Genomic DNA, 72,089 nt, shown 5'->3' on the forward strand with positions numbered 1-72,089 from the left:
CCCCCAGCCCGGTCTGACCCTGGATCCTACCACCCTCGACACCGTCCTCGCTACGCCCTTCCAAAAATTCCTCCAGCGCTGGGCATGCCCAGAACATATGGGTGTGATTTTCTGGGCTCCCTGAGCACCTAACACACCTGTCCTCACCCCCAAAGAACCTGCTCATCCTTGTCCCGGTCATGTGTGCCCTGTGCAGCACCTTAAACTGTATGAGGCTGAGCCTCGCGCATGAAGAGGAAGAGTTCACCCTCCCTAGGGCATCTGCCCACGTCCCCTCTTCGATCTCCTCTCTCAACTCCTCCTCCCACTTACCTTTCAACTCCACCACCGAGGCCTCCTCCTCCTCCTGCATCACCTGATAAGTTTCCGAGATCTTCCCCACTCCCACCCACCCCCCCGAGAGCACCCTGTCCTGTACTGTGTGTGGCAGTAGCCGTGGGAATTCCACCACCTGCCGTCTGGCAAACGCCCTTACCTGTAAGTACCTGAAGGTGTTCCCCGGGGGGAGCCCGTACTTGTCCTCCAGCTCACCCGAGCTCGCGAACGTCCCGTCCACAAACAGGACCCCCAACTTTCGTATGCCTGCCCTGTGCCACCCCGAAAACCCTCCACCTGTTCTTCCTGGGGCGAACCGGTGGTTCCCCCGTAATGGGGTCCACGCCGAGGCCCTAACTTCCCCCCTATGCCGTCTCCACTGCCCCCAAAATTTGAGGGCCGCCACCACCACCGGGCTCGTGGTATACCTCCTTGGAGGGAGTGGCAGCGGTGCCGTTGCCAGCGCCCCCAGACTCGTACCCACACAGGACGCCGTCACCAGCCTCTTCCATGCAGCCCCCTCCCCCTCCATCACCCACTTGCGCACCATTGTCGCATTGGCGGCCCAGTAGTACCCACAGAGGTTGGGCAGCGCCAGCCCCCCCCTATCTCTACTCCGCTCCAGGAACACCCTTCTCACCCTCGGAGTCCCTCGCGCCCACACAAACCCCATTATACTCCTGTTAACCCGCCTGAAAAAAGCCTTTGGGATAAACACGGGGAGGCACTGGAACAGGAACAAAAACCTTGGGAGCACCGTCATTTTGATTGACTGCACGCTACCCGCCAGGGACAGCGGCAACGTGTCCCACCTCTTGAACTCCTCCTCCATTTGCTCCACCAGCCTTGTAAAGTTAAGCCTATGCAGTGCCCCCCAGCTCCTGGCCACCTGGACCCCCAAATATCTGAAACTCCTCTCCGCCCTTTTTAGTGGGAGCTCGCCAATCCCCCTCTCCTGGTCCCCTAGCTGAACTATGAACAGCTCGCTCTTCCCCATATTGAGCTTGTACCCCGAAAAGTCCCCAAATTCCCTAAGGATCCTCATTACCTCTGGCATTCCTCCCACCGGGTCCGCCACATACAGCAGCACGTCGTCCGCATAAAGCGACACCCTATGCTCCTCCCCACCCCGCACCAACCCCCTCCAGTTCCTCGACTCTCTCAGTGCCATAGCCAGGGGTTCAATCGCCAGTGCGAAGAGCAGGGGGGACAGGGGATACCCCTGTCTCGTCCCTCGGTGCAACCGAAACTACTTGGACCTCCTCCTATTTGTGGCCACACTCACCATCGGGACCTCGTACAACAGCCTAACCCACCTGACAAACCCCTCCCCAAACCCAAACCTCTTCAGCACCTCCCACAGGTACCCCCACTCTACCCTATCGAAGGCTTTCTCAGCGTCCATCGCCACCACTATCTCCGTCTCCCCCTCCCTCGCCGGCATCATGATAACGTTCAAAAGCCTCCGCACATTCGCGTTCAACTGTCTCCCCTTCACAAACCCCGTCTGGTCTTCATGGATGATCTGCGGCACACAATCCTCAATCCTCGTGGCTAAGACCTTCGCCAGCACCTTGGCATCTGCATTTAGCAAGGAAATCGGTCTGTAAGACCCACATTGCAGGGGATCCTTGTCCTGCTTCAGGATCAAGGAGATCAGTGCCCGGGACATCGTCGGGGGTAAAGCTCCCCCTCCCTTGCCTCATTAAAGGTCCTAACTAACAGCGGGTCCAACAGGTCCATATATTTTTTATAGAACTCGACCGGGAAACCATCCGGCCCCGGTGCCTTCCCCGCCTGCATGCTTCCTATCCCTTTGATCAGCTCCTCCAGCCCAATCGGGGCCCCCAGTCCCGCCACCAGTCCCTCTTCCACCTTTGGAAACCTCAATTGGTCCAGGAAACGGCCCATCCCTCCCTCCTCCCGTGGGGGCTCGGATCGGTACAATTCCTCGTAGAAGTCCCTGAAGACCCCATTGATGCCAACCCCACTCCGCACCACGCTCCCTCCCCTGTCCTTAACTCCCCTGATCTCCCTAGCTGCATCCCGCTTCCGAAGCTGATGCGCCAGCATCTGGCTTGCCTTTTCCCCATACTCGTAGACCGCCCCCTGGGCCTTCCTCCACTGCACCTCCGCCTTCCTGGTGGTCACCAGGTCGAATTCGGCCTGGAGGCTGCGCCTCTTCCTCAATAATCCTTCCTCAGGTTCTTCCACATACCTCCTGTCTACCCTCACCATCTCCCCCACCAGCCTCTCCCTCTCCCCCCTCTCCCTCCGCTCCTTGTGGGCCCTGATGGAGATCAGCTCTCCCCTCACCACCGCCTTCAGTGCCTCCCATACCATCCCCACTCGGACCTCCCCGTTGTCGTTGGTCTCCAAGTACCTCTCTATACTTCCTCGGACCCGCTCACTCACCTCCTCGTCTGCCAACAGCCCCACCTCCAAGCGCCACAGCGGGCGCTGGTCCCTCTCCCCCCTCATCTCCAAGTCCACCCAATGCGGGGCGTGGTCCAAAATGGCTATTGCCGAATACTCGGTATCCTCTACTCTCGCTATCAGCGCCCTACTCAAAATTAAAAATTCGATTCGAGAATAAGCCTTATGGACATGTGAGAAGAATGAAAATTCCCTAGCCCCCGGCCTTGCAAATCTCCAAGGGTCCACCCCTCCCATTTGGTCCATAAATCCCCTCAGCACTCTAGCCGCCGCCGGCTTCCTACCCGTCCTAGACCTGGAGCGATCCAGTGCAGGATCCAACACCGTGTTAAAGTCTCCCCCCATTATCAGGCCCCCCATTACCAAGTCTGGGATCCGACCCAACATACGCCGCATAAAACCCGCATCGTCCCAGTTCGGAGCATACACATTGACCAGTACCACCCTCTCTCCCTGCAACTTACCACTTACCATTATGTACCTACCGCCATTATCTGCCACAATGCTCGACGCCTCGAATAACACCTTCTTTCCCACCAAGATCGCCACCCCTCGATTTTTGGCATCTAGCCCTGAGTGAAACACCTGACTTACCCACCCTTTCCTCAGTCTTACCTGGTCTGCTACCTTCAGGTGTGTCTCCTGGAGCATAACCACATCCGCCTTGAGCCCCTTCAGGTGCGCGAACACGCGGGCCCGCTTAACCGGCCCATTCAGTCCCCTTACATTCCAGGTTATCAGCCGGAATAGGGGGCTATCCGCCCCCCTCCCCCGCCGACTAGGTCATCCATGACCCCTCCTCGGCCAGCCATGCGCCCGCACCCCACACCCAGCCCGTTCCCCACAGCGGCATACCCCCGTCTTGACCCACCCCACTCGCTCCAGCTCCTCCTTGATCTTAGCAGCAGCAACTCGATCCCCCCCCCCCGGCTAGGACCCATTCTAGCTGGTTTACTCCCTCCATTGCACGTCCGCAAGTCAGCTGACTCCTGCTGACCCCGGCTAATCCTGCCTCCCCTTCGACTCCTCCCATTGTGTGGCACACCCTCCTCCCCCGCTCCCCATTCACAGGCTCTCCCCCTCCGTTCTAAGCGCGGGAAACAATCCTCGCTTCCCCTCCCCGGTCCCGCCCCCCCAGTCTTCGGCACGGGAAAGAAATCCCGCGCTCTCCACCTACCAGGCCCCGCCACCAACCATAACAGTGCCCAACCCGCCCCATCCACCCTCCCCAACCCGAAAGAGAAAAACACAGAGAAAAAGAAACCCAAAACAATGCAAAGGCCCCCCCCCCCGAACCAAAAATAGGCATAATATATCCACCGCAGTCCCCAATCGCCCATCCCAACCCTCAGTCTGTGTCCAGCTTCTCGGCCTGAACAAAGGCCCACGCCTCCTCCGGAGACTCAAAATAATGGTGCCGGTCCTTGTAGGTAACCCACAATCGCGCCGGCTGCAACATGCCAAACTTCACCCCCTTCCTGTGCAGCACCGCCTTCGCTTGATTGTACCCGGCCCTCCTCTTCGCCAACTCCGCACTCCAGTCCTGATATATCTGAACCTCCGCGTTCTCCCACCTGCTGCTCCTCTCCTTCTTGGCCCACCTGAGCACACACTCCCGATCGACGAAACGATGGAACCTCACCAGGCCCGCGGAGGCTCGTTAGCCTTGGGCCTCCTCGCCAACACTCTATGGGCCCCTTCCAGCTTCAGGGGCCCCTGGAAGGACCCCGCTCCCATCAGCGAGTTTAACATGGTGACCACATAGGCCCCCAGGTCCGGCCCCTCCAGCCCAACCAGGAGCCCCAGAATCCGCAGATTCTTCCGCCTCGACCGATTCTCCATCTCCTCGAACCGCTCCTGCCATTTCTTGTGGAGCGCCTCGTGTGCCTCCACCTTTACCGCCAGGGCTGAGATCGCGTCCTCATTGTCAGAGATCTTTTGTTGAGCCTCTCGGATCGCCTGGGCCGTCTGTGTCTCCAGCAGCTTATCAATAGAAGCCTTCATCGGCTCTAGCAGGTCCTTTTTAATCTCTCTGAGGCAGCGCTGGGTACCCTCCTGTTGCTCCTCCGCCCACTGCCTCCACGCTGCCTGGTCTCCGCCCGCCGCCATTTTGTCCTTCTTCCCTCCCTTCTTCTGGTCCACCACCACCTTTTTTGTCACCCCGCTCCTAGTTAAAGCCATATACTGATGGGGAACTATTATTAACTCCTTCCCACACCGGGAAACGTCGAAAAAGTGCCCTTGGGGGCCCTGAAAAGAGCCCAAAAGTCTCGAGAGGGAATACTTTTGGCAGTGTTCGCTTCACCAATCTGCCCCAAAATGTCCGTGGAAACTCCTGAAAAAGGTCTAAGTGTCCGTTCCAGACGGGAGCTGCCAAATGCGTGACCTACTCCTCCATGGCAGCCACCGGAAGCCTCGTCCCCGCTTCTTCAGTGGCCCTGGTGAGATCTTTTCACAGTTGTTCCCTCTGCTGTTAGAATTCACTTTTGATAAAGGTCCTCAGGTCAGTTTGCAGCTTTAAGCTTGCCCTTCCCCCGCTTGCATGCTGAAAGGGGCCCTGTTTATCCTGTTTGCTGCCAAATCTTCCACTGCTTCTGCCGGGCCTGGCAGCCAAAAGACACAACACTCCTGGGGGACACCGTCAGGGGAGTGTTGCAGTCCTCTTGCCACACCGGGAAATGTCAAACAAATGCCGTGGGGGCCCTGCAAAAGAGCCCAAAGGTCCGTTCCAAGTGGGAGCTACCGAATATGCGACCTAGCTCTGCATAGCCGCACCCGGAAGTCCGCTTTTAATTTTTGTGCTCCCTAAATATAAATTTGCCATGGCAGCCAACACAGTAGTAGTTGAAATAACAATAAGTCATAGGTTGTTTCAGGAACAGAAAAACTCAGGTGATAACTTTATGCCATAAACAGAGGGATTATGCCCTTTTCTCTTCATCACCCCTTTCCCTCTCACCCCAAGATTAAGTGATTGGTAAACACCGGTCATTAGGACAAGTAAAGTAAAACGCTTATTTTAAATAGTACGTTATCACACTTTTCAGAAATGTATCAAATTATTTCATGTTCATGAATTATTATTTTGGAGCACACTTATATAAGCAAAAGTGGCAAACATTTTCCAAGATCCCACAAAAAGCAATTAAGTCAAAGAATCATACAGTTGTTACCACTGCTGCCTCACGGCGCTGAGGACCCAGGTTCGATCCCGGCTCCCTGTCCATGTGCAGTTTGCACATTCTCCTCGTGTTTGCGTGGGTTTCACCCCACAACCCAAAGACGTGCAGGGTAGGTGGATTGAAAGAAAAAAGAAAATCGCTTATTGTCACAAGTAGGCTTCAAATGAAGTTACTGTGAAAAGCCCCTAGTCACCATGGGCGGGATTCTCCACTCCCACGCCGAAGTGGCCGCGCCGTCGTGAACGCCGTCGAGGTTCACGACGGCGCAGAACGGCCCCGGTCCCGACCGATTCAGGCCCTGACAATGGGCCAGGATCGGGGCCGCGTCATCTACACGCGCCAGGCTTTGTCGCCCGCTTAAAAGCGGCGCCGCATAGATGACGCGGCCGGCGCCGCATAACGGGCGTCAACCGCGCATGCGCGAATTGGCCGGCGCCAACCCGCGCATGCGTGGTTGTCGTCCTGTCTAAACCGCCCCGCAAGAAGATGGGGGACGGATCTTGCGGGGCCGCGGAAGGAAGGAGGTCCTCCTTCAGAGAGGACGGCCCGACGATCGGTGGGCACCGATCGCGGGCCACCCCACATTCCAGGTGAAGCCCGGTGCAGGATCCCCCCTCGCCCCCCCACAGGCCGCCCCCCCAGCGTTCACGCACCGCCCACGACTGCAGCGACCAGGTGTGGACGGGGCCGGGGGGAACCCGCCGTTTTGGCCTGGCCGCTCGGCCCATCCGGGCCTCAGAATAGCGGGGGTGCTGGAGAATCGCCATTTTGGGTGTCTCCGGCGATTCTCCGGCCTGCGAAACCCGCCCGGGCTGTTCCCGCCGCTTGGGAGAATCGCGGGAGGGCGTCGGACCGGCGTCCCCGGAAATTTTGGCGGCCCAGGCGATTCTCCCAAATGGCGTAGGAGTGGAGAATCGCGCCCCACATTCCGGTGCCTGTTCGGGGAGGCCGGTATGGGATTGGCCATGCTAAATTGCCCCTTAATTGGAAAAAAAAAGAATTGAGTACTCGAAATTTTTTATAAGTCAAAGATCATAAAATGATTACAGAACAGGAGGTCATTTGGTCCTTTGTGTCCATGCTGGCTCTCCACAAGAACACAGCTGGTCCCACACCCATGCCCATTTCTTCAATTTTCTTTCTTTAAATTATCCAATTATCCAATCCAATTATCTTTTGAAAGCCATAATTGTATCTGCCCTCACCACACTTTCAGGAGGTATATTACTGCATAAAAAAGATTTTCCTTATGTTGCCTTTGGTTCTTTAACCATTAACCTTAGTGTCCTCTGGTTCTAGATCTTTCTGCCAATAAGAGGTTTCACTTCATCTGCAGAGCCTTTACGACTTTTGAATACCTCTATCAAATCACCTCTGGCCTTCTTTTCTCAGAAAGAAAGACAGCTCCATCTTTTCCAATATAGCCGTATAACTGAAGGTCCTCATCCCTCGAATCATAGTCACCGATATTTTCCGCACTCTCACTTACTCCTTCAGATCTCCTGAAGTTGGGTCCTCAGAGTTTTAAAAAAATTCATTTACAGGATGTGGGCTTCGTTGGGTTAAGCCAGCATTTATTGCTCATCCCTAGTTGACCTTTAGAAGGTGGTGATGAGTTGCTTTCTTGAACCGTTGCAGTACTTCAGACGTAGATACACCCACTGTGCTGTTAGGCACCCAGTCCTCCAGCTGAGGCTGAACCGGTCTTTTAGAAAGGGCCACCATGACTTTCATGGCTCTATTTCTAAAACCCAAGATCCTAACAATAATAATCATCTTTATTAGTGTCACAAGTAGGATTACATTAACACTGCAGTGAAGCTACTGTGAAAATCCTCTCATCACCACACTCTGGCGCCTGTTCAGGTATACTGAGGAAGAATTCACCTAACGGGACATCTGGGAGGAAACCAGAGCACGCGGAGGAAACCCAACAGATATGGGGAGAACGTGCAGACTCCGCACAGACAGTGACCCAAGCCGGGGGTCCCTGGCACTGTGAAGCAACAATGTTAACCACTGTGCTACCGTGCCGCCCATCCTGTGCCCCTTATTGGTCATTTCTCAAACTGTCATATGCCACCTTCACTGATTTGTGCACATTTACCCCCAGGAGCCTCTGGTCCTTTCATACCGACTGGGCAGAGTCAACATGGGGCTCTGCCTAGTGCGCACGCGCGGGGCTTGGGGCTGCGCCGGCGCACTGGCGTAGGGTGCAAAATGGCGTCGACAACCAACGACAAAGATTTGCGGCGCGAGCTGAAGGCCCTGGGCTGCTCGGTCGGGCCCATCACCGACACCACCCGGTCCGTGTACCTCAAGAAACTGGACCAGCTGCGGTCGGAAAAGCGTCAGAACGAACAGAGCAGCCGGGCGCCGCGGAGTGGCCAGAGCCTCAGGCAGCGGGAGAGGTGTACTGAGGAGAGCCCGGCCCTGGAGCAGGCCAGGAGGAGGCCCGGCTTCACCTCCAGCGCCCAGACCGAGTTAGACCGCGAGCAGGCCGAGCCCGAGCCTCCTATCGCACATTACACAGGCACGTCGGCTGGCTACTTCACAGATCGACGACAAGCTGTGGACGGCGGACACGAGGGAAACTCTGACCGCCTGAGTTCGCAGCGATACACCGGGATTTCTGGCAGCTTCAATTCAGATGCATATAGCAGGAAACCTGACAGCTCATATTCAGATCGACTCACGGGGAAATATCAGAGTCTGAATTCAAAACAGTATTCAAAAGAATCCGACATCTTGTATTCAGATTCATATATTAAAAAATCTGACAATTTATATTCAGATCCATATACAAGGGTATCTGGTAGCTCATATTCTGATACATATACAAGGAAATCTGACAGTTTGTATTCAGATCCATATACAAGGAAATCTGACACCTCATATTCAGATCCATATACAAGGAAATCTGGTACCTCATATTCCGATCCATATGCAAGCAAATCCGACACCTCATATTCAGATCCATATACAAGCAAATCTGACAGCTTATATTCCAATCCATATGCAAGCAAATCTGACGCCTCATATTCAGATCCATATACAAGGAAATCTGACAGCTTATATTCAGATCCATACACGGGGAAATCTGACATCCTGAGTTCAGATCGATGTACAAGGAAATATCCAAGCCTGAACTCAAATACAAGCACAAGGAAATCTGGTAGCTTGTATTCAGATCGATATGCAGGGAAATCTGACAGCCTGAGTTCAGATGTACGTACGGGAAGATCGAGCAGCTTTTATTCAGATCAATATTCGAGGAATTCGGGCAGCTTCTATTCTGACAGTCGTTACAGAGGAAAGCCTGATAATTTGTCTGGAAATGAACGCTACACAAGAGGCACCCCTGGTGGGCTTCCCAAGAAGGCAGTGCAGAAACCTAAGAATCGTCTCGATAAATTTGAGTTTTACCTATCATGGTTTCTCCAGGTGGCCACGATTGTTCTTTGTCTTGCTCTGGTGGGGCTAATCTGTGTCAAAACCTTAGGGTTGCTTGAAGGATCTGAAGAAGATATAGGAGAAAATAGTAAGTACACACATCACTTTTTGAAGTAATTAGTCTCAATGTTTTGGTTTACAGCTTTTGGTGGTAATATAAAATATTGTGAGAAATACTGAGACTAAGTAGATGTATAACAAAAAGTAATTTGACTCAATTAAGATGTAAACATAACTGTTCCATTAATCCTATCCCATGCCATGATGACTAGAGCTTTATGACTAAATACAAATTCCATAATCCCTCTCTTCTGGGAGAAGGGCAAGAACTCCTGGATAAGAGAGAAAAAAATCTGTTTGGATATTGCGTGATATGGGATAGTGCAGGAAGCTGAAGATGAGCCACAATTTTAATGGCGGTGTAGACTCGAAAGACTGAGTAGCCTACTCTGAAATAATGCAATCTCTGCCTCAGTCACTTTTAGAGGACATACTGGGAGTTAGCACCCACCACCAGCCAATAATGCATCTAGGAACTGACTGCACTCTGGGGAACGAAGAACTATCTAGCATCGAATTCATTTCTACTCTGTTCATTTCAACTCATGCCCCCTGGTCCTGCCCAATCTGTTAAACTGACATTTTTCAGTGGGGCCACTATCCAGGTCATTGATTATTTTATATATCTGTGAGACTACATTGCTGTAAAGTAAGTGGACCAAGGACCTTGGTCCGTAAGTGTAATTTAAGCTTTTTGTGCGAGGAAACATTCTTGTAGCCCTTCTCCAGTCCACTAAATCACTCATGTGGGAAGATCAAAATTGGACACACTGCTCCAGATACAATCGAATCAGTGACCTGTATCGTGACAAAATGATATCCTTCAATTTTATACAGAATGGTTCAATACAACAATATCCTCTTAGTTAAAGTTAGTTTCTCTGCTTTGGTAATGGACTTTGTGATCTGTGCTTAATGACACTTGGGACTGTTTCTCAATCCTCCCCGTATTCATCTCTGAAGAAAAGATCTATCCTCTACTTTCACCCACCTATAAATACATTAGCTGAGTTTCAAATCTCATATCCTATATATCTCTTGGGCAGTCTAATGTTACTCTCCCAAACTAACTCCTTTACGTGTCCAAATGTAACCCTGCTGAGGTCTCGTAGAGGTCCTCTCTAACTTCTACTGCGTCTCCCAATTCAAATTGCTGGTGAAAAGATACCTGGGGCGGGATTCTCCATTGGCTGACGGCAAAATCGGGAAAAGCGATTAGGCGGAGAATGACGCGTGAGGCGAAAATTGTGGCCGGCTGCGTCGTCCGTGCGTTCTACTCCACATGTACAGTAAATGCCGTTGGCATATCATTAGCGGGCCTGACCAATATTCTCCACCGCCTCCACGATGCTCTGCCTCTGCCAAAAGGAATTACTGACGGGGAGTTTCACTTGTGGTTTCAAAAATTTAGAAACAGGCGCCATGGCTGCTGAGGGGGAGAGACTGGGTACAGAAAGTGTCCAACATCAATATAATGTGCTGACAGTTGTGCCGCTGGCCGGTGGGCTTCTGCCAGGGCTTGAGCGGAGTAGCGGGGGTGATCAGGAGGTGGGCCGTGTTGCGGGGTGGACAGGCACTGAACATCATTGCCGCAGCCTGCAATGCAGCCATGCAACTGCGCACGCTGCTGACTGTCCACTGTGACTCTAGTGTTATGGGTTGTATGGGTGTCTCCCCAGGTCACCCCTCTAGATATCCTCTGGCCCCAGCTTACCCATTTATGGGATGGACACGCGCTCCTGCTCAACCAGTGCCACCTTGTTTGCTGTATTGAGTGTGGGTGTGGAGAGTGGCGTGCTCGTATCCGGCTGCAGCTTGTCAGCCTCTCGAGTGCCAATCTCAACCCGCCGAATCCGACTGTTTTTCATTGGAATTGCTCGTGTTCCATGTGGTACCGGTGCTAACCCATTAACGGTTCGGGAATTGCTCTGGGACCGGCACCAATTTTGCACCAACTTTTCAAGGGCAACTAGGGATGGGCAATAAATGCTGGCCTAACCAGCAATGCCCACATCACATAAATTATTTTTTAAAAACGTCCACCAATTCTGTCCCGGCGTCAACACTTAGTCTCCGAAACGGAGAATCCCGCCCATGATATCTAAGCCTTTCATCTTGCCTTCATCAGGGTAGCTCGTAATAAATTGCCAAATTGTAACCGGGCAAAAACAATTCATACCACATGAGAAGAGAGTGCTGACTGGTAGGCAGGTGGACTCCAATTGGTAGAGGCGTTGCCATGGAGAATGCAGCATGCAGCCATTAGCTGCCCAGCTTTGTTTAAATTCAAGCTGGGCAGATGGACTCTGATTGGTCAACCATTGCCGTGGGGGCGGCCAGGATGAAGTAGGTCGCAGGTCCGATCGCTCCCGTCGGTGATGGGCTCACAGACCTTTTTCGACCGGATTTTCCGGGACTTTGCGAACTGAATCGGTGGAGGAAACAACAGGGAAGAGGCCCCCCCCCCCCCCGGGGTATGGACGGCTGGACCAGAAGTGGTCGAGTGAAGCGGCTTGGATCGAAGCGGGAGCAGCGAGGACAGCAGACCGGGCGGCGAAGCATGGCGGACGGCACGGACCAGAGAGCGGAGGCTCACTGGCCAAGGGAGCAGCAGATGGAGTTTTTTAAGAACTGCTTCGCCGAATTGAAAAAGAGACACGCTGGACCCGATGAGAGCAGTGATGGACCGAATGGTCGAGACACAGGCGGTCCAGGAGAAGGCAATCAAGGAGGTTGAGTCGAAGCTTTCCAGCCAGGAAGACATGATAACGGTGCTGGAGCATGAGGTGGAGGAACTGAACGCCTGCCAAAAGAGGATGCAGGAGCAGCTTGAGGAGCTGGGAAACAGAGTCAGAAGACAGAACCTAAGGATCGTTGGCCTTCCCGAAGGCAGTGAGGGATCGGACGCGGGAGCATACGCGTCGAGTATGCTGGAGACGTTGATGGGGCCGGGGGTCTTCTCTCGACCCCTGGAGCTGGATGGGGCGCACAGAGCCCCCGCAAGGAAGCCCAAGGCGGGCGACCGACCGAGGGCCCTGGTGGTTCGCTTCCACCGGCTTTCAGACAACGAACGTGTGTTGTGGTGGGCCAAGACGGAGCGGAGCAGCAGGTGGGAGAATGTGAGGTGTGCATATACCAGGACCTGGGAGCGGAGCTGGCCAAGAGGCGCGCGGGGTTCATCGAGGTAAAGGCGGCCCCCTTTAAAAAGGAGGTGAGGTTTGGAATGCTGTATCCTGCGAAGCTTTGGGTAACGTTCGAAGAGCATCACTACTACTTTGAGTCGCCAGATCAGGTTTGGACTTTTATTAACTGGACTTAAAGGGGGGGGGGCCTGCAGTCAGTATCTTTTGGCGGGAGAGCGGAGCCTCTGTTCTGGGGACTGGCTCTGGGCTGGTTAAGGGCTATGTAAATGTCCTTTAGAGAGTAGCTGTTTACTCACTAAGGAATGCAATCAGGTTAATGGGTCTTTTCTGTGGGGGGGGGGGGGGGGGGGGGGAGGGCACGAGTGGTGTTACTAAGTTGCTGTTGTCTCTTAATTTGGCTCTGTTTAATTACGTTTGCTCAAGAGTCACCAGGTATCTTTCAATACCGCCACAAGGTTCAAAACCGAACACTGAACAAAGAACAAAGAACAAAGAAATGTACAGCACAGGAACAGGCCCTTCGGCCCTCCAAGCCCGTGCCGACCATACTGCCCGACTAAACTACAATCTTCTACACTTCCTGGGTCCGTATCCTTCTATTCCCATCCTATTCATATATTTGTCAAGATGCCCCTTAAATGTCCCTATCGTCCCTGCCTCCACTACCTCCTCCGGTAGTGAGTTCCAGGCACCCACTACCCTCTGCGTAAAAAACTTGCCTCGTACATCTACTCTAAACTTTGCCCCTCTCACCTTAAACCTATGCCCCCTAGTAATTGACCCCTCTACCCTGGGGAAAAGCCTCTGACTATCCACTCTGTCAATGCCCCTCATAATTTTGTATACCTCTATCAGGTCGCCCCTCAACCTCCTTCGTTCCAGTGAGAACAAACCGAGTTTATTCAACCGCTCCTCATAGCTTATGCCCTCCATACCAGGCAACATTCTGGTAAATCTCTTCTGCACCCTCTCTAAAGCCTCCACATCCTTCTGGTAGTGTGGCGACCAGAATTGAACACTATACTCCAAGTGTGGCCTAACTAAGGTTCTATACAGCTGCAACATGACTTGCCAATTCTTATACTCAATGCCCCGGCCAATGAAAGCAAGCATGCCGTATGCCTTCTTGACTACCTTCTCCACCTGTGTAGCCCCTTTCAGTGATCTGTGGACCTGTACTCCTAGATCTCTTTGACTTTCAATACTCTTGAGGGTTCTACCATTCACTGTATATTCCCTACCTGCATTAGCCCTTCCAAAATGCATTACCTCACATTTGTCCAGGTTAAACTCCATCTGCCATCTCTCCGCCCAAGTCTCCAGACAATCTAAATCCTGCTGTATCCTCAGACAGTCCTCATCGCTATCCGCAATTCCACCAACCTTTGTGTCGTCTGCAAACTTACTAATCAGACCAGTTACATTTTCCTCCAAATCATTTATATATACTACAAAGAGCAAAGGTCCCAGCACTGATCCCTGTGGAACACCACTGGTCACAGCCCTCCAATTAGAAAAGCATCCCTCCATTGCTACCCTCTGCCTTCTATGGCCTAGCCAGTTCTGTATCCACCTTGCCAGTTCACCCCTGATCCCGTGTGACTTCACCTTTTGTACTAGTCTACCATGAGGGACCTTGTCAAAGGCCTTACTGAAGTCCATATAGACAACATCTACTGCCCTACCTGCATCAATCATCTTAGTGACCTCCTCGAAAAACTCTATCAAGTTAGTGAGACACGACCTCCCCTTCACAAAACCGTGCTGCCTCTCACTAATACGTCCATTTGCTTCCAAATGGGAGTAGATCCTGTCTCGAAGAATTCTCTCCAGTAATTTCCCTACCACTGAAGTAAGGCTCACCGGCCTGTAGTTCCCGGGATTATCCCTGCCACCCTTCTTAAACAGAGGAACAACATTGGCTATTCTCCAGTCCTCCGGGACATCCCCTGAAGACAGCGAGGATCCAAAGATTTCTGTCAAGGCCTCAGCAATTTCCTCTCCAGCCTCCTTCAGTATTCTGGGGTAGATCCCATCCGGCCCTGGGGACTTATCTACCTTAATATTTTTTAAGACACCCAACACCTCGTCTTTTTGGATCACAATGTGACCCAGGCTATCTACACCCCCTTCTCCAGACTCAACATCTACCAATTCCTTCTCTTTGGTGAATACTGATGCAAAGTATTCATTTAGTACCTCGCCCATTTCCTCTGGTTCCACACATAGATTCCCTTGCCTATCCTTCAGTGGGCCAACCCTTTCCCTGGCTACCCTCTTGCTTTTTATGTAAGTGTAAAAAGCCTTGGGATTTTCCTTAACCCTATTTGCCAATGCCTTTTCATGACCCCTTCTAGCCCTCCTGACTCCTTGCTTAAGTTCCTTCCTACTTTCCTTATATGCCACACAGGCTTCGTCTGTTCCCAGCCTTTTAGCCCTGACAAATGCCTCCTTTTTCTTTTTGACGAGGCCTACAATATCACTCGTCATCCAAGGTTCCCGAAAATTGCCGTATTTATCTTTCTTCCTCACAGGAACATGCCTGTCCTGTATTCCTTTCAACTGACACTTAAAAGCCTCCCACATGTCAGATGTTGATTTGCCCTCAAACATCCGCCCCCAATCTATGTTCTTCAGTTCCCGCCTAATATTGTTATAATTAGCCTTCCCCCAATTTAGCACATTCATCCTCGGACCACTCTTATCCTTGTCCACCAGTACTTTAAAACTTACTGAATTGTGGTCACTGTTACCGAAATGCTCCCCTACTGAAACATCTACCACCTGGCCGGGCTCATTCCCCAATACCAGGTCCAGTACCGCCCCTTCCCTAGTTGGACTGTTTACATATTGTTTTAAGAAGCCCTCCTGGATGCTCCTTACAAACTCTGCCCCGTCTAAGCCCCTGGCACTAAGTGAGTCCCAGTCAATATTGGGGAAGTTGAAGTCTCCCATCACCACAACCCTGTTGTTTTTACTCTTTTCCAAAATCTGTCTACCTATCTGCTCCTCTATCTCCCGCTGGCTGTTGGGAGGCCTGTAGTATACCCCCAACATTGTGACTGCACCCTTCTTATTCCTGATCTCTACCCATATAGCCTCACTGCCCTCTGAGGTGTCCTCTCGCTGTATAGCTGTGATACTCTCCTGAACAAGTAGCGCAACTCCGCCTCCCCTTTTACATCCCCCTCTATCCCGCCTGAAACATCTAAATCCTGGAACGTTTAGCTGCCAATCCTGCCCTTCCCTCAACCAGGTCTCTGTAATGGCAACAACATCATAGTTCCAAGTAGTAATCCAAGCTCTAAGTTCATCTGCCTTACCCGTAATGCTCCTTGCATTAAAACATATGCACTTCAGGCCACCAGACCCGCTGTGTTCAGCAACTTCTCCCCGTCTGCGCTGCCTCAGAGCCACACTGTCCCTATTCCCTAGTTCTCCCTCAATGCTCTCACCTTCTGACCTATTGCTCCCGTGCCCACCCCCCTGCCATACTAGTTTAAACCCTCCCGTGTGACACTAGCAAACCTCGCGGCCAGGATATTTATGCCTCTCCGGTTTAGATGCAACCCGTCCATCTTATACAGGTCACACCTGCCCCGGAAGAGCTCCCAGTGGTCCAGATAACAGAAACCCTCCCTCCTACACCAGCTGTTTAGCCACGTGTTTGTCTGCTCTATCTTCCTATTTCTAGCCTCACTGGCACGTGGCACAGGGAGTAATCCCGAGATTACAACCCTCGAGGTCCTGTCTTTTAACTTTCTGCCTAGCTCCCTGAACTCCTGCTGCAGGACCTCATGCCCCTTCCTGCCTATGTCGTTAGTACCAATATGTACAACGACCTCTGCCTGTTTGCCCTCCCCCTTCAGGATTCCCTCTACCCGTTCGGAGACATCCTGGACCCTGGCACCAGGGAGGCAACATACCATCCTGGAGTCTCTTTCACGTCCACAGAAGCGCCTATCTGTGCCCCTGACTATAGAGTCCCCTATAACTATTACTCTTCTGCGCTTTGACCCTCCCTTCTGAACATCAGAGCCAGCCGTGGTGCCACTGCTCTGGCTGCTGCTGTTTTCCCCTGATAGGCTATCCCCCCCGACAGTATCCAAAGGGGTATATCTGTTCGAGAGGGGGACAACCACAGGGGATTCCTGCACTGACTGCCTGCCCTTTCTGGTGGTCACCCATTTCTCTGCCTGCACCTTGGGTGTGACCACATTTACATAACTGCGATCTATGACGCTTTCCGCCACCTGCATGCTCCTAAGTGCATCCAATTGCTGCTCCAACCGAACCATGCGGTCTGTGAGGAGCTGCAGTTGGGTGCACTTTCTGCAGATGAAGCCATCCGGGACGCTGGAAGCCTCCCGGACCTGCCACATCTCACAGTCAGAGCACAGCACCCCTCTAACTGACATTGCGTCAATTAATTAAAATTAAAATTTGTCTTTTTTTTTTTTTAAATACTTTTTTTTAAATTTCAAAGTTACTGTCAACTATCTGTTTCCTAGCAATAGATTTCTAATAGAAATGCGATAGCTAACTATAATATTCTCCGATCTCTGGCTTAGATATCCTCTAAATTATAATTAAGTTATTATGTTTAATTAGTTCCCAAATACTCAAAAAAATTTAGGTTAGAATCCCAACCAGCCACTCAGGTCACAGCTTTTCTGTGATGTCACTTCAGTTTCCCCCGACACACACAATTTGAAAAACAGGTATAAAAGTAAAAATCACTTGCTTACCTTCTGAGATGTTCTCAGGTTCTCTCGCTGACAGAGACTGCTCCTCCACCTCCAATCCTTGACCTGCACAATGCTAATAATATAATAATATAATATGGCACTTACCTTACACCAATGGGTCTTATTATTAGGTTAGAGGAGGAGGGCGGGTGGGAGACACTACACGTGTAGTGTCTCGGGTTTCCTCTCCACCAGAATTTATTGGTTGGGGGGGGGGGGGACTTGCCAGAGGTCGAACTTCCGGTTCCCGCCGAAATCCAAAGGGCTGCTCCTGTAAAGGTAAGTGCTTTTAAACTAACTACTCACCTCCCAGAAGGCCCCTGCGCACCGCTGCCGCCGAAATCCAAAGGGCTGCTCCTGTAAAGGTAAGTGCTTTTAAACTAACTACTCACCTCCCAGAAGGCCCCTGCGCACCGCTGCCGCCAAAATCCAAAGGGCTGCTCCTGTAAAGGTAAGTGCTTTTAAATTCACTACTCACCTCCAAGAAGGCCCCTGCGCACCGCTGCCGCCGAAATCCAAAGGGCTGCTCCTGTAAAGGTAAGTGCTTTTAAACTAACTACTCACCTCCCAGAAGGCCCCTGCGCACCGCTGCCGCCGAAATCCAAAGGGGATCAAAGACTCAATACACCAGTTAGTAAGTTCAAAAGCAATGCTTATTTATTTACACACAGTCAAATCTACTCATGCATAAAACTCTACAACCTAAACTATCACTATTACTAAAAGCCTACACTTAGCATCGGGTGCCCACTCAGTCAGAGGAACAATGGCTGTTGCTCGGTTCTGAGGCTGCTGGGTTGAGCTGTTTACAGGGTAGCAACTAGGAGCGTCTATCTCGTTGCGTGCGTTGACTTGGAACTTACTTGATCTGGAGCAGCTTTGGCGGGTCTCTCCTCGCTGAGAGCCAAGGCCCAAGAGAGCGATTCTCTCTTGGGGAATCCTTTTTATACCCAAAAGAGCTCCGGCGCTTTTGGGCGGGCCTTGAACTTGGCCCCAATTAATTGGGCCGTTTCCCAATCGTCCTTATCGATTTTGCTCCAATAGAGGGGTGGGTTCCCTGGTTGCTGGGCGTGTCCTGGGTGGCCGTTGGTCTGCTTTGTTTTAATCTCCTCTGGCTGGGCGGGATATCTGTCTTAGCACTGTTTACCTAAATGTTGCCTTTTGTTCCCGGGGATGGCTCACTAGTATGTAGATGGTTCTGCAGTCCGGTCCAGTCTGAGAGCTACAGCTCTAATCACCAGGCAGACCTTGCACCTGCTTGCTTTTTCGGTATTGTCCAATTTCCCCTGCATTCTTTGCAAGTGTCCATTTCATAATCGAGACATGGCCATCCCAGATGGCTACACTGGTCGGGTGGTAGTCGGCCAGGCGCCAAGGGTAGGGGTCAGCGCAGGTCAGGGGGCACTAGGGAGCGTAGGAGGAGGGGGGAGCTAGGGCCAAGCAGATGGCTGACCTGGGAGTTCAGGCTTTTGGGGCTGGGGAAGCCTGGGGGGAAGGGGGGGTGTGGGTGGGGGCTGCTGTGAGATAGGGTAGAGGAGGCACAAGTGGGCCAGTGGTGGGGACCAGGGATACCCCGGAGGGGGAAGTTGCTTGTCGAATTTCAGGGAGAAGTCTAGGATACCGGCAGCAGCAGCAACCCGGGGGGGGGGAGGGGGCACTTTAGTTTAGATGACCATATGTGGGCTGTGCAAACAGAACCAACGGGGGAAGTGCCTTATTATGTTTGTTTTTCCCCACTGTTTGTTTTCACCATGTTAAGGTTCTTTGCTTATTGCCTTTTTTCTGTAAATGTTGCAAATTTGTTTTAAATAAAAAATTTAAAAAAGAAAAAGAAAAAACCCATTGCTGTGGGGCATGAACTAGGGAATGAACATTCCCTAAGCTTTTGTTTAGATGAAAAAAGTGCAAAGTGTGGAGATGTTCCTTCTGACTACAAAGGACTGGTCCCTGTGTGTAAGTATATGTAATTTCTAGCATGTATAAATGAGCCACACTGTGGGCCTGACTGATAATCTTAAATTGGCGTTCAGTAATTCTTCGCACAATCAGGATTGTTTAGTAAGTGTTGTCCAATCACAGAATTAATGAAATAAAATATCCAAATTTCTTGGACTCATTTATTAAGCCTTTCCTGGCCTGACTCTACTCCACCTCTGTAATGACGTACAAAGCCCTGTGATCCTTTCACTTTCAACACTTCCAGCTTGGTCCCGACCTCTGAAACTTGCTCCATATGAATTTCCTCTCTATCATCTCATTATACTAAAACAGAATAATCTATTTTATGTAGTGATTTGTGATCGCTCGTGTTACATAACAATAGACTACTACTCTGAATTAAAAGTGGAGAAACTGCAGGCCGCAGCCATGTGCAACTCCTGAGCGCTGGCAGTCAAATCCTCTTTATCTTTATATTATACACCAAAAGGATGGGATGTGAGAACCATTTCCATTTTTAAGATAGGTTTTTGTTGGTTAAGGGTTGCAGAGTAAAGATGGATAACCAGGGCGGGATTCTCCCCTACCGCGGGGGGTCCCGGTGGGACGGAGTGGCGTGAACCACTCTGGCGTCGGGCCGTCCCAAAGGTGCGGAATCCCCGCACCTTTAGGGGCTAGGCCCGCCCCGGCGTGGTTGGCGCCCTGCCGGCTGGCGTGGAAGACCTTTGGTGCCACGCCAGCAGGGGCCGAAGGGACTCCGCCGGCCAGCGCGAGTCCGCGCATGCGCGGGAGCGTCAGCAGCTGCTGACGTCATCCCCGCGCATGTGCAGGGGGGGTTCACCTACATGTCGGCCATGGCGGAGGCTGATGACGAGTAGGAAAAGAGTGCCCCCACGGCACAGGCCCACCCGTGGATCGGTGGGCCCCGATCGCGGGCCAGGCCACCGTGGGGGCACCCCCTGGGACCAGATCGCCCAGCGCCCCCCCCGTTCAGGACCCCGGAGCCTGCCTGCGCTGCCAGGTCCCGCCGGTAAGGGACCTGGTTCAATTTACGCCGGCGGGACTGGCATAGAAGCAGCGGGACTTCGACCCATCGTGGGCCGGAGAATACCCAGGGGGGGCTCGCCGACCGGCGCAATTCCCGCCCCCGCCCAATCTCCGGTGCCAGAGAATTCGACGGCCGGCGGGGGCAGGATTCACGCTGCCCCCCGCCGATTCTCCGACCCGGCGGGGTTCGGAGAATCCCGCCCACAGAGTTATAGATCAGCCATGATTTAGTTAAATAGCAAAGCAGCTGCTGGGGGATTAATAACCTACTCCTGTTCCTAAAATTCATATGTCAATAATTGTTATACACCCTTGTAGAAAAACTAATATCCATAACAGCTGCTGTCTACTGTGGTCATGTAGCCACTAGTTGTACAATACATATAACACGTGTGTTTTTTATTCTTGCTAAGACAAGGAATGATGAAAATAAGTGTTACAAAAATGTAAAAGCATACTGTGTAGCTTTGGTGCGGTATTATGAAAATACAGGGCAGCCACACAGTATTTAATACACTGACTTAGACAGGCACTTTTTCATTATATACACTAATCTATCACGTAAATATCTACCTGGTATATCTACCTGGCCCGTACCAGCTTCCCCGAACAGGTGCCGGAATGTGGAGACTAGGGGCTTTTCACAGTAACTTCATTGAAGCCTACTCGTAACAATAAGCGATTATTAGATTATTATTATTATTATTATTAATGAATCAATTGCTCTTGCGGTAAAGAGCTTACTTTTCTATTTTGGTCTGTTTTCAAATACCATGAAGTTATTACTTGGCCCATTTGAATCCATTCCCACTTGTCCTTGAGTCAGGTGAATTGTGCCATATGTTTGAGAAAAACACTGTGCACAGCTTTTCCAATTTCAGGATAGAATTACCAGGCATTTTACCAGTGATGCTAAATACAGTTTCTTGTGTAACAAATAGATTTAATTTGTGTCATAGGACATTCATAGCTTCTTAGAAGCAAGAGTAAATTCAGCTGAAGAGAAATAATTAAAGACTTTATTTCGGTTGAAATTTAATGCAAAGAGCGAACGGTTTGTAAATATAAATGTTGTATATTTTGTTTATTTCATCAATAAAGATCACGTTTTCAAGTAATTGAAAATTTTTCACCAGTCAAACTATGTTTAAAACATGAAAATATAAAATGTTTAGAAAAACTTTATAAGTGCATCAAATATGTAACACTATTACATTAGTAGAATCATAGAAAACCTATAGTGCAGAAGGAGACAATTCGACCCATCGAGTCTGTACCGACCCTCCAAAAGAGCACCGTGTCTGGGCCCACTCCCCCATCCTATCCCTGTAACCCTGTAACACCATCTAACCTTTGGACACTAAGGGGCAATTTAGCATAGCCAATCCATCTAGCCTGCGCATCTTTGGACTGTGGGAGGAAAACGGAGAACCCGGAAGAAACCCACACTGACAGCGCTGATCAAGGAGACACAGCCTGAGTGAGTGAGACACAGACAGAGTGAGAATTTGGTAATTTGGTGCAGTGAGGTAATTTTGGTGAAGAGTGGGAGAAGGTGCTTTTTCCCAACTGTTTTGTTCTCTCTCTTTCTTCGGGCCTAATTTTGGGAGCCGTTGGGAGGAGGAGGAGCAGTCTCTGTGAGTATAAAAAACCTAACGGTAACTTCCTGTTTTCCAGTTTCTTCCCCCAAACGTGACGTCAGAGGGAAGCTGTGATCTGATTGGTTGATAGCAAATCTGTCCCAAATAAAAAAAAACACAGCTAAACTTGTAAACTTAAATTAAACTAATTAATTAATTAGTGATGGCTGGTCAGGTGATGTGCTTGAGCTGCTTGAAGTGGGAGCTGGCAGATCCCATTGCGAGCTGCAGCGACCACATCTGCAGTAAGTGTTGGCTGCTCGAAGAGCTCCGGCTCAGAGTTGATGAGCTGGAGTCTGAGCTTCAAACACTGAGGCACATCCGGGAGGGGGAGACTTACCTGGACACTGTGTTTCAGGAGGCAGTCACACCTGTCAGAGTAAGTAGTTTAAATCCTGCCAGTGGCCAGGGACAGCAGGGTGTGACTGCAAGTCAGGCAGGTAAAGGGAACCAGCAGTCAGGAACTCAGGAGCCTCAGCCCTTGACCCTGTCCAACAGGTATGAGGCACTTGCTCCCTGTGTGGATGGCGAACAGGGCTGCAGGAAGGATGAGTCAGCTGACCAAGGCACCATGGTTCAGCAGGCCATTCAAGGGGAGGGAGTAAATAGGCAAGTTGTAGTTGTTGGGGATTCTATTATCAGGGGGATAGATAGTATCCTTTGTGAGCAGGATAAGGAGTCCCGCATGGTATGTTGCCTGCCCGGTGCTAGGGTGCGGGACATCTCTGACCGGCTTGAAAGGATACTGGAGAGGGAGGGGGAGGATCCAGTTGTTGTGGTCCATGTCAGTACCAACAACATAGGCAAGTCTAGAAAAGAGGACCTGTTTAGAGATTATAAAGAGCTAGGATTCAAATCAAAAAACAGGTCCTCAAGGGTCATAATCTCCGGATTACTGCCCGAGCCACGTGCAAATTGGCATAGGGAGGCAAGAATAAGGGATGTTGAGGCTGACAGAGTGGTGTGGGAAAGAGGGGTTCCTTTTCATGGGACACTGGCATCAGTTTTGGGACAGGGGGGACCTATACCGTTGGGATGGTCTCCACCTGAACCGAGCTGGGACCAGTGTTCTGGCGAAAAGAGTAAATAGGGTGGTCAATAGGACTTTAAACTAGAGATTGGGGGGGGAAGGGGAAAGTCAGGGAACCAAGAGGTGAAGTAATCAGTGGGAAGCGTAGCTGCTTAGGAATACAAAAAAGCACGAAAAGACAGAACTCAGGAGAGGTTACGCTAGTCCCCATCCCACAAAATATGACACAGTGTATGGAAAGGCTCAGTAAACCAAGGTCCACCACACTAAGAAAACAAAAAGGGACGGTCAATAGAGAATTAAAGGTGCTATATTTACATGCACGCAGTGTACGGAACAAGGTAGATGAGCTTGTAGCCCAGATTGTGACTGGCAGATATGATGTGGTAGGCATCACAGAGACGTGGTTGCAGGGGGTTCAGGACTGGCATTTAAACATCCAGGGATTCACAACCTATTGAAAAGACAGAGAGGTGGGCAGAGGGGGCGGGGTTGCCTTGTTAATTAGGAATGAAATTAAATCAATAGCACTAAATGACATAGGGTCAGATGATGTGGAGTCTGTGTGGGTAGAGTTGAGGAACCACAAAGGCAAAAAAACCATAATGGGAGTTATGTACAGGCCTCCTAACAGTGGTCAGGACCAGGGGCACAAAATGCACCACGAAATAGAAAGTGCATGTCAGAAAGGCAAGGTCACAGTGATCATGGGGGACTTCAATATGGGTAAATAATGCTGCCAGTGAACCCAAGGAAAGGGAATTAATTGAATGTTTACAGGAGGGCTTTTTGGAACAGCTTGTGATGGAGTCCAAGAGGGGACAGGTCATTCTGGACTTAGTGTTATGTAATGAGCCAGACTTGATTAAAGATCTTAAAGTAAGGGAACACTTAGGGAGGCAGTGATCATAATATGGTAGAATTCAATCTCCAATTTGAAAGAAAGAAGGTAGAATTTCATCAGCCATTTCTTGGACCACTTTCCTAAACTGTCTAAATCTTTCTGCAGCCTCCCCATCTCCTCCATACTACCTGCCCCTCCACCTATCTAAAGGTGTTACAGTTAAATAAAGGTAACTACAGGGGCATGAGGGAGGAACTGACGAAAATCGACCGGGAGCAAAGCCTAGTGGGAAAGACAGTAGGACAGCAATGGCAGGAGTTTCTGGGAGTAATTGAGGACACAGTACAGAGGTTCATCCCAAAGAAAAGAAAGGTTATCAGAGGGGGGGGGGGGGGATTAGGCAGCCATGGCTGTCAAAGGAAGTTAGGGAATGCATCAAAGCAAAAGAGAAAGCCTATAATGTGGCAAAGAGTAGTGGGAAGTCAGAAGATTGGGAAGGCTACAAAAACAAACAGAGGATAACAGAGAGAAATAAGGAAAGAGAGGATCAATTATGAAGGTAGGCTAGCCAGTAACATTAGGAATGATAGTAAAAGTTTCTTTAAATACATTAAAAACAAACAGGAGGCAAAAGTAGATATTGGGCCGCTCCAAAATGACGCTGGTAATCTAGTGATGGGAGACAAGGAAATAGCTGAGGAACTAAATAAGTACTTTGCGTCAGTCTTCACAGTAGAAGACATGAGTAATAGCCCAACAATTCCGGAGAGTCAGGGGGCAGAGTTGAATATGGTAGCCATTACAAAGGAGAAAGTGCAAGAGAAACAAAGAGGTCTAAAAATTGATAAATCTCCGGGCCCAGATGGGCTACATCCTAGAGTTCTAAAGGAGATAGCTGAAGAAATAGTGGAGGCGTTAGTTATGATCTTTCAAAAGTCACTGGAGTCAGGGAAAGTCCCAGAGGATTGGAAAATCGCTGTTGTAACCCCCCTGTTCAAGAAGGGAACAAGGAAAAAGATGGAAAATTATAGGCCAATTAGCCTAACCTCGGTTGTTGGCAAGATTCTAGAATCCATTGTTAAGGATGAGATTTCTAAATTCTTGGAAGTGCAGGGTCGGATTAGGACAAGTCAGCATGGATTTAGTAAGGGGAGGTTGTGCCTGACAAACCTGTTAGAGTTCTTTGAAGAGATAACAAATAGGTTAGACCAAGGAGAACCAATGGATGTTATCTATCTTGACTTCCAAAAGGCCTATGATAAGGTGCCTCACGGGAGACTGCTGAGTAAAATAAGGGCCCATGGTATTCGAGGCAAGATACTAACATGGATTGACGATTGACTGTCAGGCAGAAGGCAGAGAGTTGGGATAAAAGGTTCTTTTTCGGAATGGCAACCGGTGACGAGTGGTGTCCCGCAGGGTTCAGTGTTGGGGCCACAGCTGTTCTCTTTATATATTAACGATCTAGATGACGGGACTGGGGGCATTCTGGCTAAGTTTGCCGATGATACAAAGATAGGTGGAGGGGCAGGTAGTATGGAGGAGATGGGGAGGCTGCAGAAAGATTTAGACAGTTTAGGAGAGTGGTCCAAGAAATGGCTGATGAAATTCAACGTGGGCAAGTGCGAGGTCTTGCACTTTGGAAAAAAGAATAGAGGCATGGACTATTTTCTAAACGGTGACAAAATTCATAATGCTGAAGTGCAAAGGGACTTGGGAGTCCTAGTCCAGGATTCTCTAAAGGTAAACTTGCAGGTTGAGTCCGTAATTAAAGCAAATGCAATGTTGTCATTTATCTCAAGAGGCTTGGATATAAAAGCAGGGATGTACTTCTGAAGCTTTATAAAGCATTAGTTAGGCCGCATTTAGAATACTGTGAGCAATTTTGGGCCCCACACCTCAGGAAGGACATACTGGCACTGGAGCGGCTCCAGCGGAGATTCACACGGATGATCCCAGGAATGGTAGGCCTAACATACGATGAACGTCTGAGGATCCTGGGATTATATTCATTGGAGTTTAGGAGGTTGAGGGGAGATCTAATAGAATCTTACAAGATAATGAATGGCTTAGATAGGGTGGACGTAGGGAAGTTGTTTCCATTAGCAGGGGAGACAAGGACCCGGGGGCACAGCCTTAGAATAAAAGGGAGTCACTTTAGAACAGAGATGAGGAGAAATTTCTTCAGCCAGAGAGTGGTGGGTCTGTGGAATTCATTGCCACAGAGGGCGGTGGAGGTCGGGACGTTGAGTGTCTTTAAGACTGAAGTTGATAAATTCTTGATTTCTCGAGGAATTAAGGGCTATGGAGAGAGAGCGGGTAAATGGAGTTGAAATCAGCCATGATTGAATGGTGGACTGGACTCGATGGGCCGAATGGCCTTACTTCCGCTCCTATGTCTTATGGTCTTATGGACTCGGGGAGAACGTGCAAACTCCACAGTCACTCAAGGCTGGAATTGAACCCTGGTTCCTGCGCGGGGAAGCAGTAATGCTAACCACTGTACCACCGTGCCGTCCTTTAGCGGTCACATTAAAAATGTTGCTTATACCAGGGTAAAACTTCTTGAAGTATTGTAGCCATTTGCATTTCCACATAATTCTAAATGTACTGAAGGCAGATATCAGTCTGATAGTAGGTGTTATCACAGCCAACTGTATCCAAACCCCCCTCTAATAATTGAACACAGACAGGTGCACGCTCACGCACGCACGTACACATTCTCACACACACTATTGCTCAGACTCAGATCATCTAATCCCAAATAGAGTGGGAATTAAACCTGGACTGTCTCTCCAATTAAAAAAAAAAGAAATCTTACGTGTAAGGCTCAGTTAATACATTTTAAATTTTTCGGGCATTGTTTTTTAAATTCAGACCAGTTATATTTCTGAGCGTTCAGCATATTTTCAACCTTCGTTCTGAATCTTTACCGGTTCTGAATATTTCTTTAAACAAGACAATAAAATTTTGCAATGTTATTAACGTGAATTGTTATAAGACTGCATGCTTTTTACCCATTTTTCTACGCACCAAACTGAAAGCTATTATAGGAATCCTCTGCATAGTAGACCAGACTCTCGTGTTAAACACGATGATAAAAGAAAATTACTCCAGGTGCTGGAATCTGAAACAACAATCTCAGCAAGCCTAACTGCATCTGTGGAGAGAGAAGGGAGATAATGTTTCGAGTCTGGACGCTTTGACAGAATGTCAACCAGACTTGAAATGTCAGTTCCCTTCTCTCTCCACAGATGCTGTCAGACTTGTTTGTATTTAACTATCTTTGTGTTGCTATAGAATTATATAATCTATGTTTTTTTTTCATTTTAGTTAAGATGTTGCCAGTGGATTGCAGCGGTAAAACAGATGCAGTGAGTAACCATTTTTTAATTAAAGTTGACCCGTAGATGATGATAGATTTTAGTCTGGAACATGTTATAAAATTCAACACACAAATCCAAATTTGATAAACACTCCACCCCGCCACAATATGTGGTGGCTTTAACAATATCGACGAGGCACAATAGAAGTGCACGCATCTTTGAGCAAAGTTACGTTTCCAATTCACTTCAGTCTATCTCACAACTTCAAAATAGGAGTATTAAAATCATATTTAAAACTTAACGTGTGAATTTATGAATGACTAATTCTCCAGATCTAACTGTCACCAAAATAATTATTAAATGCCTGTTGGCAACCCATAACAAATCAGTTATGGAACTGCATAGCCTTCTCAACAATTACTCCTGTAGAGTTCAGTCTTTCTCAGCACAGGAACAACCTGTCTTAAATTCAGACAATCGTTAGTCTAAACCTAAAGCATGTTTTAACCTTTTCAAAGCTGATTCGGACTCATAATGCTGATATTTTCCACATATTATGTAATAATAATCATTATTAGTGTCACAAGTAGGATTGCATTAACACTGCAATGAAGTTACTGTGAAAATTCCCTAGTCACCGCACTCCGGCGCTGTTCGGGTGCAATGAGGGGGAATTCAGAATGTCCAATTCACCTAACAGCATGTCTTTCAGACTTGTGGGAGGAAAACACAGCACCCGGAGGAAACCCACGCAGACACAGGGAGAACGTGCAGACTCTGTACAGACAGTGACCCGAGCCGGAAAACAAACTTGGGTTCCTGGTGCTGTGAAGCAAGAGTGCTAACCACTGTGTTACAATGTACATAAGTAGTTCAAAAATGTTGAGCATTCACATGCTGATGTTTGGCTATGGCATTAATAGCTCACTGGAGGTCACTGTTCTGTTCTAGATGTGCAGTGTAGCATGCCAGATAGCGTAACCAATAAAATGGTGTTTGCAGTCTGAAGCAAAATTGAGCGATTGAATATTGTTTCATTTCCTTATTAATAAAGATAGGTTGAATTACGTAATGTGTGACCCTTCTCATACCTATATGTACTTATCACAATACAAAACTTTCCACAGTACTTAGTTTAGCCTTTTTCATTTTTGGATGTCTGTTAAATTTCATGCATTATCTTTACCAATATTTTAATCTCATTAATTTCATTTAGTAAGTTTTATTTTTTCCAGTTTTGCCAAGCTGAAGAACACAAAATCATAATGCTCGTATTGTCTGAAACATATGAGTATTTGGCAGAAATGGCAGGTAAGCTTGAGGATAAACTCAAAATAGGAAAGTATTCTTACTGTAAATTACAATATCTAAATACAAAAAGGTAAAATGTAAACTGCAAAGGAAAACATGAAATCTACAAAACTGAGTTTAATCGTACTACCTTGACATACCTTTTTAAGAAGAGATTAAGTTGGTTAATCAAAATTATTGATAAGATGACATGCAGCTAATTGAAAAATTAATTACATCCAATCAACAAGGCTAAAGGATTTTAACTGGTCTTTGTCATTAATGACACTCTAAATTCAGGTCTGAGAGAACAGTCTATTGCAAAGACAGTGCCTTAAATCCAGCCCGACTCCCCTCCAAAGTGTTTTCTAATTAATTTTACAGCATTGTGCTATATATCACTGCAATATGTAACGTAAAATCATTTTGCATCACCTTCAGGACAACGGGGAGCTCTGAATAGATGTATGCTTTAAAAAAATTATACAGATAAACATGTGTCAGATGTAATATTTTATCTCTTTCTGTCCCTTTTCTGGACATGTTATCTCTTTCTAAGTACAGTTCCAAATATCTTGCCCACTAATCAACATCAGTGACTTTCAACAGCACACTCCTCATTTGTTCCACCTGCTATTCAGCGTGATAAAAGAGAGAGGACCCTGCCCAGCTGTCCTGCTCAGAAACAATGAGACCCTTGTTGCAATCCCAGTTAAGATTTTAGCTCACTATATAATCAAGTATCAAACCTGAGATTTACCTGGTTGCGTGGTTTAGCTGCTCATGGTATTAATTTTCTAAGTCATCAGTGGAGTCATTTTGCAGATGCTCAACCCCTTCTATCTACACAGGATTTTGTCCAGTTCTGTAACTGAAAAAATTGCATTGGAAACATATAAAAACTCTTTGGGGGTCTGATAAGATGCTTGACGGAGTCCATTTTCGCTGGTTGGAAGATGGACTCCATAATCTTCATAATCTCTGAATAAGAGTTCAGCCATTCATTCACTCAGGCAGTTGTTAATCTTTGGAATTCTATCCCGGGTTGTGCATGCTTGGCTATTGAATATATTCAAAATTGTATACATTTTTTTTTGCATACTAAGGAATTCTGTAAATAGGGTGGGAAAGTGGAGTTGAGCTGGAAGATTAACTATGATCTTATTGAATGATGGAGCAGGTTTGAAGAGCTGCATGGCTTGCTCATGCTCCTAGTCCTTAGGTTCATGCCAGTTCCAGCCTCCCCAAACAGGCGCCGGAATGTGGCGATGAGCGGCTTTTCACAGTAACTTCATTGAAGCCTACTTGTGACAATAGTGATTATTATTATCAGTTTCAATAGGATATTTTGTGCATTCTTGATGAAAATAAAAGGTCTAAAAACTTCTGGCACACTGCCATGTTTTTGTGTAAATTATTTTATTTACTTCAATCAAGCTTGCGCCTTTTACTTAACTACACTTAAAATTAGTCAGTCTTTAGCTTTTCCCTGGTTTTGAACCCCGTGCATCAACCATAACTATAACCAAGAGATGTAAGCAGGCGATGTATTGCTGTGCTGCTTTTTGTCAAGTCCGTGAGAGTTGCCGAACGATAACTGACACTTCTGTATGGGAATGTATAACCTTTGCTCAACCAATTTCCACACCAATGAATAGATTATCAAGGATTACTTGGAGTCTCCAGAAATTGAGGTAACTTTCCTCGACAATGCTATGAGGAACTCCGGAGCAGAATCATAGGAGAATAAAATGTCCTTTCTGTTTTGTTTCATTGAATACATCTGTTTATTAGTTCTAAAAATACCAGACATGGGGTAAACAAGACCTTTTGGCTCGGACAAATGAATGGAAGTGAAAGGTCACATGTTACAACTGAAGGTCCAAAACGTTTCACTGGGAACACACAAATTATCTGAGGGTACATGCATTGAGTCTACAACTAACATTGAAACAAGGGAGGTGGTGAACATGGGCTCTCGTCTGATCATATTCTGTTTTTTGAGGTTACTGCTTAAAGTAACTAATGGAACTGTTTACGTTATTTAAGACACATTTATGTAAAAGTAATGGATTAATTGAATTTTAGGAACCGTTGAAACATCCTCTGAAATCATACCTCTGGGAAATGGACAGTAAGTATTTAAATAAGAAAAGAGTGAACAAAGTGAGCTTTGGCGTCACGGTGGTGCAGTGGTTAGCACTGCTGCCTCATGTCGCTGAGGCCCCAGGTTCTATCCCGGCCCCAGGTCACTGACTGCGTGGAGTTTGCACGTTCTTTCCGTGTCTGCGTGGGTCTCACCCCCAATAACCCAAAGATGTGCAGGGTAGAAGGATTGGCCACGCTAAATTGCCCCTTAATTGGAAAAGAAAATTGGGTACTCTCAATTTATTTTTTTAAAAAGGATAAATAGACATAAGTGAGCTTTGATCCTTAGAAAGTGAGTCTGGGGATTTAATAATGTAAAATAAGGAGTTGTAGATGAATTGCATAGGTATTTTATATCAGTCTTCATTATAGAGGATACAAGTAACAGACTTTTGACAGGAGGGAGGAATGTCAGAAAATTACAATCATCAGGGAAGTGGTACTTGTCAATTTGTTCCAACAATTTGCTAAGTTCCTGGGCGCTGATCAATTTCATTCTAAGGTCTTAAAAGAAGTTGGTAGTAAGATAGATGACGCATTGGTTTTAATTTCCCCAAATTCCCTACATTAGGAAAAATTCCATTAGATTGGAAAATAGCTAATGTAACTCCTTTATTCAAAAAGGAAGGGAGGCAGAAAGCAAGAACCTCTAGATCGTTAGCTTAACATCTGTCATAGAGAAAATGTTTGCTATTATTAAAGACGTTATAGCAGAATACTTAGATCAATTCAGGGTAATCGGGCAGGATTAACATGGTTTTGTGAAAGGGAAATCATGTTTAACTAATTTATTGGAGTTCTTTGAAGAAGTAACACGTGCTGTGGATAAAAGGTGGATATGCTTTGGATCTCCAGAAGCATATGATAAGATGCTACATCAAAGAATGTGCATTTAGATTGATTTATGCTTATCATTAAAGTGTCAGTTAATTTGGGACATTTGACTCTCCCTTAGAAATGTACATATTTAGTTATTAAGTGGATGATTGTATTTAAAGTATTGTTTAATTTTTGAACTCCTAGGTGAATTTGAATGTGGATCTGAATATCCCCTAAAGAGCAAATGTGTGCCAGTCATTGAAGTAAAGAGACATTTAGCAGTAAGTGATGCATTTTAACTGAAGGTATTTTTCAAACTAAATACAATCATTTAAAGGTTAAATGCAGCTTATGGGACAATGAAACATGACTGTAGGAATTAGTAACAAAGATTTGGGTGAAATTCAGCTGTGCAACATTACCATATAAATGTTAATGCTTTCATCACAAATTTGTTTGCGCACCTGTTAATGTTAACATTGACTCATTTTAATTTGAATGAGTTAATAGTCTTTTAAAATAGTGGACAGAGGAGATTCATGCAAATACTATTAGTGTACATTGGCATTATGCATAAAAATTCCATATATGAATTAATATCAGGTTAGAGGAAAGAAAGTGACATTAGAATAATGTAACAAGTTATTGTTTGAGTATGCAGTAAAAATTATTATAATTGCTCTTTTAGGCTAATCACTACAAAAACATCATTGTTCTTTTCAAGTCAGCACATAAGTAACATCACCGTATTTGAAAGTAATAAAAAAAAGCTGCAAGTGTATCTCAGAATCAGTCTTTGGCCTCAGGAGAGAAGAAGTAGACTCCTGCCCTGAGGTGATCTCTTACCACTGGATTGATTCCACTGGAGTTGTACATTGGCCAGAATCCGAGGAATAGATACATAAAACAACTTGATTATACTGCCGTGTGTTGTCATCCAGTGAAATGTTACAAGCATATTTAGAAGATTACTTTATTATTAATTAATAATAATCGCTTATTGTCACAAGTAAGCTTCAATGAAGCAGCATGGGTTCAATTCCCGTACCAGCCTCCCCGAACAGGCGCCGGAATGTGGCGACTAGCATCTTTTCACAGTAACTTCATTTGAAGCCCACTTGTAACAATAAGCAATTTTTAATTTCATTTTTCATTTTCTCCATTCCATGTGTCTAACATTCCTGATATTGAGGGGTAAACATATAGATTTGCTATTCCATACTACGTGCTAGGAGTGCATACTCAGATGCGGTGATTTTTGATCTGTTAACGGTAATGGATGAAAATTTGTGATCTGGGAGTGCACAACTTCGCAATATTTGCTCTTGTCACACATGAAGGAAAGAAACATAAGCATTCTCAGCTCTAGGTTATTGGCCTGAACATTCTTGGCATTAAATCCTTTCAGTAGCTGATTTTCTGCTACCTTTAAGAGATGTGCTAGCAATGCTTCTTTCTGATACATGGAATGTGTGCAATCAATGGCGATCCCAATGTAACTTTACTGGACTCCCTAAATTCTGCAGTTGGATGGATCTAATAATGAATCTTCCCAGCAACTTCATTTAATGAATCAGGCACATTGACTTGGGGTTACTGGTAATTCTGAATGACCTGACGGTTGAGAGGTGGTAGCTCTGTATAGCATGTGTAAATACTGGTGTCTACAATACTTGATTGGTGACTTTTGAAACTTGTTTGTTATCGAGCAACATTTCTGTCTCCCTGAGCAGCATAATTTTGATATGCTGAGCGTGTCACTTGGCCACCACATTTCATAAGAGACCACTTTCTACTGCTTCCCATTATTTTTACTAAATGTTGAGTTTTGTCACTGAAATTCCAAGGCTCATTAACTAGGGTAGCAAAGAAATCTTATCCTCAAACTATCTGTGGTTCAATGTTAACTTTAGGTTTGAATTCATAAATCTCTGTACCCTGAAATTTCCTCTTGAAAATAATCTATACCATTTTAACCATGACAAAATAGATTTTTTGCAGGACCATCTAGCAGAGGGGCTTGAAAGTTTGTTTTTGAAGTCATCATTTGTGTTCTTGACTTTCCCAGACTTCTCAGGTTCCAAATTCTGGAAAATTTGATAAGGCACTTGAGTGGATCATTCAGAGTACCCGGGACTTTGGGATTAAGTGAGTTGTGTTTTCTCTCAAATTCTAGTTGGAACTAATTGAATGCAGGAAAAAAAAGCACAATCTCACAATTGTGCATGGGATTCCAGCACTTTTTTTTTACCAAGATGAATAAGAAAACATCTGCATTGGCTATATGTCTGTGTTTTGGAAGGATTTATATTTCCCTGTTAGAATTTGGATACAAATTAAGAGCAATGAAATGGGATTAAAATGTCTTTCCTGGATGTCGAGAGTCCAAATTTAAATCCATTATGGCAATCTCGGTGTAGTTCATTTAAAAAAAATATTTTTACTCTCCATTTTCACATTTCCTTCAGAGTTTACACCCCACCAACAAACAGTAGATGGTAACAAATACAATGTAAATCCCCTTATCAACAACAACGATCCCATCCTCCCACCATCCCAAACAGTGGTCCACCTGACAATATAAGCATCAAATAAAACAAACCCTCCCAAGGTGGGAAAAAGGGGAAAAAAGGAATCCGGAATCACCGATGGTAACCATTGACATATAGAGTCCACCCCCCAACCCCCTAACATTCAATGCCATCCAATCCCCGAAAGAGTACCGTGAATGACACACATGAATTGTAGACCCCCCCCCTCCCAGATTCCACTTACTTCCTCTTGTATACTCCTCTCCCCAACCTCGGTTCCTTCCCCCAACTTTTGACCCCGACTAGGCTCACCGGAGCCGGTTCTACCAGGTTCCGATGGCCGCAGCCCCTCCCCCCACCTCGCTCCCGTTCACTGGCCGGCTTAAACCGGCCAGCGTGGAGACCCCCGCCCGGGTCTCCCTCCTTGCCCGGTCCCAGGAAAACCAAGAAATCACCTTTAGCACACAACCCCCGCATACACATCCAAGCCCCAAAGAACCATCATTGCAAATGAAAACCCCATCTCTTCCCTTGTTCAAATATATACAGCATCGACTCATTTAGTACATACACCATCATGCTGTGAAAAAATTAAAGTTACATGAGGCTACATCGGTACACGACCATTTCTCAATTCTGCCTCAATCCTTCTGCCTTCGCAAACCCCTCCGCTGCTTCCGCCGTCCCAAAATAAAAGTCCTTGGATATACTATGCCGCACTGCACCTTGATGATGTACAGTGCCTTCTTCACCCGGCTGATGGCAGCCCGCCTCCTCGCCAGCTCCACCGTAAAGTCCTGGTATATGCGTATACCAGCTCCAGCCGACTACACCACCCGCTTCTGCTTTGCCCAGCACAGGACCTTCTCCTTCACGCTGTACCTACGGAAACACAGAGTCACTACTCTTGGCAGCTCACTCGCCTTTGGTATAGGCCTCCACGACCGATGAGCCCGATCCAGTTCATACTGGGAGGGATCGTCCCCCTACCCCAATAGCTTTTCTACATCGTGGCAGAATACTCCATCGTCCTCGGGCCTTCCACTCCTTCGGGCAGACCCACAATCCTCAGATTCTGTCGCCTGGATCAGTTTTCCAGGTCTTCCATTTTGGCTCGCAGACCTTGTTGGTCTCAATCACCCTCCGCAACTCCTTCCCATTTAGGTGAGTTGATCACTGCTGCGATAATGCCTCTTCCATTTCCTTCAGTGTCTCACCTTGCGCCCACACCTCCACCACTGCGCTCGATACCGCTGCTGTCACCAGGGCAATCGCCTCCTCCACCAGCACTTTCAATACCGCCCCATCTCCTTTATCATCGCTTCCATGTGCTTTGTGAACTGTTTTTCCAAGTTCCACGGCCATCACCTTGGTCATTTCTTCTATCGTAAGCAATGCGGCCTCCCCTGGTGCCCCAGCCTCCGCTTTCCTTGCAGTCCCCGCGCTGACCTTTCCACTCCCCGGCGGACTTTCATTAACCACTTTTTTCACGGCCGTTCTTTTCCCCAACTTGGACATTTCACCTCACTGTGCCTTCTTACTGCTTTTGCAGCCTCCGCTGCCCCTGGGACCGGGCGTTAAGACCCCGAAAATTCCGTTCCCGAAGGGAGTCCTCCAGTGTGCGGCTGCCTCCCGCCCACCGTCACCGGAAGTCCTCGGTGTAGTTCATAATTGGCACAATGTTTAAATGTCTCAGCATTTTAAGTGCCACATTATTAGAGTTGGAGCATTATCTTTTATATTTACAAGCGTATTTGAACAATTAACAGTAATGCAATAGAACATAGAACATACATTTAGATGGATTGATAAGAAGTTAGCACATTTCCTTTTTTATTAGCCTTTTTTAAAAATGAAGCTGCTGTGGGTTCAGCAAAATTAATCAGTAAAATGTGGTTTTGAACTTGAGATGTGGCACACAAGAAGTTGTTAGTTTGAGGTCCTGTCTTCATGGAAGACACTGCTTCAACTGAAATGCTTTCTCATAGAAAGGAGGAGAAATCAGTGAACCAACCCCTTCTACTGTGGGGAGCATTTGTTGATGATGTAACAAGAAGACAAAAAATAGGTATTTTAGATTTTCTCTTTTGATTTTTTTAAAGAAAATCCCATCTGCTTTGTACAATCATGAGACTTTACTTTGTAATCTTTGTTCTTTAATTGGAAACAGTACAGAACAAATACAGCTTGATGAGGTCAAGCTGTGTGGCAAACTTTAGATAAGATTTTAAAGTTAACTTTCCTCCATAAAAACTATCAAAGCAATGACTGGGACTGCATGGTTGGTTATTTTGATCAAGAACTCTGATAATTGTTTGAACTTCGAATGGGTGAAAATATTAGCAACATTAGGAAATTGTTTCTATTATATATGTTCTCTAAATGGTATGTCACAAAAGCCTCTGATTAAAATTATGCCCAAGTTACCTGATGCATGGTATAAACAGTCAGTTAACTTGATGTGGCCTAATAATTTGCAATTGTAGGTGCTCTCAGTCAAAGTTCCATAACACATTTGATAGTTAACTTTAATAAAGATTGTCACTGCCAAGTTTGAATAATTGACTTGAATCACTATATTATATATGAGTGATTTAAAAACTTTGTGACCATTGTCACCATGCTCTTGAATAAAGTTCATGTAGTTGCCAGTTTATATTTTTTTTGCATATCTTGTTACAGGCTAGTTGGTAAAGATTCTGAAGCAGTAGTAACTGCAGTGGATCAAGTGACTTGTCTTGAATCTACTCGTCCACAGATGGATTTGCATTGTCGTCTCCGTCATGCTGTTTTCATTATTCTTCACAGAATGTTAATCTTTATTTTAGGTAAGTCATTAACCTGTGTAGATGTTTTTTTTAAAAAAAAAAATGTTTATTGAGAATTTTTCAACAAAATTTTCAATCATACAAACCCCCCCCCCCCCCACAACAAAAAGAAAAGAAAAGTCGCATAGCAAGACATAAACATATCAAATCAACATAATACAGAACTTTGTACATTGGATTCCTCCCGCACATATCAACTTTCCTGAACATTTTTGTATTTTCTTGCTCAAGTGCCCCCAGGAAAAACCCCCTTCCCCGTCCACCCTTCTTCCCCCCCCCCTCCCGAAAGAGATGTCTCCCCTCCCCCCCCCCCCCTGGGTTGCTGCTGCTGCTGACCGAACTGCATCTAATGCTCCGCGAGATAGTCTAGGAACGGTTGCCACCGCCTGGAGAACCCCTGCACAGACCCTCTCAAGGCAAACTTTATTCTCTCCAACTTGATAAACCCTGCCGTGTCATTTATCCAGGCTTCCACACTGGGGGGCTTCGCATCTTTCCACATCAACAAGATCCTTCGCCGGGCTACCAGGGACGCAAAGGCCAGAATGCCAGCCTCTTTCGCCTCCTGCACTCCCGGCTCGTCCGCCACTCCAAATAGTGCTAGCCCCCAACTTGGCTTGACCTGGACTTTCACCGCCTTAGATATAGTTCTCGCAACACCCCTCCAGTGCCAGGCACGACCAGAACATATGAGCATGGTTCGCCGGGCTTCCTGAGCACCTCCCACATCTGTCCTCCACCCCAAAGAACCTACTCAGCCTCGCCCCCATTATATGCACTCTGTGAATAACCTTAAGCCTGGCACATGAGGAAGAAGAATTAACCCTACTCAGGGCATCAGCCCACAGACCCTCTTCAATCTCCTCCCCCAGCTCCTCCTCCCATTTACCCTTCAGCTCCTCTACCAAAGCCTCGCCCTCTTCTTTCATCTCCTGGTATATCGCCGACACCTTGCAACGGAAATTCCCTCACCTGTCGCCTCACAAACGCCCTCACTTGCATGTACCTGAACGTGTTTCTCGGGGGTAGCCCAAAATTCTCCTCCAACGCCCCTAGGCTCGCAAACGTCCCATCAATGAACTGGTCCCCCATTCTTCTAATCCCTGCCCGATGCCAGCTCTGAAACCCCCCGTCCATCCTTTCTGGGACAAACCGATGGTTACCCCTGATCGGGGACCACACCGAGGCTCCCATCGCACCCCTGTGTCGTCTCCATTGGCCCCAGATCTTTAGCGTTGCCGCCACCACCGGAAATCAAAAAGAAACCTCGGGAGGACCACCATTTTAATCGACTGTACTCTGCCCGCTAGCGAGAGTGGCAACATGTCCCATCGTTTGAAGTCCTGCTCCACCAGCCACGTCAAATTAAGTTTGTGCAGTGCCCCCCAGCTCCTAGCTACCTGGATCCCCAAATACCGAAAGCTCCTTTCCGCCCTCCTCAACGGTAGGTCGTCTATCCCTCTTCCCTGGTCCCCTGGATGCACCACGAAGAGCTCACTTTTCCCTACATTGAGCTTATAGCCCGAAAAGTCCCCAAACTCCCTTAGAATCTGCATGACCTCCACCATCCCCTCCACTGGATCCGCCACATACAGCAACAGGTCGTCTGCATACAGCGACACTCGATGCTCCTCTCCCCCTCGGACCACCCCCCTCCATTTCCTGGACTCCCTTAATGCCATGGCCAAAGGTTCAATTGCTAATGCAAACACAGGGGGGACAGGGGGAACCCTTGCCTCGTCCCTCGATACAGCCGAAAATACTCCGACCTCCGCCGATTCATAACCACACTCAGCACCGGGGCTCTATATAGGAGCCTAACCCAGCTAATAAACCCTCCCCGAACCCAAACCTCCGCAACACTTCCCAGAGATACTCCCACTCTACTCAGTCAAAGGCCTTCTCCGCGTCCATAGCTGCCACTATCTCCGCCTCTCCCTCCACCGATGGCATCATAATCACATTTAGGAGCCTCCGCACATTGGTGTTTAGCTGCCTGCCCTTTACAAATCCCGTCTGGTCCTCGTGAATCACCCCCGGCACACAGTCCTCGATCCTCGTAGCCAGCACTTTTGCCAGCAACTTAGCATCCACTTTGAGGAGCAGTGGGTCCTTATCCCGCTTCAGGATCAAAGAGATCATCGCCTCCGACATTGTCGGGGGCAAGGTCCCCCCCCCGCTTGCCTCATTGAAAGTCCTCACCAGCAATGGGGCTAACAGTCTAAGCACTTCCTATAGAACTCAACCGGGAACCCATCCGGTCCCGGGGCCTTCCCTGCCTGCATGCTCCCCAGTCCTCTAATCAGCTCCTCCAACCCAATTGGCGCCCCCAAAGCAGCCACCTCCTGCTCCTCCACCCTCGGGAACCTCAGTTGGTCCAAGAATCGTCGCATCCCCTCTTCTCCCGCCGGGGGCTGGGATCTGTACAGCTCCTCATAGAAGGCCTTGAATGCCTCATTTACTTTCACCGCACTACGCACCGTAGTTCCCCTTCCATCCTTGACTCCACCTATCTCCCTCGCTGCAATCCTCTTACGGAGCTGATGTGCCAGCATCCGGCTCGCCTTCTCCCCATACTCATACGTCTACCCCTGTGCCTTCCTCCACTGTGCCTCTGCCTTCCCTGTGGTCAACAGGTCGAACTCCGTCTGGAGACTTCGCCTCTCCCTGAGTAGTCCCTCTTCAGGGGCCTCTGCATATCTCCTGTCCACTCTTAAAATCTCCCCCACTAACCTCTCCCTTTCCCTGCCCACTTCTCCCTATGAGCCCTGAAGAAGATTAACTCTCCCTTGACCACCGCCTTCAGCGCCTCCCATACTACTCCCACCTGCACCTCCCCGTTGTCGTTGGCCTCCAAATACCTTTCAATGCACTCCCGCACACTTCCTCGTCTGCCAGCAGTCCCACATCCAACCGCCACAGCGGGCATTTGTCCCTCTCCTCTCCCAACTCTAGTTCCACCCAGTGCGGGGCGTGGTCTTAAATGGCTATGGCCGAATACTCCGTTCCCTCCACTTTCGGGATCAATGCCCTGCCCAGAACATAAAAATCTATCCGGGAATAGGCTTTGTGTACGTGGGAGAAAAAAAATAATTCTCTGGCCAAAGGCCTAGCAAATCTCCACGGATCCACTCCCCACATCTGGTCCATAAATCCCCTAAGCACCTTGGCCGCCGGCCTCTTTCCGGTCCTAGATCTGGAGCGATCCAGTGCTGGGTCCAACACCGTGTTGAAATCCCCACCCATTATCAAGCTTCCTACCTCCAGGTCCGGAATACGCCCCAACATACGCTTCATGAATCCAGCATCGTCCCAGTTCGGGGCGTATACATTTACCAATACCACCCACGTCCCCTGCAACCTACCGCTCACCATCACGTATCGACTCCATTGTCTGCTACTATGTTCTTGGCCTCAAACGACACCCGCTTCCCCACCAGTATTGCCACCCCTCTATTCTTCGCATCCAGCCCCGAATGGAATACCTGTCCTACCCATCCTTTTCTTAACCTGACCTGAGCTGCCACCTTCAGGTGTGTCTCCTGAAGCATGACCACGTCTGCCTTCAGTCCCTTTAAGTGCACGAACACACGGGCCCTCTTAACCGGCCCATTTAGGCCCCTCACATTCCACGTGATCAGCCGGATTGGGGGGGCTTCCCCCCCTCCCCCCACCCCTGCCGACTAGCCATCTCCTATTTTAGGCCAGTCCCATGCCCGCGCCTCCAGTCCCCCAGACGGGGAACCCCCGCCCTGACCACCTCTCTCGTTTTCAGTTCCCCCTCGGCCAATGCAGCAGCAACCCTATTTCCCACCCCACCCCCGCTAGATCCAGATCTAGCTCTTTTGCTCCCCCCATAATACTTCCGTAAGTCAGCTGACCCCGGCTTCCCCCGCCTTCCCGTTGACCCCCCCCCACCCCGTGTGGAAATCCCTCCTCCTCCTTGCGCTCCTCCACCCCCCCCCCCCGGCCATTCACTAACGCGGGAAAAAGCCCGCGCTTTCCTGAACCAGCCCCTCCCCCTGTGGCGCAGCTCCTGTTGCGGCCTTATCCCAATTCCCCCATCCCCGGGTCTCACCTCCCTCCAGCACCGGCGCCCACATTCCTCTCAGTCTCCCAATCAAAACTTTTCCCCCATCCCCATCCATCGTCCCACCCGTGAAACATTCTTTCCCCATATTTACAACCCTGTATACAGTCAACATCTCCCCCACAACCACAGACCCTCAGTTTGAGTCCAATTTTTCCGTTTGGTTAAAGGTCCAAGCCTCTTCTGGCGTTTCAAAATAGTGGTGTCGATCCTGATATGTGACCCACAGTCGCGCTGGCTGCAGCATTCCGAATCTCACCCTCTTTCTATGCAGCACCGCCTTGGCCCGGTTGAAGCCAGCTCTCCTCTTTGCCACCTGCGCGCTCCAGTCCTGGTAGACTCGAATCACCGCATTCTCCCATCTACTGCTCCGCTCTTTCTTGGCCCATCTCAGGACACTCTCTGTCCGCGAAACAATGGAACCTCGCCACTATCACCCTTGGCGGCTCGCCAGCCTTGGGTCTCCTCGCCAGGACCCGGTGAGCCCCTTCTAGCTCCAGGGGGCTCGGAGAGGCCTCTGCACCCATCAGAGAATGGAGCATCGTGCTCACATACGCCCCGGCATCGGCCCCTTCCACCCCTTCAGGGAGACCCAGAATCCGGAGATTCTTCCTCCTTGACCTGTTCTCCAGGACCTCGAATCTCTCGGCCCACCTCTTGTGCAGCGCCTCCATCTTCACCCCCAGGCCCAAGATCTCGTCCTCCTTCTCGTTGGTTTTGTCCCTCACCTCTCGGAGCTCTACCTCCTGGGCCTTCTGGGTCTCCTTCAGCCCCTCGATCGCCGTCAGCATTGGCGCCAGCGCCTCCTTTTTAAGCTCCTCCACGCAGCACCTGAGAAACTCCTGCTGGTCCGGCCCCCATGCTGCTCGATCTCCGCCCTCCGCCATCTTGTTTTTTCCCCCTCGTTTCTGCCACTGCTCCAAAGCCACTTTTTCCCCCGCTCCACTTCTGGTCCCCTCCATACATGACGGAAGGGGGACCTTGCTCTCACCTTCCCACACGGGAATCGGTCAAAAAATTTCCGTTGGGGCTCCTCCGGAGAGCCCAAATGTCTGTTCTAGCAGGAGCCGCCGAAATGTGCGGCTTAGCTCCGCATCGCCGCAACCGGAAGTCATCAACCTGTGTCGATGTAAGATACTGTTTCAGATTTTCAAATAGTCGGCCCCATAGTAAATGTAGTTGTCTCAAACCAAGAACCATGACAGATTTGGTAACGATCCTCAAAAAAGATAATCATCGAAAAAAGCTCACGATGCAAGATAAGAGGAGCACTCGTGATTACTTTTAATGAGAAACTAACAGGAATCACTCTCTAAATCCAAATCTTATGTTGCATTTTGGATATATGTGGGAAAATGAGCGGTATCTTAATGCATTTGTTATTTTCTGAAGGTTACCTCATCTTCAATACTTCTTACTCAAATTGTTTAATCTTAACAAACCTTTCCAGCTATTTTAACGCATGGAATGAAAAACACTGGTCATATTCTGTTCATTGAAACAAATCAATAATTGTTTCAAGTCACCTCACCTCTATAATTTCATTATTGAGGCAAAACAATCATATATGATACCTCTGTAAAATCACTGCTGCATTGTAGCAATAAATCTACTTTGAGTTTGTTATATAAAGTAACAGATAATCTCAATAATTAGTAAAGCTTTTTGCACGAGGTTACCAAACTGACAATATCTAGGCTCCATATTGCATTACTAAAAGTTCTTTGCTTGCCCTTGTATACAAGTTGTATGCCAAAATTCTCTTGTTCTTTTTCTGTTTTTCCTCTACATTTTGACTTTCCCCTTTCTCTTGGTCTGCCTCCACATAACTTCCACCACTAAAGTGTCAGCTTGACTTAATGATAATATTCCTAACTGAGTCAGCAGATGTGTTAATGCCTGACTCGAGAATTTGCACACAGAATCTAGGCTGTCAAAATCCCAAAGCAACTTGTTGCTGTTTATGCCCGCTGTATTTATCGACAAATCAACAGTTTTTTTAATTATAACTTCAAACAATTTATTAACTGGGACGCAAATAGGAAACATCATGACGTTTTGAAAATCACTAAAGAAATGCAGGTTTGTTCTTTTAATCCTATTGACTTTGCTCAGTGTTTTAAATTAATTATGTAAGTTTTGTTTGCATTATAAACAAAGCACACCTGTAGTCCGCTCACGGGCTGAACACAAAATTAAATCTTAGTGCACTACTACTGCCAGTGGAACAGAGCATTAGTATGTAACACCGACCCCACATATACATCAGATAAGTATGGCAGGTTGTCTCGCTAACAGGACATTCCTGAACCATTTGAGTTTTTACAACAATCCAGCCTTTTACTTTTAGAGTTTTTAAAAATTGACTCCAGATTCTTAAACTGGTGGGATTGGTTCTCTGAATTGTTAGTCTTGGTCTCTCAATTACCCAGTCAGTAACATAACCGCTACACTACACCACACCATAGTACTCTGCCGTCACTGTCCAAATCACAGCCTTCACTTCTCCTAGCACTATAATTCCATCCCTGATCCCTCGGTCATTAAAAGCTTCTTTAAAACCTACTTGCAGATGAATATCCTGTAAGTATGCCAGTCTTTAATGATTTTGACCACTGTTGTTTATAGTAGCCATAGCTTAACTATTGTTTGTAAAGTTCTATCTGAACCCTTACATTCTATTGTAAGGACTAATGCAACAATACAGATATAAATAACACCTGTAACCCAAGCAGCAGAAGAGAGGAGTGATGACCAAAAGAATGGTTAAAGAACTAGGTTTCAGGAGATTTTTATGGGAGAACGAGGAAATAATGTGGATGGATTTTAAGGAAAGAGTTCTGGAGGGTAGAGACAGGATAGCTGGAAGCTGCAATTGGACAGTGGAACTGAGGAAGTAGACAAAGGAAACCAGAGTTGGATCTTTAAAGTTCATTCTTATTGTAGAATGCACAATTGCTCAATCAATTTATTACAAAAATCTGAAAAAAACAATTTGTGAGCTAATGAGTTTTTCTGTGTTTTTATAGTTTTAAGCCTTTTGTGGATTATGTTGCTTCTTCTGAAGTACCAAATGAAGAAAATGAAAGAACAACAACAAGCTGTATATGAAATGGTGAACAAAATCATAGGTACTTAATAATCTTTAATAATCTTTATTGTCACAAATGTGCTTACATTAACACTGTAATGAAGCTAAAAACAAAATCTGTATGATGTTGCTAAAATTTTAAATATTTGTGTTTATGAGTGATTGCTTATGTTTGTGTGAGTGTTCAGATAAATGTAACTTACCAGGCAATGTGTTTGTTTTGTGGTTGGCACAAATGCACCTATGTTCTTTTTCTCATGCTTTCAGTTTCTCACTTGAAAACTGTAAACTCTTATACTGGTAATGTCACAGTTCTTGGTAATGACATAGAGTTAAAGTGGCTGGAAAATAGTTTCTTTCTGCTTAGTGGTGGATGGCAAATTAAGCTAGTCCCAATATAGTTGTAAAACTGAGCATTTGAATTAGATGATATTTTAAATTTATTTTAAAAGCATTATTGGAAAATGCTTTGATAACTCGATGAGTCTATCCAGTAAACCATACATGTCAGAAAAGTCCTAAGTTCACTATCAGGTTAGTGAGAGGTACCTGATATCATCCAGGCATGAATAGAATCACCATATTTTTAATCAATAGCCCAGATCTACCGGGTTACGGATAGTGAGACACAGGCGGTACCCCAAAGATACGTGAGGGACCCATTGCGAATCCCAACTTAAACACAGCCCTGGTACTTAGGTGCATAGTTTAAACTTCGATTTCAAGATTTAGGCTGCTTGGATCGCTTCTTGGTTGGCTAGAACCATGCAGACTTGAGCTTTTTGACATATACTAACCATGGTCTTTATATGGATTTACTTAGGGTTTTAACATCCAGTAGAGTGGCAATTTAGCCAGATTGTGTCACTCCTTGAACCTTGAAATCCAGACAACCTAACTCGCCCAATCTTCCAACTCAGGCCAGGCGAGACCTGGACAGCACAATGCATCTCTGGAGCCTAGCGTCGAGGGCAGATCAGTCGTAGGTCGGGAAGGTGGAGAGAATTGGGCCTGGTTTGGGAGGGTGGCGTTAAGAGTCCCCATAGGGCGTGGGGGAGTCTCGTAGGTTGGGGTGTTTCCTTTGGGAGGTATACTCCCTTGGGAGGGGGGATGAGGTATTCAGGCAGTGGGAGGCCTGTGGGTTGGGGGAGAGAAGGGCGTGTACCCTGTGGGTTGGAGAGGGTGAGGAGGGTGTCCCTTATAGAGGAGGGGTGGTCATTTTGGGTTTTTACAGTAATTACCCAGAGGTGAGAATTGGTTTTAATTATTCAAACCCCTTCTGGGTAACTATTGATGTAAGACGGTCAGAACCATCTAAGGATTTGATTTAAGTTGTATTTTTGAGTGGATCCCAGTGCAGGGCAATTGTCCATGGAAGTTTGCAATTTCCAGGCAATTGCTGCGCAAACCTTGCTAGGGAACCTCTAGGTGCGGTTCCCCCACCACATCTCCAGGGTATCCCCACCCTCCAAATACAATGCCCTTGAGCTCAGAAGTTGCGACCCATAGAGTTTTTCACAATAGATGTAAAACCAGCAAAACACAAAAAAGATCAGCTGGAGTGTCAAAGTATTCCAAAACCCATAGCAATGTTCACCTGTCAGCCACTCCACCCCACCCGGTGGAGTGTTCACCCCCCCCCCCCCCAAACTGGTCACCCCCTGCTCGGCCACCCAACTCTCTCCTCCCCAATCAAACACTACTCCTGACATCAAGCCCTGACTAGCCCCCAACTACTGGCACCCTCTTCATCCACCTGACCCTCGACCAACCAACTCTCCCCCACCCCCAACCCACCCTAATTCCATCCACTTACATTTCCCTTCTCTCTCTCCTGTCAGAATGGCAGGGATCTTTAAACTTAACTGGTTTACAGCAGATGGTGCTGTAAAAAGGGGGCATAGTTTTACTTCCCTGGACCTGCTGCACTGCTCAGAAGAGGCACCAGGAGCAGCTATACAGCACATTTCTCAGCAAGTGTGGGTTGGAAGTCCGGCCAAATATGCAGGTCCAGACTAAGGTAAGTTACAAGAAGCGGAATATCAGTCCGACAGTGATTGTCACTCCATAGTTCTGTGTCAATGCTTCTAAGTTAGCTTGGGGAAGAATTGGCTTGAGTTCCTACTTCTTATTATCATTCAAAGTGTCCATCCTCAATATGAACATACGTGAGGATATGATTCAGCTTGGCATTGATTCCAGAAGAATACCTTGTTGACACATGCTCTTGAGAGTTTCACCTGCAAAATCACAATTTTTGTCAATATTCAAGGATATCTTAACAATCATAGAACCGTATTTCATCAAATAGTCAGTGCCAACAATACATATCATGTCTTTCAGCTAATGCCCTTGTCTTGTAATTATGTATGTCAGCTTTTTGGGTTCACAAAGTTAACTTAATTTTTAAAACAGGTGTGGTTCGTGCTCACAATCAAGACTGGGAAAAGGATTTGGAACTCATACCTTATGTACCTGTTCCCCATGTCCGTGACACACTGATTCAACCAGAGGACAGGTATGTTATTAAATTACAAGAAAATAATTCTGTCTGACTGTTCCATGTACCTGTCTTTCTAAACTCCCACATACAAATGGATGTCTGCACACTTGCAGATCAAATGTGGACTATTTTTTTCATCAAATGTTTATTATTTTGACCTGCTTCACAATATTTAAATCAACTAAACCTCATTTGGGTCTCAACTTTCACTGTGTCCTGCTGATTAATCTTATTCGCAATGTAGCAATATTTCTGCATCAAAATAAAAATGTTATTGGAGCTACTGCTACAACCCAAAATTTAAGTATTTTTTTTGGTATTGGAGTGATAATTTAATTTATACTAATCGTGCAGACTGACTTTCCATGCGACAAATGTTTTATTTTTGCCAGGCACATTGAGAAAACAGTAGAATGTCAATTACTATGCCATTCACGTTATTTGCCGCAGATAAAAGGTTGCCTTTACTGTGACTATCACTGTCATCAATGATCCTAACCAAAAAAGTAAAAATCTGCTGGTATATGCAACCAAACATCACCGCGCCTCCCTTTCTACTACTTTCAACTGAAAAAACATGCTCTTGTTTTGTGTGTAAAAGTTTCTCTCACTTTCATATAAGTTGCCCACTGACTGCATTTCCATCATGTAGTTAGCCATAAAAATACCAAAGCAATAACGTGACACTACACAAAAGAGAAAAAAATAGTACAGACGAATACAGGCAGTGCTTGACTTTATGACGTTCAAGTTATGATGAATGGCTCTTACAATGTTTATACATTGACACACTGTTTCAGCTTTATAATGTTGGTTTTGACTTTATGAGGCAACGCCAGCACATTCATCTGTGCGCATTGATGTTGTGCAACACCCATCTCTCTATGTCCTCCTGGCTCTATACTGTCTTTATTAGGTCGAGCCGTCTTTATTAAGTTGGATACAAGTATTTTATTCTGTTAATCCACCTGTGAGCCAATGTCAGTTTTTATTTAGCACAACCATCACAATTTTAAAGCATTTATATGCTTACGTTGTATTTAATATGCGCTCAGACTCAACAAAGGTTCAGGGTTAAGACTCAACAAAGGTTCAGGGTTAAACAGGCAACTGAAAATGAGGAATTGCTTCACTGTATCCCCCACACTAACTGAAGAACTTGTGCTAAGGCATGCAAGCATCAACAGCCGCTTCAGCGACTTGGCAGGGCAACAGTTGAGAGCATTTGACACGGCCGGGGTATCCCATGATTGATTTTCAGCCCATGTTCAGGAACCAATCCCCTATAATACCATTGCTCCTTTGTGGAAATTGGTTCCAACTTAAACGTTCCAACTTACAACGTGGTTTTCAGGAACCAGTTGTGCCCTAACTCCAAGGATTGCTTGTAAATCGTATGCCAAGACTACAATTTCATGTCTATTTTGCCTCAACAGAACTTATTTAAGACATGAATCCCTACAGTGCAAAAGGAGGCCATTCGGCCCATCATCTCTGCACCCTAACCTAGGCCCATTCCACAGAAAACAAATTTTAATACTAAATTGATAAAACCTTATTTTTCAACTTTCTTTTGCATCAGGAAAAAGCTGAAGAAGACCTGGCAGAAGGCTGTTGTGTTTCTTGAAGCAAATGAATCCCGAATTCGTACCGAGACTCAGAGAATAAATGGAGAGGATTTCTTAGTGTGGAGGTGGACACAGCCTTCATCCCTCTGTGACTCAATATGATAAATAACTCGGATGTATGAAATAGGGAAATTGTGCGCCAACCTATTGCTGCAGTGCATTGGCCTACTAGCACCCTTTTACCACGCAGTAAACAAATATATGTTTGTGTCTGAGGTCCTCCACACAGCAATTGATCTTAACTGGGCCATTTGAAGGCACGTGCTACTCCATGAGAAGTAAGAGTAAATCAGTGAGTATCTTGGACCATCCTGCTGTTGCTGTAGACAGTTTTTAAAATAATTATTATTCATTGTTGGGATGGGGGAGTCACGAGCAAGGCCAGCATTTATTGTTCATCCCTAATACAATTAAGTGGCTTACTATGCCATTGCAAAGGGCAGCTAAGAGTCAACCAAACGTTGAGGAACTGGAGTTGCATATAGTCCAAATTGGGTAGATGGCAGCTTTTCTTCTGACAGGAGTGACAATCTTCCAACAGTTTTCAGTTTCCAAGTTAAGCTCAATTCAATTCTCGTGGTGAGATTTGAACTCTCGGTCTCCTGAATTATTAGCTCAGGCCTTTGGATTACAAGTTTAGTAACAGAAACACTGCACCATAGCTGTATTTATTAAAATTGGTAGAAATATAGAAGCAGATCATTTGCTTCTTCAAACAGCTAGAGGACATGCACAGTATGTGGTTATACAAAAAGGGCCAGAAAAAGAAAGATTTTCAAGCTGACAGCAATAAAATGATATGTAGCTTTGAACTACTCCTTCTATGTAAGGGGGCTTCAATTATTGTCGGCCTAGATTTAAAACACTTGTTCAGATTCTGATCCCGTCCTGTACTATCATTCATTTTGATTTACTAATCAGCTTTAATAAATATATATATGCACATACAATTAAACTATTTTACACATTTTGGGGTATATTTCCTTTCGTATTGTCCATAACAAATACACTCTTTGTAAACAGGTTTATAACTTCAGTACATATCAGTTTTCCCTTGCAGCTGTGTATAACTGACCTCTTCTATATGCACATTTGCTCTATTTCTGTTTTTCAACTCTAGCAGCAAAGTATAAAGGAAATATCCACAGTTAGGTAGCTCAGACTATTTGTAAATGGTATTTTCTTATTTAACTTTATTTCTTAAAATGCAAGCTCATCCCTTTCTACTTTAAAGGATGAAAATAGCTTCATGTGGTTATGTAATACCTGATCAAAACTGATGGTTGAGTTGCAACTTTCTGACTTAACAAATACCTATTCATGTATTTTATATGCAACTTAATTGTTTCGCATATTAGAGGAAGACAACTGGGAATGTTTATTAGGAAAGCTATTTGGTAATGAAAATTATAGCAAGCAGTGTGTTTGAGTTTTATAATTCTTTTAGAGGTTTTTCTATTTATTCGTTCGCAGGATTGAATACACCAGCATTTATTGTGAATCCTTGATTCTTTTTAAATATTTTTTCTTTTGCATGAAGAAATAAGTGGTTAAATTAGCATATATATATCTTAAAAGATAATGCATGAACAAAAAGAATACTACATTAAGTAAAATATTTCAAATTGCAGTTTCTTATTGTATTGGTATATAAATGAACTTTTTAATCGTTTATATTTTGTTTCTAATTTAGTGGACTATGCTTGCAATGTGCCAAACTGCTCCCAGTAAGGAAGTTAAACTTCTTAGTATTGAAAACAGTAATTGAAGTCTATTAATTATTGCATGCTTTTACTGATTTCAGAGGTCAACTTAACACTATTTCTATGCAGTTATCAGGATGGAGGCTTTGGTTGGAAAAGAGAAAAATGGCTCATTGCTTTCAAATGTTAAAACTTAATAGTCCATTTATATTAAGCATTCAGTAGAGGTTTTTTTATGTGGGCATGGGTTTTTAATCTTTTTGTAGTTTTCAGAACTAAAAGTTCTCGGAGTTTAATAAAATATTAAAACAATGTTTGTGAATTTATTAAATATCTGAGTTTAATTAAAAATTCCAGTTAAATTAATAATTGTGGAAGGTAGCATGAATGATGTGCCCCATTCTAAATTGAAATTATTATTTTGAAGTCATTATCAGCAATTTAAAATCTGGTTACTTACAAATGTTGAATCATCACTGACTTCAAATACTTATGTTTGGTGATAGATTAATTGTCAATTGTATTAATCAGACTTTTATCTGCTTTCTGCTCTTGCAAAAATTAAGGGATATATTTTTAAAGAAAATGTTCTTTTAAAAATAAATTGCAACTTAAAATGCTGCCTGATTGCACTGGGTCAGGGCAGGTTTTATGTTTGGTGATGTGCAAATGAGTTTGATTGGAAACCCGGAAGGATGAGGAGGGAAAACCTTTCAAAACAGGTACAATTTGCACTGGAATCACTGAATGCCGAAAGTGGAAACTACTCCATAGTAATCAAGGACAATAATTCATAATTTTCACTGATAAATGGACAGAAATGTATCATTCAACCTTGGAGATATAGTAGATATCCTAGAATATCAGGCAATAAGAAGGAACAAAGGTGAATACAGCACAGAAACAGACCCTTCGGCCCTCCAAGCCTGTACCGGTCATGATACTAACCTTGGCCAAGACCCTCAGCACTTCCTTGTGCCGTATCCCTCTATACCCATCCTATCCATGTATTTGTCAAGATGCCTTTTGAACGCTGTTAATGTATCATTTGTACTAGTTATCTATGTCCAATCATGACTATCAATCAAGTTTTTATCATGCATAGTATATGCGAGTACTTGACCAATCACATTAAAGGTCCACATGCTTAATTAAACTATCCAATCATTACAAAGGCATGTATGTTGTCTTGCAATTAGTGATATTGGTGGTCCAATATCTAGTAGCCATTAAATCATCTCCCTTTTGCTATCAGCAGACTTACTGGGGGTATCACAATGGTACCTTGTTACACATTGTAGAATAGACCTTGAATTGTAACATATGCAGTTTCTCTGCCTGAAAAATAGCTTCTGTTGTCCTTGTAATATCTGTTACACATGGCAATTCCATAGTGTGAAATTGAAGAATTCAATTTCTCCAGTAAAATGGTGGAACTGTTGTTTTTAAATGGTTGCAGTATACTCTCTCCTATCTAAGGATGCCCACATCTTCAGTTAGCAACACTTTGTGACCTTCATGTACAAAATACAAAGAACAGTCCAGCACAGGAACAGACCCTTCTGCCCTCCGAGCCTGTAGCGGTCATGATACCACGTTTGGCCAAAACCCTCAGCTCTTCCTAGAGCTGTATCCCTCTATAATCATCCTATCCATGTATTTGTCAAGATGCCTTTAGAACGCCGTTAATGTATCTGCTTCCACAACCTCCCCTGGCAACGCGTTCCTGGCACTCACCACCCTCTGTGTAATAACACATAAGCACGCCTAGCTTCCTCTTCTCTGCCCCAATAATGTGCCTCAACTCAAGTTTAGAAGAATATTTCTTTACTATCACATATGATTTTGTTTCATTGCTCTTGCATTCTCTCAAACTGCCCTGTTCTATTCTCCAGAATCACGTTTCACATCTTTCTAATTTAATGGATGTCCACTTGTCTGATGGCCCACGCCTCAGCCCTGTACAAAAAGGCAATCCAAATCACAGTCTTAATAATTATTTTCTTAAGATCCTTACGTATTCTTTTGAAGACCAATTCTTTAGGTTTGAAAATGCATTCTTTACCCATTGCTGTCTAGTTCTGATTTCTATATGGCAGTAACTATCTTTTGACAATATGCTTCCCAGATAGGGAGAGAGAGAAAAATAAAGGTAGGGAAAGATTATAACGTGAGATAGAAAGCAAGAGTAAAAATATTAAATGTTTTATTTTCAGCATTACCAATATCAATTAAAACCTGAAGGAATGAGACACTGCACTTGTAATAGTTACTTTTAAGTACCAGAGAGGTTGATGGCCAATGTCTCGTACTTATTACATCATTAAAAAGGTACTTGGGCTTGAAATGAAAACTTCACATTTCTGTAGGGACTTTAGTTCGAGCAAATACACCAATTTCTCACCCTGCATTACATTTAAATAGTGAGGAAGACAGTGAGATGCTGTTTTTGTGAAATGAAAAGTGGAGCATGTTTTGGATATCTGCATTGAACCACCTGAATCACCGAAGCTGCTGTGCCACTGGCACATAAATAACAGTGCTATTAACTTCACTGTTATTTCAACAGCAAATTTTGGTCTATTATTTGTTCATCAATAATTAAAAGTTCAATGAAATCTGGAAGGAGCTTGTTGAAATTAATTACATTGTTTGCAATATCTAAGCAATTGTTTTTCTCTTCTGCAAAGTGTCTTTCACCAGAATAATGTAGAACCACAGAATTGTTATGGTGCAGAAGGACGCCATGCGGCCCATTGTCTCGGCACGGCTCTCCAAATGAGCATTATGACTGTGCCTTTTCCCCTACCCCTGCAGATTGTTTCGTTCAGGTAATCATCTAATGCCCTCTTGAATGCCTCAATTGTACATGTCTCCTCCACACTTCCAGGCAGACCATTCCAGATCCAAACCACTTGCTGTGTGGAAAAGGCATTTTTTTCACATCACATTTGCTTCACTTCGAATCTGTGCCCACTTGTTCTTGATCCTTTTACAAGTGAGAACAGCTTCTCGCCACCTACTTTGTCCAGCCCCTTCACAATTTTGAACACCTATATCAAATCTCCACTTAGCCTTCTACTCTCCCAAAAAAAACAGTACCAACCTCTTCAATCTATCCTTATAACTGAACAGTAAGAAGTCTTACAACACAAGGTTTAGTCAAACAGATTTGTTTCGAATCACTAGTTTTCGGAGCGCAGCTCCTTCATCAGGTGAGTCCTTATAACTGAAGTTTTTCATACCTGGCACCATTCTTGTAAATCTATTCTATGCTTTCTCCAATACATTGGTTCAAACACTCCTGCAAGCCTCGTTTTACTTCCAAAGAGCTTTTGAGATTGAGAGTTGTAGTCTTTCTGTTTCTGAAATTAACAGAACTTCAAACTGAGAACATCTTGCTCTCTACGTCCAGAACACCATTTTGAGGGCTTAATATATGGTATCTGTAAATGATTAGCGCCACATCAGGAGATATTAGGTCAGAGACCCAAATGCTTGGCCAAAGAGGTGGGATTTTAAGATTTTCTTAAAGGGGGTAAGCAGAGAGGTATAGGGATGGTATTCCAGAGCTTAGGGCCTCAGGAACTAAGGTGATGGAACAATTAAAATTGGGGGTCTTCAAGATATGTGAATTTGAGGAGTGCAGCTATCTCAGAGTTGCGGGTTGTATGAGATTACAATGAGAGGAAGATGTTAGATGGACAGACAGGTTTAATATCCGACTGTTGCCAGTTTGTAGCTAGGGAACAGAGTTTGGAGTAGAGATTGGAAACAATGGGTTCAGTTTTCACAATATTTAATTTGGAGGAAATTTCTGCACATCCATTACTGGATTTTGGATAAGCAGACTGATAATTTAGCAATAATGGAGGGTTCTAGACGTGCTTGTGAGGTAGAGCTGGGTCTCATCAGCTTGTGTGAAGCCAAACTTTTTGAACTGATGTCACCGAGGAATAGCATGTAGATAAGAAATAGGAGACCAAGCTCTTTGTACTGTAATTTTTTCTTCTCACATCCCTTCTCACTTATCTGTGTATCAATCTCCCCTTTAAATGTCAGTGCTACCTTCCTCAACTATTCCACGTGGCAGAGGTACATTATTGTTCTCGGTAAAGAAATCCCTCCTAACTTATTTATTTGATCTTTTAGTTATCTTCTATTGATGTTCCATTGTTCTGAATTCCCATTCTCTACTCATAATCTTGGAGATGGTTGGATCCTCCAAATTCTGGCAACATCCTTTTAAATCTTTACTTTCTGCAGTGCTTCAATCTACCTTTATTAGCATGAAGAAAGCAGCAAAGATCGCTGACATGGTGCTGCAGAACAACCTCCAAGATTTCTCCAACTTCCGACAACCAGAACACATGTCCATGGTTGACCGGACTCCTCCGGCACATTCACAGATGTCCTCCAACTCAAACAATCGGCTCTTCCTCGACTTCGTTAGGTGCTTTCTATGCATTACCTTCAGCTGCGTCAACCCCAGCCTCGCGCATGAGGTTGAGCCATTCACTGTCCGCAGTACTCTCTTCACAACCTCTCCTCCAGCACCATCCCAGCTCCTCCCACTTGACCTTAATGCCCTCCAACGACACCTTGTCCTGCCAGAGATCACTGTGATGACCCTCCCTCCAGCCCCATTACCGACAGCACCCCCTCTAACAATGAGGACGGCATTGCCACCGGAAAAGTCGGCAAAACCTTATTTGCGAAATCCTGCACCTGCTTGTACTTGAAAACCACCCCCCACATTATCCCGAACTTCTCCCCCAACTCATCCAAACTTACAAACCGCCTTTTTAGAAATATGTCCTTCATTTCCATCACACCCTGCTCCTCCCATTCCCAAAACCTAGCATCCATCCTCGTTGGTTCAAACCCATGATTCCCTCGGATCAGCATCCATGTTGACCCCTACCCTGAAGTGCTGCCGAAATTGCCTCTAATCTTCAGTGTGGCCACCACCACTGGACTCCGCAAATATTTCCCTGGGGCGAACAGGAGCGGCACTGCTGCCAGCGCCTGGATCCCTGACCCCTTACTAGAACTTGCCTCCATCTTCACCCACAAAGCCACTGGCTCGCTGCCCAACCCTGCACCTTCTCAGCATTCGCCCCCCAATAATAAAGAACTAGGAGCAGGCGTAGGCCATCTGGCCCCTCGAGCCATTCAATGAGATCATGGCTGATCTTTTGTGGACTCAGCTCCACTTTCCGACCCGAACACCATAACCCTTAATCCCTTTATTTTTCAAAAAATCATCTATCTTTATCTTAAAAACATTTAATGAAGGAGCCTCAAGTACTTCACTGGGGAAGAAATTCCATAGATTCACAACCCTTTGGGTGAAGAAGTTCCTCCTAAACTCAGTCCAAAATCTACTTCCCCTTATTTTGAGGCTATGCCCCCTAGTTCTGCTTTCACCCGCCAGTGGAAACAACCTGCCTGCATCTATCCTATCTATTCCCTTCATAATTTTATATGTTTCTATAAGATCCCCCCTCATCCTTCTAAATTCCAACGAGTACAGTCCCAGTCTACTCAACCTCTCCTCGTAATCCAACCCCTTCAGCTCTGGGATTAACTTCGTGAATCTCCTCTGCACACCCTTTCCAGATGCCAGTACATCCTTTCTCAAGTAAGGAGACCAAAACTGAACACAATACTCCAGGTGTGGCCTCACTAACACCTTATACAATTGCAGCATAACCTCCCTAGTCTTAAACTCCCTACCTCTAGCAATGAAGGACAAAATTCCATTTGCCTTCTTAATCACTTGTTGCACCTGTAAACCAACTTTTTGCGACTCATGCACTAGCACATCCAGGTCTCTGCACAGCAGCATGTTTTAATATTATTTAAAGAATCCCTTTTGCTGTTATTCCTGTCAAAATGGATAACCTCACATTTGTCAACATTGTATTCCATCTGCCAGACCCTAGCCCATTCACTTAACCTATCCAAATCCCTCTGCAGACTTCCAGTATCCTCTGCACTTTTTGCTTTACCACTCATCTTAGTGTCGTCTGCAAACTTGGACACATTGCACTTGGTCCCCAACTCCAAATCATTTATGTAAATTGTGAACAATTGTGGGCCCAACACTGATCCCTGCAGGACACCACTAGCTACTGATTGCCAACCAGAGAAACACCCATTAATCCCAACTCTTTGCTTTCTATTAATTAACCAACCAACCCTCTATTCATGCTACTACTTTCCCCTTAATGCCATGCATCTTTATCTTATGCAGCAACCTTTTGTGTGGCACCTTGTCAAAGGCTTTCTGGAAATCCAGATATACCACATGCATTGGCTCCCCGTTATCTACCGCACTGGTAATGTCCTCAAAAATTTCTATTAAATTAGTTAGGCACGACCTGTCCTTTATGAATCCATGCTGCGTCTGCCCTATGGGACAATTTCCATCCAGTTGCCTCGCTATTTCTTCCTTGATGATAGATTCCAGCATCTTCCCTACTACCGAAGTTAAGCTCACTAGCCTATAATTACCTGCTTTCTGCCTACCTCCTTTATTAAACAGTGGTGTCACGTTTACTAATTTCCAGTCCGCCGGGACCACCCCAGAGTCTAGTGAATTTTGGTAAATTATCACTAGTGCATTTGCAATTTCCCTAGCCATCTCTTTTAGCACTCTGGGATGCATCCCATCAGGGCCAGGAGACGTGTCTACCTTTAGTCCCATTAGCTTGCCCATCACTACCTCCTTAGTGATAACAATCCTCTCAAGGTCCTCACCTGTCATAGCCTCATTTCTAGCAGTCACTGGTATGTTATTTGTGTTTTCCACTGTGAAGACCGACCCAAAAAACCTGTTCAGTTCCTCAGCCATTTCCTCATCTCCCATTATTAAATCTCCCTTCTCATTCTCTAAAGGACCAATATTTACCGTAGCCACTCTTTTTTGTTTTATATATTTGTAGAAACTTTTACTATCTTTTTATATTCTGAGCAAGTTTACTCTCATAATCTATCTTACTCTTTATAGCATTTTTAGTAGCTTTCTGTTGCCCCCTAAAGATTTCCCAGTCCTCTCGTCTCCCATTAATCTTTGCCACTTTGTATGCTTTTCCCTTCAATTTGATACTCTCCTTATTTCCTTAGATATCCACGGTCGATTTTCCCTCTTTCTACTGTCCTTCATTTTTGTTGGTATAAATCTTTGCTGAGCACTGTGAAAAATCGCTTGGAAGGTTCTCCACTGTTCCTCAACTGTTTCACCGTAAAATCTTTGCTCCCAGTCTACCTTAGCTAGTTCTTCCCTCATCCCATTGTAATCTCCTTTGTTTAAGCACAAAACACTAGTGTTTGATTTTACCTTCTGACCCTCCATCTGTATTTTAAATTCCACCATATTGTGATCGCTCCTTCCGAGAGGATACCTAACTATGAGATCATGAATCAATCCTGTCTCATTCCACAGAACCAGATCTAGGACCGCTTGTTCCCTTGTAGGTTCCATTACATACTGTTTTAGGAAACTATCGCGGATACATTCTATAAACTCCTCCTCAAGGCTGCCTTGACTGACCTGTTAAACCAATCGACATGTAGATTAAAATCCCCCATGATAACTGCTGTACCATTTCTACATGCATCCTTTATTTCTTTGTTTATTGCCTGCCCCACCATAATGTTACTATTTGGTGTCCTATAGACTACTCCTATCAGTGACTTTTTCACCTTACTATTCCTGATTTCCACCCAAATGGATTCAACCTTATCCTCCATAGCACCGATGTCATCCCTTACTGTTGCCCGGATGTCATCCTTAAATAACAGAGCTACATCACCTCCCTTACCATCCACTCTGTCCTTCCGAATAGTTTGATACCCTCGGATATTTAACTCCCAGTCATGACCATCCTTTAACCATGTTTCAGTAATGGCCACCAAATCATAGTCAATCACGATGATTTGCGCCATCAACTCATTTACCTTATTCCGAATACTACGAGCATTCAGGTAAAGTACACTTATGTTGGCTTTTTTTACCTCTTTTGAATCTTAACACCTCGATCAGTAACCTCTCCTAAGTTATATTTCCTCTTAACTTTTCTCCTAATTATCCTTGTCGTTGAACCCATATCTTCATGTAACAACCGAGTCGCTTACCATTAATGTTTTTCTTCCCGTTTTATTTCTTCTGTCACTGGACCTTGTACTGTCGCGCTTTTTGATTTTTGACTATGGCTTCGCTGCCTTACACTTTCCCCCTTACTGCCTTTTGTTTCTGTCGCTGTTTTACTACCTTCCATCTTCCTGCATCGGTTCCCATCCCCCTACCACATTAGTTTAAACCCTCCCCAACAGCTCTAGCAAACACCCCCCCCCCTAGGACATCGGTTCCAGTCCTGCCCAGGTGCAGACCGTCCGGTTTGTACTGGTCCCACCTCCCCCAGAACCGGTTCCAATGCCCCAGGAATTTTAATCCCTCCCTCTTGCACCATCTCTTGAGCCACGCATTCACCCTATCTATCCTGACATTCCTACTCTGACTAGCTCGTGGCACTGGTCGCAATCCTGAGATTACTACCTTTGAGGTCCTACTTTTTAGTTTAACTCCTAACTCCCTGAATTCAGCTTGTAGGACCTCATCCTGTTTTTTACCTATATCGTTGGTGCCTATGTGCACTACGACAGCTGGCTGTCCAACCCCCCCCCCCCTCCCCCCCCAGAATGCCCTGCAGCTGCTCCAAGACATCCTTGATCCTTGCACCAGGGAGGCAACATACCATCCTGGAGTCTCGATTGCGTCCGCAGAACCGCCTGTCTATTCCCCTTATGATTGAGTCCCCTATCACTATAGCCCTGCCATTCTTCTTCCTGCCCTGCTGCGCAGCAGAGCCAGCCACGGTGCCATGAACCTGGCTGCTGCTGCCTTCCCCTGGTGAGCCATCTCCCTCAACAGTATCCAAAACAGCATATCTGTTTTGCAAGGAGATGGCCGCAGGGGACACCTGCACTGCCTTCCTACTCATGCTCTGTCTTTTGGTCACCCATTTTCTATCTCCCTCAGTAACCTTCACCTGTGGTGTGACCAACTCGCTAAACGTGCTATCCACAACATCCTCAGCATCGCGGATGCTCCAACGTGAGTCCATCCGCAGCTCCAGAGCCATCAAGCGGTCTAACAGGAGCTGCAACTGGACACACTTCTTACACGTAAAGGAGCCAGGGACGGTGGACGTGTCCCTGAGCTCCCTCATCGCACACGAGGAGCATGACATAGGTCTGGGATCTCCTGCCATGTCTTAAATCTTAGGCAAACTTATACAACTACAATTCCAAAAAACGAAAGAAAAAATAATAAATTAGACAATGAAAAGAAAAACTACTTACCAGGGATAAAAAGCACCTCCTCCGCCGCCGCCCCCCCCCCCCCCCCCCCCCCCCCCCGGCAAGCTTCGAATTCCCACCTCGCTTCAAATTCCCAAACTCACACTTGGTTGTGTCTCACTCTGGCTGTGTCTTCTCTGGCTCACTGGCACAACAGGTTTGGAAGGGCCATGCCCCCTGACTACCATCCTCTCTGACTGCCATCCTCTCTGAACCACCGTCTTCCTAATCCTTGCTACCTTACCTGCCCACACAAATGGCAAAATCAACCATTCCACCACTATAAAAAACGTTTTTGGCAATAAGACTGGTAGGCACTGAAATAAAGATAAAACCACAGCAAAATATTCATCTTAATCGCCTGCATATGACCTGCCAGTGATCGGGGAAGGCTGTCCCATCTCAGTTAATCTGCCTTGACTCTACCCACCAGGCTCGTGAAGTTTAACTTTTAAATTCTTTTTAGGGTACCTAATTTTTTTAATCCAATTAAGGGGCAATTTAGTGAGGCCAATTGGCCTAACCTGCACATCTTTTTGTGTAGTGGGGAGGGAGCGGGGGGGGGGGGGGGTTTGAGACCCACGCAGACACGGAGAGAATGTGCAAACTCCCCATGGACAGTGACACGGGACCGGACCCTTCCCCCCTGCCCAGAACCCCCCCCCCCCCCCCCACCTCGCCACTACCTCTTGAAACCACATCTCCCTGCATTCCCCATGCACACCTGCCATGCCCATCGAAACCTGTCCATACAGGTTCCAACGACTGTGGCCCTTCCCCTCACCTTGCTCTCGTTCACAAGCCAACTTATGTTGGCTAGTGAGGTGGCCCCTGCCAGAGCCACCCGCCTGCACATACCCAATATCAAAAAAAAAAATCAACATTATGACCCTCCACACCCAGTCCTTCCAACTGCACCAACAGAATGGACCCCCCAAACAAAGAAGAAACAAATCCCAACATATTACCCCAAAGTCCCAAAAACATTCCCTCCCAAACACAGCCTGAAAGAGAAAAAAGATCAAAACAACCAAAGTCCGAACTCAATTCAGTCCCAGTCCTCCAGCCTTCATGAACGTCTCCACCTCTTCCACTGTCTCAAAGTAGTAGTCTCTGGAGTTGTGAGTGACTCTCAGCCTTGCTGGGTAGACCACCCTAAACTTCACATTACTCTCGTACAACACTGCCTTTGCCCTACCAAAGGCCATCTTGCCAGCTCCGCAGTAAGATCCTGGTATATATGAATACCACTGCTTTCCTACCTCGCCTCTCGAATCAGCTTGGCCAATCTCAGCTGGTAGCTATGAAAGCAGACTATCACAGCTCTAGGTGGATCATTTGCCATTGGTGTCGGCCAGAGCGACTGGTGAGCCCTGTGCTCATAAAGGGAAAGGATCCTCCTCCTCCTCCAACAACTTGCCAACACCTTCATGTTTTCTGCCTTCGTGACCTGTTCTCCTGGTCCTCCACTTTGGCTCTCAGCCCTTCGTTGCTCTCCTTCACCCTCTGCTTCTCCTCACCCATCGAGGTGAACAGGTCGCACTGCTGCGCCTCCTCTACCCCCTTCAGCACCTCTCCTCGCTCCCGCACTGCCGTCAACATCTTTCCCAAAGCCTCCCTTATTGGGACAAGTGTGTCATCCACCAACTCCTTGAGCCAGGCCATCATCTCCTTTCGATGCTTCTCGAAATGCTTGGCAAACTGCTGCTCAAATTCATTTTTAAAATAAATTTAGAGTACCCAATTCATTTTTCCCAATTAAGGGGCAATTTAGTGTGGCCCATCCACCTAGCCAGCACATTTTTGGGTTGTGGGGGCGAAACCCACACAAACACGGGGTGAATGACCAAACTCCACACCGACAGTGACTTAGAGCCAGGGTGGAACCTGGGACCTCGGCACCGTGAGGCAGCAGGGCTAACCCACTGCGCCACCGTGCTACCCCCTGCAGCTCAAATTCAACAGTCATCACTTCAGCCAGCTTGACCACTAATAGGCACCGCCCCAGCCAGCAAGCTTGCTCCCACCATCTTTCCTCTCACCACACTCCCCAACAAACCTGTGCTCTCTGGCGGACGATCTTTTCTCCCTGTATTCTTCTGGTATTTCAACATACTTTAGTTGCCGCAACTTTTCTAAGGTTTAATCATGTAAAGTTTTCCTCCAAATCTGGGTGAAAAGGGCTAAAAATCTAAATCACTAGCAGGAGCAACCCAACGTGTGACTTCCACCTACATGTCGTCACTGGAAGTTCCCCAGATTTATCTATTTAAGTGCAATCTTTTTATGAAATGTTTAAACTATTAAAGCAACTGGAAATCTGCATTCAAAATGGATAATGCTGAAACTTTATTGCATGTTTTTCACCATTTGAAATGTGATGCAGATCCTTCATCGGAATTTGGAAGGTCCAAAACGTGATGATGGTCTATTGTACAATAATATCAACATGGTACACTAAGTAATAGATTCTATATGCTGCCTTGCAAAATGTGTACTTCTAAAAATTCTTACCCAGTGTTATTTTCCCCCTCAAGTCCCGAAAGGTGTGCTTGTTAGGTGAATTGGACATTTTGAATTCTCCCTCTGTGTACCCGAACAAGTGCCGTAGTGTGGCGACCAGGGCATTTTCACAGTAACTTCATTGCAGCATTAATGTAAGCCTACTTGTGACAATAATAAAGATTATTATTATCATCTGATATGCATCATTGCCACTCGAGTGCTGTTTCAAGCCAATTACCCACTTTGTGCAGTAGCTAGCCATTGTGTCAGCCTGTGCAGATGGCCCAGAATGCCTCTGCCAAGACCATGAATTCAACATGTGAAAAATCATGGTCACAAACTGGTAACTCATCACTCTGTCACTTAGTAGGCTTTCGTCCGACAGATCATTTCAGCATTACAACAGTGCTCCTTTAATCAAAAACATTACACAATTCTAAGCTGTTAACAAAAAAATGATCACTTTCATCAATGTATTTTACCTGCATTATGTCTGACGAGGAAAGATGCCAGCACTTGTATCATTTATTCAATTTGCAAATTATTTAAATTTGACAGATGTCGGTGTTCACCCCCTGCATTTCAAAAGTAACATTTTTATCAAAAAGTCTGAAGTCATGCCAAGTGAACTTTTGCATTATTTATATCACCAGTGGGTCATGTAATCAATATGTTTAATTTTGCAAGCATTCGATAACTTCATTACTTTACAGTTACATATTGAAATTATGAGCATCAACTGGATAAATACTTTTCAATTAGCCACCAAAATCAATTTTATTACTGAGATCATAATGACTTCTGTTTACTGTTCACTCCGATTTAGCCAATACCTATTCCCACAAAATATTTTTCACTTTGAGGTCTAATTCCCCATCAGCAACCCACAGTTCCTTGTTTACCTGAGGAATCCCTGTTCCCAATAGGAGAAATACCAGGGAAAACTGGCATTAAAATAAATATGAATAATGGCATTTAACTTTCATCACACCTTATTCATAAAATTTATAATATAGAGGTCAAGTGGGGTAGTGAAATGGGAGAAAGTTATATTACAAATGCAAAAATCCCAGTTTGCCTTTATGCCAATTGTTGGTATTCTGCAGTACCACTGTATTACCACTTGAAGGCATTGTTTTGAACACTACTTCACATACATTGCACAGCTAACTTCATCAGCTTGTATCTACTTTACAGTTTTAATGTAACAGTCACATCACAGGAGTGTTATAAAGAAACAAAATGATGCCATACGTGAAATATAAGAACTGATGGTCAAAGAGGTTGTTTTTAAGGAGAGGAATAGGGAGGGAATTCCTGAGTTTAGGACCTTAGCAGCTAAAAGCACAGTCAGAAATGGTGGAGTGGTTAAAATCAAGGATGTTGAAAGACCAGAATTAGGTGCGTCAGATATCTCTGAGGGTTGTGGGGCTGGAGGAGATGACAAATCATGTGCAGCAGCAGTCTATGACCTTGTGGTTAAAGAATCCTCAAGAGGAACTGATTATTTTGGATTCATGCTTACCACACACCAACGCGCATACTCAGAGGGTCCGGCTCCACAGATAGTTGGGGTTTCACCCAAGTGGCCCACATTTCACAAGTAAACAAGAGAAAACGGCGGTGACAGAGACATCAGTGGAAAGTCCTCACCAGAGGGTGCAACCAACTCCAAGCTCTGCTCAGCTGGACAGAGATGCTGGGACAGTCAGGGTTATTGATGAGCAGCAGAGATGTACTGACTGGCCTTCCAAATACACTAACCACAATTGCAGAGGGAATGGAACAGTACACCTCAAGCATGTGTGAGTTGATGTCACAGGGCAACAGGACATTGCATTGTATGAATAGAGTGGGCAAATGTATGGAGCATACACGAGCAATAAAATGAGTCCATCCACAGTTTGACCTTGCTCTTGCAGACGCTTTAGTTGTCTGGTTCCTTGGGTAGAATGATCAGCAAGATGGAAGGCTATTTTCCCTATCACGCCTGCGCCGTTTCTTTGAGAGCTATTCAATTGTTCAAGGTCCAGTCAAAAGCAGCCATGGCGCTACTTGGCCTGGTCCGATTCTGAAAACCTCCAAAGTGTAGAAAGTAAGCTTTCAGCAAAGGTGAACAAACCCATTCCCACAGCTAGACAAGAAAGCAGCTCTGGTCACCCAACACTGTAATGATGGAATTATTTATCTGACCCCCATGGATAACCTTTGTGTCTTCCCTCGGTTTTAATGATGAGTTGCAGAAAGCTTGGGGAACTGAGGATGTGTTGTCAAGGTAGAAACTGGTTGAAGTATTTCTGAAATCGTTCTTTTAACACATTTATATCGTGAACACTCCATTTCTGAGAAGGTAATGCTTAAGCAGCACAAAGTGAGGAAGATGGTGTATTGGAGCTGGCTTCCAGACACAATCAGATCTTCGGTGAATTTAACCCTCAATCCACATCTAAACTACCTATTCTTCAATATTAAAATTTACCCAATGACTCAGTTTAATAAACAACCTCCTTTAACCTGAGCATATAGATTCAAAGTCACCCACCTAATGCTTATAAAGGCTCGCATGCGAAATGAGACCATAAGACATAGGAGCTGAAGTAGGCCATTTGGCCATCGAGTCTGCTCCACCTTCCAATGGCATTATAACTGATCTAATATAATCCTCAACTCCACTTTCTCATTTTATCCCCATAACCTTTGATTCCCTCACTGATTAAAAATCTGTCTATCTCAGCCTTCAACATACTTAATGACTCAATCTCTACAGGTCTCTGGTAAAGAATTTCACAGATTCACTACCCTATTAGAGAATAAATTCCTCCGCATCTCTGTCTTAAATAGGTGACTCCTTACTTTGAGATTATGCCCCCTGGTCCTTGACTCTCCCACAAGGGGAAACAATCTTTCAGTATCTACTTTGTCAAGCCCCCAGAGAATCCTTTATGTCTCAATAAGGTCACCTCTTAGAACATAGAACATACAGTGCAGAACGAGGCCATTCGGCCCATCGAGTCTGCACTGACCCACTTAAGCCCTCACTTCCACCATATCCCCGTAACCCAATAACCCCGCTTCACCTTTTTGGTCACTAAGGGCAATTTATCATGGCCAATCCACCTAACCTGCACGTCTTTGGACTGTGGGAGGAAACTGAAGCACCCGGAGGAAACCCACGTAGACATGGGGAGAACGTGCAGACTCCGCACAGACAGTGACTTAGCGGGGAATCGAACCTGGGACCCTGGCGCGGTGAAGCAACAGTGCTATCCACTTGTGCTACCATGCTGCCCTAATTCTCTTATTCTTCTAAACTCCAATGAGTACAGGCGTAACCTACTTAAATGCTTCTCATAGGAAAATCCCTCCATACCCAGGATCAATCTAGTGAACCTTCGCTGGACTGCCTCCATCTTTCCTTAGATAAGGGGACCACAACTGGTCACAGTATCCCAGGTGTGGTTTAACTACTGCCTTGTCTAGTTTGAGCAGGACTTCCCTGTTTTTACAATCTCTTCATTTTGAAATAAAGGCCAACATTCCAATTGCCATCCCTGTTACCTACGGAACTTGCGTGATAGCTTTTTGTGATTTATGCACGAGGATCCCCAAATCCTCTTGAGCTTTCGTTTTCTGCAGTCTTTCTCCATTTAAATCATATTCAGCTCCTTTATTCTTCCTACCAAAGTACATAACTTCACATTTTCCAACATTTATACCATCTGCCAAATTTTTGTCCACTCACTTAATCTATCTATATGCCTCTGTACACTCTTTATGTCATCCTCACCACTTACCTTCCCACCAGTAAACATTGGGTGTGATCAACCAGCCGCGTTCCGCCAGAATCGGAGCGGGAAGCGGCAAGTAGATGCTGGGAGAGGCCTCCCCTGGGCTTCGCGACAATGCGCGGGATCCAGTCTCGCACAGCAAAGTGTGTTTTAAGAACCCACTTAACCATGCTGACGCCGGATCTAACCAGGCTCCTGACATCTACTGGCCTCCCCAGGGAGACCCCAGCCCGGCACCGATTATTACTGGTCCACATTTCCGGACAACACCTGGGGGTGTCTCCCAACTTAGTGGTGAGTGACAGGGCAGTGTGACACCCTGGCTCTCCCCCTGGCACCCATGCATCTTGTCACTGCCATGCTGCCAGGGTGGCACTGCCAGGTTGACAGGAGGACTGCCAGGGTGGCACTGCTGTCATGTGAGAGTACCTATAAGAAATGGGTGTTTATAAATGGGTGTGTACATAAATATCTGTAGTGAATCTGTTTATTATTGCAGTGATGGCAGAGAGTGGGTGGAGCTGGGCTGTCTGTCAGCTTTTTACTTTTGTTTTAGGCTGTTTGCTGCAGGATGTGTTTTAGTTTTGTTTTCAGTATTGGAGCTGAAGCCGGACCAAGCAGGTGTACTGCTGTTCTCTCTGCCATCAAAATACTATCTCTTGAACATTTGGTGAATTCAGAATTATAAATGTTCTCAGTAGTGAATGTAAACCTAATGTGCTTCTGTTGAAAGGTGTTTCTTCTGTCTTCTGGATGTTATTTGGGAAGTTATTAAGGATTATTTAGTGTTGTATTCTTTGGGGGTTGTATTTGAATTAATGGTTGCTAAGATGTTCACTGTATGTTCCAAAAAGGTTAACTTGAGGTCATAGAATAAACATTGTTTTGCTTTAAAAAATACTTTTCCATTTCTGCTGTACCACACCGATACAGTGGGCTGTGTGCTCCCCATACCACAATCTACTAAAGGTTGTGGGTCAGGTGAACTCCATGATACACTTTGGGGTTCTCTAAACCCTGGCTAATAACACTGCCAAGGGTCAGGCCCTGAGGGGAAGGGGCATGCCCATGAAAGGAGGGGTGGAGGGAGTGAAGGGTGGGTGGATGAAGGATGCTTGTCTTGCAAGGTGGGGCCCAAAAGGAGGCATGGAAAGGCCTGTAAGGAGCGGCCCTCACCCCATAGCGGGGTGTCCTCACTTGGGGGAGGCGTGGGGTAATGCCCATATTTATACAGGGTGACATTGCCCGTGGGTGGGGGGTGTCTTTGGTCAGGACTATATCAGTATTGTGGGACCTGGTGGTTTGCAAGAAAGCAGAAGGACAAGGATTTTTCTTGAGCAGGGGGTTAATCATAGCTTTGAATGGAAGAAGGACAGTATCTGAAGGGAGGCAACCATTTAAAATCTCAGCTGTCATCGGGTATTTGAATGTTCAGCAGATTATTGGGTCTCAGTCAAGGGAGTAGGAGATAGGTCTAATGAGTGGGAGTAAATGGGAAATAAAATTAGAAAAGGGCAAAGGTTTTAAGATACAGCAAAGAATGACCTTGGAGTGGGTTACCTTGGTGGGCCAGGGGAATTGGGGGAAGTCGCAGAACAAATTCTCTTTATCTTGATGATGAAGTTCATGGGCTCTTGTACCTGTTGTTAGACTGTGAATAGTAGAGAAAATAAACTTTTTTCACCAGGATGCAAGAGTGAGTGATTTTAACAGAGCAGAAAGAGGGCTGCATGGTCCAGCTCGATGCATTCCAACCTGATCTTCTTATGGATGTCTGAACCGGTTGTGCACTGGATACCATCAAGTTTGTAAACCTTAGACTTGAGGGAAGAAAGATGGGGACCTTCCCCATGGTTTTGTTCGTCACAAGTGCGATGAACAGGTTGAGTAAATTGATAGCAATTGAAGTGGCTAGTGCACAAAGGTCAAAAATTAGGCGGCTGGGAGTTTAAAATGCATTTTAAACTAGATGGGGAACATTTTTTTTTAGCTTTGGATGCAAGAGTAAGTTGGGGTGGAAGGAATACCAGAAAAGGCTTGCAGATGGATTTGTTAATGAGTGAGACCATGGGAGTTGATAGCTACGGGGAATGGCATGGTGGAGAGCATAAAGGTGAATGTGTTTAGGAGAATTTATTTGCAGAGAGAGATTTCGATGGGACAAAACAGGAGGTTGATTATTTAAAGGGACAGGGAGGAGCGAGAACATAGGGGGGATTTTAAAACATGGATGAGGACTGAAGACCTATGCTCCAGAACGTGTCGTGCCACTAAGCAAACTGCTCCAGGACAGCTACAACACTGACATCTACCCGGCAATGTGGAAAATTGCCCAACTGTGTCCTGTCCACAAAAAGCAGGACAAATCAAACGCAACCAATTACCAACCCATCAGTGTACACTCGATCATCAGCAAAGTGAAGGAAGGTGTCACTGACAGTGCTATCAAGCAGAACTTACTCAGCAATAACCTGCTCGCTGACACTCAGTTTGGGTTCCGCCAGGGCCACCCAGCCCCTGACCTCATTAGAACATTGGTCCAAATATGGGAAAAAGAGCTGAACTCAAGAGGTGAGGTGAGAATCACTGCCCTTGACATCAAGGCTGCATTTGATCAAGGAACCGTAGCAATATTGAAATCAATGGAAATCTCCACTGATTGGAGTCATACCTAGCACAAAGGAAGACGGTTGTGGTTGTCACCGGTCAATCATCTCAGCCCCGGAACATCACTGCAGAAATTCCTCAGGGTAGTGTCCTAGGACCAACCATGTTTGGCTGTCTCAACAATGATCTTCCCTCCATCACAAAGTCAGAAGTATGGGTGTTCACTGATGATTGCACAATGTTCAGTATCATTCGCGACTCCTCAGATACTGAAGCAGTCTGTGTCCATATGCAGCAAGAACAGAGTGCTAGAGTGCTTGGACTGATAAATGAATCCCCCACTATCAACATCTTGGGGATTACCATTGTCCAGAAACTGAACTGGACCAGTCATAAATACCTTGGCTACAAGAGAAGGTCAGATGCTATAAGACGTGCATGCTCCAGTTTGTCCTTACTGTCATTTCTTGATTTTTGGATCAAACGTACATGCACATAGGGCTTTAGGCTCAACCATAAGTGTGTTTATTAACAAAACAAAACTCCTCATGCCTCTAAACTAGTGCAATGATGCTGCACAACACTCAAAACCATGACTTATTAATAAAAGCCACCATAAAAAAACACAGGCAAAACTTCATGGGCGGGATTCTCCGTCCCTGGTGAGGCACGCTCCCGGGATTCTCCGTATAGCTAGCCGGCCAATGGGGTTTCCCATTGTGGGCAGCTCCACGTTGTCGGGAAATCCCCCGGCTGACGGCGCAACAGAGAATTCCGGCAGCGGAGAATCCAGTCCCATGTTTTTGCCCAAACCTAAACTTAAACCCCCTCAGGATTTAGTTGCTACTCTTAAACAATCCTTAAACCTTAGCCCCAATATCGCTCAGATCTGGCTGTTACTTACAACTCCCCATCAGCTGGTCCTTTCGGTCTGAGCTGCAGGCCCGTGAATCAGGTTGACCATTCCTGACTCTCTTTGGTGACTGCAGTGCCAGACCTTTATGACAAACTTTATTGAAAATATCAAAGCATATTTCCAGGTGACATTCTGTTTGGATGGTCAGTGTTTAACACCTTGTTAATCTCCTTTAGCGTGGTTCCTGCCTTGGACCAGACAAACGCATTCATCACAACGTTGTTTCCACAATCGAAGCAATGGATCCCATTCAGGTGTGATGACTCTGGCTCCCAAATTGATATATATATATATATGAGAAAGTCAATTTCTCCTTTGCTGTTAATGATGTTTGTTTGTATAATGGCACTTGTCTGGGGCCATATTCTCTGGTGGGCTCCCAGTTTCTTTAATTGGATTGTCTGATGACCACTGTCTTGTGTCTTTGAGATGACCCTGGGTTCGATTCCAGCCTTGGGTGACTGTGTGGAGTTTGCACGTTCTCCCTGTGTCTGCGGGTTTCCTTCGGGTGCTCCGGTTTCTTTCCACAGTCACAACGAAAAGCAGGTTAGGTGGATTACCTAAGCTAAATTGCTCCTTAGTGTCCAAAGGTTAGGTGTGGTTTACTGGATAATGGGGATAAGGTCAGGGCCTGATCCAGTGTGGGGTGTTCTTTCAGAGTGTCGTTGCAGACTCAATGGGCCGAATGGCCTCCTTTTGCACTGTAGGGATTCTATGATTCTATTAATCAATGCAGTCAACTATATTTCCCTTCTGCCCCTCTGATCCCCAATTTTAATGCCACTAGTTCCAGAATGGGATGAGGGGCCTACCAGATTTGCGTGAGATTAATGAATGCAAATCATTGAGACATCAGTGGCATTTTAACCCACTCCTGAGCGGGTGCTGTAGCCACCTAAAATGGCTGATTCCCGATTAATTTGGCCAAACCCCGATGCAAAATGGCGAACTGAAAAAGCTGATGGGAAAATCAGCCAACAGGGCACAAATGGACAGCTGCAGACAGAACAGTGTCTGGGGAAGTCGGCCCAGACCGATACCTGCAACCATTAGCAACACATCAACCCAGCCATCTGCAGTTTAATCGGCGATCCCCGGGAACAATTGCAACAAATTAGCAATTGAAAGCCGATCCAGACCTCTCTGCGCCAGCAGTGGCCAAGACAAAGAAAGGTGAACGACCACCCCCCAATCAAGGAATCGCCCCATTATTGGAGCATATCGAACCCAGTGATTGGGACCAAGTCCAATCACTTGGGACCAGGATCAAGGTCTGCCCCGAGAGGCGGGAAGCCCCTGGGAACTATAAAGATAGGGGCCAAGTTCAGATCGACCCTTCTTCTCCTACTCGCAACCTTCGAGACCCTTCGACGAAAGAACAAGTAAGTCTTACTCCAGCGACCGCTACCTGATAGGTGTTCCAGACTATCGACCCGTACCAGCCTTTTTGAATCCCGCAGGCCAGACCCAATTCGATAAGCCATTCGTTTCCCTGACCTGGTGGGCCATCACCAAAGTTAAGTATTGGCCTTTAGTGGTAGGTAATAGTCTAGAGGTAGTATTATGGTGTAAGTATTTATTGCTGTATATAATAAATGATCGTTGATTTAACATTTACTAAGTGGTGTGCTGTATTATTAATCATTACTTGAGCTTGAACCACGTGGCGGTATCAGAAAGATACCTGGCGACTCGTGAGCAAAGGTGACAGAATCAAAGCTAATTAAACTAAGGCTAATAAGAGCAACATTTTGGCGACATCCTGATGGGACCCAGTCTAGAAGTGGAAAACCACTCCGGGAGAACCCAAGACATTTGAAGTAGAATCCAATTGGAAACAAAAACCACAAGTGTTCAAGCAGTTCTGATTAATAAGTTATAATTCGGAAGTGTGTGTATGCATGCGTAACTAACAGGGCTATAAGGTAAAACTGATAGATTTTTTTTGCGCCAAAACTGTCGGAAGTCTGTATTTTCGGAAATTAGCGCAAGCCGTACCCGCATCTACGACACCACCTTAGCCCCCTGTTCCAAATTTAAACGAAGCAAGCAGATAGGAGAGATGGCCATGCAGGCAATGCAACGCCTCATGAATCCCGAGGAATTTGCGGTCGCAGCGACCAGCAGCAGTAGAGTGGGACAGTGCCCCACTTGGGAAGAGGAAATTCTGAAATACCTCAAGGGCAAAGGATGGCCCATGTGGAATGATTTCTGTAATAATGACGACTCAGGTCCCGGAAGTATAGGGCATACTTGGTGGGAGAACATGAGTGAAATCCACAAAAAGAATTTAACAAAAGCTCGCAAGTCGATGGCAATTGTGTCCTGTCTGGCACAATTGCGAGACACAGAGGAGGTCGTCAGGACGCTCCGCAAAGAAGTAGAGGGCATACACCGTATGAGTAAAGTCGGTGTATGCGAGGTGGAGAAAGAGAATTTAGAGTTAAGGCGGAAATTAGTAGCAAAGGACGAAGAGGTGGCTGACGCCAAACGGGGTCACCAGTCTTGTCTGGCGCATTTGAGTAGTTTCCAGTCCCAGTACGAAAAGGCCTATCAGGACACGCAGCGTGCAGTCCTGGTAAAGAAAGAGACAGAGAAGCAGGTGGAGACGCTACAGAAGCAATGTAGTGATCTCAAGGCAGCCTTGAGAGCGCTCCACGATGCAACCACGGAACAAAGGCAGAGCACCATAGACCATGCGAAGTGCCGGAAGCAAATTGCAGACCTGCAATCACTGCTTTCTGTCCAAAAGGGATTCCCAGAAACCTTTGGGGAAAGTTTAGAAAAGGAAGACGGCCCTGATTCGGAAGAATTGCAGGAAACAGTGCAGGGCTATGTTCAGGGAACATGTGCGCAGGGAAAGCCCCAAAGGAGAAAAGCACACCCACTCCCCACACAGCAGGTAGTTCAGGCTCCAATGAACCCTGTAACAACCCACCGCACAGCCACATTAGACGAAGCGGAATTCCTATATTCCACCCCCCCTCACAGTGACCCAATTACGGACGCGTGTGCGAAAATCACCCCGTTCCTCCCCGCTTCAGACCCACACCATTTCTTTGCCACCGTCAAACATCAGGCGACCATGTACGGCCTGGATGAGAGAGAGCATGT

General features: G+C 46.0%; 1 protein-coding gene across 1 annotated transcript; it reads left to right on the plus strand.

The window, feature by feature from the left end:
- Positions 1-8,140: 8,140 nt before the first annotated feature.
- On the plus strand, positions 8,141-50,969 carry LOC140393847 (uncharacterized). The gene is made up of 9 exons (XM_072480371.1): positions 8,141-9,474; positions 27,170-27,210; positions 28,398-28,473; positions 31,624-31,700; positions 33,488-33,567; positions 36,633-36,778; positions 43,898-43,999; positions 46,375-46,477; positions 48,045-50,969. The coding sequence occupies exons 1-9, from the start codon at positions 8,154-8,156 to the stop codon at positions 48,190-48,192; spliced, it is 2,094 nt and encodes a 697-aa protein (XP_072336472.1). The 5' UTR covers positions 8,141-8,153; the 3' UTR covers positions 48,193-50,969.
- The last annotated feature ends 21,120 nt before the right edge of the window (positions 50,970-72,089 follow it).

This window comes from Scyliorhinus torazame, chromosome 17 (genome assembly GCF_047496885.1).
Source record: "Scyliorhinus torazame isolate Kashiwa2021f chromosome 17, sScyTor2.1, whole genome shotgun sequence".
In the NCBI taxonomy this organism is placed as follows: domain Eukaryota; kingdom Metazoa; phylum Chordata; class Chondrichthyes; order Carcharhiniformes; family Scyliorhinidae; genus Scyliorhinus; species Scyliorhinus torazame.

Bases quoted from the DNA above. Each gene is read 5' to 3' on its own strand.
- LOC140393847 (XM_072480371.1), top strand. From the start codon at position 8,154: ATGGCGTCGACAACCAACGACAAAGATTTGCGGCGCGAGCTGAAGGCC. The intron at 9,475-27,169 runs GTAAGTACACAC...TTTTCATTTTAG, and splicing joins AGAAGATATAGGAGAAAATA to TTAAGATGTTGCCAGTGGAT. The intron at 44,000-46,374 runs GTACTTAATAAT...TTTTTAAAACAG, and splicing joins AATGGTGAACAAAATCATAG to GTGTGGTTCGTGCTCACAAT.